This window comes from Periplaneta americana, chromosome 15 (genome assembly GCF_040183065.1).
Source record: "Periplaneta americana isolate PAMFEO1 chromosome 15, P.americana_PAMFEO1_priV1, whole genome shotgun sequence".
NCBI lineage: Eukaryota > Metazoa > Arthropoda > Insecta > Blattodea > Blattidae > Periplaneta > Periplaneta americana.
The window spans coordinates 140,867,182-140,939,270 of NC_091131.1; the positions used below are offsets into that span (position 1 = coordinate 140,867,182).

General features: G+C 36.6%; 1 non-coding gene across 1 annotated transcript; it reads right to left on the bottom strand.

Moving 5' to 3' along the window:
• Positions 1-24,946: 24,946 nt before the first annotated feature.
• Positions 24,947-25,020, bottom strand: TRNAG-GCC (transfer RNA glycine (anticodon GCC)). Its single transcript has one exon. It is a non-coding gene; the product is annotated as a tRNA-Gly (tRNA).
• Positions 25,021-72,089: the final 47,069 nt, after the last annotated feature.

Here is a 72,089-nt window from a genome sequence, read left to right on the forward strand (position 1 = left end):
CTCGAAAACTAATCGCGCAATTTTCATAAAATTTGGTCTGTACCTGCAATTGTTGAAGTTTTAATAATGAAAATGAACATAGCAACTATTTTTACTGAAAATAAAATTAGTAATATTGTAAAAAAAATTCGATTTGAATGAAAAAATAAATTAATGTTCATAATGTGGAATGCGCTTAAAATTGAAAGCGTAAGACGAAGGACTATTGCATATCTTACTCGCTCAGACGTCAGATGCATGCCCGTTAGAATCTGTATCCTGCTGCTAGTCTCTCCTTCGACAGCACCGAGTAATGAAGCCTCGGAGACAACTGCAGCACTACTATTGAAATCGACCGCGATTTTCTTTTCTTAATATCTTCAAGCTGGTGATGTAAGGGTCCAAAGAAATAAGTAGCCTGAGTAAAAGGTTGGTATAGTGGGACCATCGGATCTGTGCCCCCGTAAGATATGCGAACTGAACCCTAATTCCTCCTCAGCCTCTGTAATTCATTTCCCTCCTTGCATTCCTATCTCTCTCTTTTCTATCTCTCTCCCTTTCTCTCCCCCACTATTCACAATCATAGCAGGACCTCCTATATTACCGGACCTGACACTGTGAGCGGAAGTAAACAAACATGGTGGACAATAGAGTGGTAACGCAACTGTGAAAGTATACGTACTTCATGTGAATGTTTATTGTATTTCTTGTATCATTTGCCTCTAGTGTAATCGTTGAAGGGTTTATAAGTTAGTATATAATAATAGAATTGTGACATTATAATTAATATAAATTGTTTTCGTAGAGAAGGCTTGAAAGTGTTATGTTGTTAAAGTTAAAATGCCTCGCACGTGTAGTGTACCAGGTTGCAAATCGAATTACGATAAAGAAAGTCCGTTTGTACATGTATTTTTGTTTCCAAAAGATACAGATTTAAGGGATAAGTGGACAAGAAGCATTCATCGTGAACATTTTACCCCAACAAACAACTCAGTGGTAAGAAAACTAGCAGTGAAGTGCAGCAAGGTTTTGGCCAACTTATTTATTAATAATTACTGCAAGGTCCATTGAAAGACAAAAATAAAACCCACCGAAAGTGTTCCAAGTTCAAAAAATAGGCTGCTGTGCTCTCCAAGCCGTGAATTCTTCATCGTTTTTAGTTTACAGCCTATCTAATCCCTCGTGTAGGCCTATGCATAAGTGGATATTACAGTGATAAGCTATAGTGAATAGTGTCATTTCACTCTAAATCAACATCAGTGGATATAGCGAGAAACCACAGTGAATAGTGTCATTGCATTCTGAATCAGCATTAGTGGATATAGTGAGAAATTACAGTGCTGTGCTCTCCAAGCCGTGAATTCTTCATCGTTTTTAGTTTACAGCCTATCTAATCCCTCGTGTAGGCCTATGCATAAGTGGATATTACAGTGATAAGCTATAGTGAATAGTGTCATTTCATTCTGAATTAACATTAGTGGATACATTGAGAAATTACAGTGCTGTGCTCTCCAAGCCGTGAATTCTTCATCGTTTTTAGTTTACAGCCTATCTAATCCCTTGTGTAGGCCTATGTATAAGTGGATATTACAGTGATAAGGTATAGTGAATATTGCCATTTCACTCTAAATCAACATCAGTGGATATAGCGAGAAACCACAGTGAATAGTGTCATTGCATTCTGAATCAGCATTAGTGGATATAGTGAGAAACCACAGTGAATAGTGTCATTTCATTCTGAATCAACATCAGTGGATATAGTGAGAAACTACAGTGAATAGTGTCATTTCATTCTGAATCAGCATCAGTGGATACAGTGTTAAACTGTACGTAGTGAATAGCTAGTTTTATTTTTAATCAATCTCAGTGAATACAGTGACAGAGTTTAGTGACTAGGATGACAGGACTCCATATTATATAATTTCCAGTTGCTGATGAAATCTATTTGTATAATCCAGGTAAGATTTCCTAAATCCTGAAGTAGCAGCTATTCAGTATTGTATTACTGTCTTCTATTTCCTCACAAATCTGAATTTTACAAGTTAATTGGGCAATTGCCAATATTCATATATAAAAACATATAGGCCTAGGCCTAATATAATAACGTATTGAAGCTTTTAATCAGTTGTTTTCTTTTATTATTGGTGTATGTAGGCATATTTTTATGTTACTGATTGCAATATATTCATTTATGTAGGTAAGGAACTTTATTATTAATTGTTTCATTGAGAATTTTGTTAAAATCTCATCGATGCCGTATTTATTTTAACTCATTGCAATCTACGAAATCCCTCTCCCGGCCGCCATCTTGGATGCCAGTGTCAGGTCCGGTAATATAGGAGGTCCTGATCATAGACTTACTAAATAACCACTAGACCGCTCACTGGCGCTAGTGTTATGTTCCCAAATTGAACAGTCGACGAGCGGCCATTTGTTTGGTAGAGCTGAATAAGTATGGTTCTTTCGTGTGCTGCTTTTTATTGCAGCAATGCACACGGATGTAACGATAAAGAAGGAAGGAATGCTATATTTCACTGATTAGTTAATCCTTCATTTCTAAGACGATTTTTTCTCCATATTATGTTATAGAAGACAAATTATTGTACTTGTCATGTGACTCTTTATGCTTCAAGTTTCCTCTGAGATTCTCTTAACCGAAAGTGGATAGGTGCAATCCGCAGAGAGATTTTCTACCCTACAATGAATCATTCAGTGTCTTCAAGTCATTTCGAAGATAATTTTTACCTTTCAAACTATGCTATTACTATATACATTGTGTCCTTAATCTATTCCATATCATTCATTTTCTTCAAACAGTTCTTTTTTCAGTCCATACATGAATAATTATTCACCGAATTTAAAGCTACAGAAACTGCATAAGTTATAACATTTTTTAAATATAACTGATTGAAAGTAATTCTTATCTTATTTACGAATTAATTAAACATTTTCTTATGCTGCTACTACTACTACTACTACTACTACTGCTACTGCTACTGCTACTGCTACTGCTACTGCTACTGCTACTGCTACTGCTACTGCTACTTTTTGACTTCATGCAGCAGTTTAACCTATAGATTGAATTTAAAAGTTGACATTAATTCTTTTATTAACCGTGGTTATGAATATTCACATTCAGAGTTCCTACGAAAATTATACAAGTCTGACAGCCAGGCTTTCCGGGTATCCCAATTTAGGCGGGATTCTCCCAATTTCCTGGTTGAGTCCCGATTAAAGCGAGTCGGGATTGACAAAAAAAAAACCGATTTTACAGATTATTATTTAAACAAATTATGTCGGTATTTCCTATTATCCGATATTTTTATTTAGGCCTATATATTGATTCAAATGGTAACATTGTAAACATAGAAGTTACCACGGATATTTAGTCATTCTGTGAGGTAGCCCAGCTGATTGCCGTAAGGCAACTAAACTCGTAAAATAATACCTACTTCTCCTAGTTCTACCGCATTGTTGATTAATCCGTTTCGGTCCCTGGTCGCTGCTCTCACAATTATTAAATATTGTGTACTTTGAGTGCGTTGAGTGGCAAAAAAGATAGCGTTTTGATATCGTGTAAACAATTGCTGTGTTATAAAATTTAGTAAACTATGTTTAAACATGGATTCATCGTCAGATAGTGAAATTGTTGCAGTAACGGTTACAAAGTTAATTTAGTAGCAAATGGTTAAAATATATTCGTGGTTAATAAAAGAAAAAATTATAATTTTCATTGTACTGTGTGTCCTTTGTACTTTAGTGTTTATCACGGAGGCGAATAGGCCTATTACATTAAAAAGCACACAAACACTACTTTGCAGAAAACTGCTATAAATTTTATGGTAAAATGTTGATAAGACTAATGTGTTAAGTTAGCTTCTGATATTCCGATTTCCCTCGCAGAAAACCTAGCAACTCTGCTGACATCAGAAACGCGGTATTAAAGGTATCTCGCAAAGGAAATATTGTTCCTTTACACAAAAACATTTAGCTTTAGGATACGCAATACACATATTTAAATAGCGGTTTCGAAATCTCGCGCGTTTTCTACCAAACAAATGGCGGATTTCTGCTGCTTCAATTTGGGAACATATTTCTCACTTCTCCGCTACGGCGTGGTAGGGGCTCGTTCACAATTTTGAACCTTCTTCAGTTTATTTGCACTTGCAGTCCAGTGTCGTCAACTCAACATGAATACTGTAGCACGGAGTGGCGAAAAAAAATATTATTAAGCAAGTAATAGCATTTTTCGATGAAGAGAAACAAACAGATCAGTATCTGTTTCCTCTAAATCAGGCAACGAAAAGAGCAGCTGCGATCACAGGTGAGGCTTATTTTATTTCAATTGATTACGTATTAAAATTAACTTACTTAACTAATACTGATATAATACAACATTTTTATGTAATTTATAAAGGCGGGTCAGAGCGCCTAATAAAGAAAATCAGGCGAGAGGGAGTCTGTGCAAGAGATGAAAAGCAAGAATCACCAGGGAGGAACAGACCAAGGGAACCTTTAATTCTTGTAGATCATATGGAGCGATGTATTTTAAGAAGAAAGATAGAAGAATTTTATACCATGCAGAAAGAAGTTCCGACTTTGAAGAAATTATTGAAGGTTGCGAGGAAAGCAATACATTTCTAAGGTGGGAAAGAAACGTTACGGATTAATAGAAGAGGAAGTAGCTAGAATTGTTATCAACTTGGGTGAAGACAGCAGCAGCAATAGTAGTGACTCAGATTCAGATATGTCCGGGATATGCCCTCTGTAATTTCATGCATAATACAAGTCTTGATCTTTTGTAAGTATGTAAATTATTTTCATAAAAATAAATTAGAACTCCTGCACATTATCAGTATGTTATGTTTTATAAGCTCGTTGTATTAACTTAGCCCGGATGAGCAAAGAAAGAGGGTACGATTGTGTGTTCATTCATTCCTACAATTTTATAATTTTATTAGGCCTTCAAGATCACGTTCCAAGCCTAACAAAATAAGATAATAAGGTGAAGAAAAAGTATTTATGACGAAAACATTTCTTTTTAGAAACGAAATAGATTCCCTTCACGTAAATTCCATTTAACCAACAAATATCCACTGTAATCATAATTATCTCCAATTAATCGTAGAAGTCAATCAGTGTCATTAGATCTACTTAAATTAAATTATGAATAAGTAATTATAATTTACCTCACATTATTAATAAGCAATATTCAAGAGATATGACACTGTTTGGCGGAAGTTTGGCAACACCCCTATTCGGCAAGGTTCGTGGCCTGCTGTTTAACGTGGTGGGAGGAAAGCGGGTGGAATGGAGTGAGTACAGGCGTTAACTTTTCCAAGAACGACGACAGCGCTGAAGGGGCAGAGATCCGATGGTCCGACAATATTTGCTTCTTTCTTGATGTTTTTCTTGCGAAGACTTCTCTGAAAAGTCTAATATAGTATTTGTTCCTTGTTTCCTGGGCTTCCTGAGATAGGTTGCCAGTAAGTATAATAGTGTCCTGTGACCTTCTGTCCATGAGCCAAGAGTTTGTGAAGGTTGTAGGCATATAATACTATTTGTGCAAGCATAAATATAATTCCCTTGTCTTTCTTGCATACATGTGAAATGCCCGTTTATCAGTATTGCAAAACCGCAAGAAAAGCTTCTAATATTATGTGCGTAGACGACTTATTAGATTTCCATCGATTCCCGTAATATATGCGGAAGTGGAAACCTCCCTGAAAAATCCTCTTGCGGTATTTGCCTCGTTTTTATTGCGACTGCTTTGTTTTATCATGCCAACTAGTAGTCCCCTTTCCTGCCTGAACCTATCCTATCTTCAATGTTTCGCAATAAATAATACGGTGGATCTAAATTAACTGTTACAAGATCTTGCATTTCCCTTAATTCTTGCTATTGATTAGAGGTCAACTGTAAATCAGTATACGATGAAAGAGTAATGGAACGTCATCGTATGATGACGCAGAATATCTGCATGGAAATATCATATGTACTTCGGTACATTGAAATAATATATGTAAATCAGTAATCAAAACGAGATCCTTATTAGGTGACAATTGTTGTTCGTTTCCGCAATCAATTTGCACGTTTTTTCTTCATTTTGTCGCACGTTGAAGATCTACAATATTGGCCGCATCTCTTAACAATATGTGCAGTTCTGCGTTGTGTAACTTTCTTCATTCTCCTGTAACTTCATCCCTTTTAGCCCCGAATATCTTCCTAAGAATCTTATTCTCAAACACCCTTAATCTCTGTTCCTCTCTCAAAGTGAGAGTCCAAGTTTCACAACCATACAGAACAACCGGTAATATAACTGTTTTACAAATTGTAACTTTCAGATTTTTTGACAGCAGACTGGACGATAAAAGCTTTTCAACCGAATAATAACAGGCATTTCCCATATTTATTCTGTGTTTAATTTCCTCCGGAATAATAATAATAATAATAATAATAATAATAATAATAATAATAATAATATAAATTTAATAATAACAATATCACAAAATACTGATTACTGATAGATCATTATCATCATTATCACCTGATGCTCATGTGTTTTTGTTACATATTTATTTTATTATGCAATTGAGAGGCTAGGTTATCCCTGCTATTCCCAATGTTTTCCATAGTATTTTCCTGAGAATCTATCGTATGCTTTTTCTAGGTATGGAAATTATTTGAATCTGTTTATTTTTAATTTCACATTTTTCCAAAATCTGTCTTTAAGTGAATATGTGATCAATACATGATCTACCAGCTGTGAAACCAAATTGCTCTTCTGAACCAATAAATTCCATTTCCAAACATTTTTTCACTAACCTCCCTAAGGTCTTCATGAAAGTATGTCACGCAAATTCCTCTGTAATTATTAATAAAATTTCTTTTTCGCGTTTCTTTTTTTGTATATTGATGTCAAGTAACCCAATTTCATTTCATCCGGATTTTTTTTCCCTTGACAAATTGTGTTCAGTAATTTAGCCAGAAACTTAAATACTTGGTTCTCCATTTTTAGGCTTTCAGAATTGATTCCCCTTAGTCCCGGAGCTTTGCTTCATCATATCATGCTTACAGCACAATTTTGTGTCTTCATATTCCCTTAGTTCGTTTTCTATATATTTCTATCTTCATTTAACAATTTTTCAAAGTGTTCCTTCCAGTTTGCCATTTGTATCATCTCCAGGCTGGCGCTGTGTTTCTCATCCAACAGCACTGCCTATGCTTCTGCTGATCTTTTAAACCCTAATTTCTTAATTTATTCCCTCTCTTTTATACCTGAAGCTTCGATAGCAGCCTTTTGAATACCGGGACTGTTTCAAAACAAATAGTTTACGCAACATTTTTTGACTAATCCAAAATTTTTTTACTAATCTAACATTTTTTGTATAAGTTCAAAACATGCGTAAAATATTTGTATTCAATGAAACATAATATAATGTAAGCAAAAAGCTTCATTATCATTACTCCAAATAAGTGATGTGCATAATTACCATTCAGAAACTGCAGCAGTAGTTGCATGTTTAGTCGCTGTCGGAATTCATCAGATTACTATAAAGAAAATTAATAATGGAAATCTATTTCTTAACAGAATTGTATTGTCGAAGTAACGTTGGAGGATTGCTATATCATGTATGGACATAATCTTACAACACTTGTCTTTTCTCAAATTAGACTTTTTCAGCAAGTACATGATTTCAGTTTCAAGTTCTTTATTTGAATGCAAGCGTTATTGAGTTATCTTTCAAATATGTGCACGTCAAAATCGTCTAGTAATATTTGCTTACTTAATGTAAGAACATGGAAACAATTTATATCTGTGCCGCAGTCTGGCTAAAACCCGAAGAGGCGATTTTTCAGCATCAAAATACCTTCTCTTTAAACTTTGTGCTGTAGGAATGCAATATTGAACAGGCGTGCACACTAAAGGCTCATTCACAATGAAAATTAAACATAACGTAAGCGTTAACTTAAGGGTAACCATAGAAACATAACAACGACGCCATGTCCTCATATTCTGTCGTATACTTCAGCGCTCCACGATTGTGTTCTATTTGCAAATCACGTAAGCATAAGCATGAAAGTTTGTAGTTTACAAACTTTTATGTTAACGTCTTACGGTAATGTTTATGCCAATGCTTATGTGAATCATCGTGAATGATCCCATTTGGTAGCCTGGGCGTAAACTTCTGTGTTTATATTACGGATATGTTTAATTTTCAATGTGAATGGGCCTTAAAGGTGTAATAGCTAATCTTACCGCTGATCAGATATCAGGTTGGCCATTCCCATATTATGAAATGGCAACGTATAAAAGAGAATAACCACCAGAATCTCTACTGTCGAATGTGATTTTTTTTTTTTTGGTAACTGCTTCTAGCTACTGTATTATTCCATACAATTCCTTCAGAGTTATAACGTGACTTCTTTTGCAGTCGCTAGATGGCAGCATAGTGAAATTGAGAAAAGTTGTCTTGAAAGTGGATTAGGCTGATCAATCTGGCATACTGGTGACAGACTACAGTCACTAATCGTGATTATCGACCTAATCGCGATCGGGTTTGTAGTGTGTCACCGTCCCGATCGCGATCAGGAGCTAAATCTTGTTTCCAGAACAAGATAATCGCGTGAGGCACGGCCCAGTGGACGAAAGTAACATTTTAGTGATCTTTGGTTTCGAATCGCCTTGATTTATATTATTTAGGCAGTCGTGATAGCTTCTGCTGTGAAATTTTGTTACCGCTTCCATTGCATTATATGAAATAGAAACGAAAATGAATAGCTAGAAAATTAATTTGGCTACTATTAGACGTAGTGGAGAAATTTAATGCAGATGTCAGAAAAGTAAAAAGAAATATATTAACAAATGACAGACGAATTATTTATATTTCATATAGGCTATATAAAGAGCAATAGAAGGTTGCTGAAAGATGTTTCTTTTCAATAAATACTGGATTGCAAACTGGAACTGGTCTCTTTTTAGATTTTCAATTTCAGTCTCCAATACGACGCTATCGTTGAGGTTACGGTTGATTTTAAAAATATGTTTTATTACAAAATAATATACATTTTTGGCATGATGATATAAATTTTATAGGTTAAAAATCTCTTTTCAAAATAATATAAATTGTATCAGTTTACATTGTAAAGCATATAACAATTTTAAAAAATAAATTCCCATATCAAGCAGCAAGAAACAACAAAAAAGGGGGAAAAAACAATGAACAAACATCAAAAGAAAGTATGAACTTTAGGTGTTGTCCAGGAGTGAAACAAACAGATACGTATGTACAACTGTCAAAAAAAAAAAAAAAGTGGCCGCACTCGAATATTTTCAAAGTCCACTTCGGGTCGCGGCGATGTTACACGATTCATGTGCTTGTACAAGCAGTTCCGGAACTATGAAATTGTTACATATCTGCGCCTCGTAGACCAGCGGTAGAGTGTTTAATGATTCAAAGGTTGTGGGTTCGGGCCTTCTTAAAGTTTTCATTTTATTTTTTAATCGTTCTTTAGGGATGTAAATGATATTCAAATTATCATTTATATCCAGTTATCGTTCTTTATGGATATCACGTTATTTATATTTTGTTATGGTTCTTTAGAGATATGAATAAAATTCAAGTCATCATTTGTATTCTGTTATCGTTGTATAACGTTATGAATAATAATAATTATTATTGTATCTCCAATGGGGGTTAGCCCTATTTTACATATCTATGTTAGGGCTATAGTTTTATACACAAAAAAGATAAGCATAAAGAGAAATGGAAAAGAAAATTAAATTAGCTTACGCGATGTAAACAAAACATAAACAATCCGTAAATTAGGCATTGCGATTGCAAAACAAATATCAGTTATCAATTTGAAACATACAAAAACATTAACAACACACATACGTAACACTTCTATAACACAAATATGCAGCTTTCCGTACCATACATCATAAATTAATACACAATAGTCTCACAAACACAATCAAACTATAATTACGACATTGCGACGACATCAAGCATCCCATAACTGACTCACATACGTAACAAATCAAGCATCCGTTACAACACATACACTTCAACATAGTAACCACACTTTTAAAAGTTACAAATCTGGCTCCAACAAGAATAAATAGAACGCTGTTACTAATTTCTATTCTTCTACAATTTCTTAAATACATCTGTAATAATCCTGTGAAATTCCGATATGAATAATATTCACGTTTTTTATATTGTTATCGTTCTTTAGCGATATAAATAATATTCAAGTTATCATTTATATTCTGTTTTCCTTCATTAGGATTATAAAATAATATTCAAGTTATTTATATTGTTATTGTTCTTTCGCAATATAAATAATCTGAATTTTATGTAAGTAATTATTATAACACAAATAACCATCTGTCTTTGTAAAATATGTTATTTTATTTAGATAATTAAATACGTATTATATAATACCTTATATTAATTAAACAAACCGATATTTATCATTTATATTCTGTTATCGTTCTTTAGTGATACTGTATAAATCATATTCAAGTTATTTATATTGTAATCGTTCTTTAGCGATATAAATAATATTAATTTAATATCAGGTTTGGAAAAATCCAGTTGCATAATACTGGTATTAGTTTTTCTTTTTGTATTATTACATTATACTATCTTGAACCACAATAAAATGAAAAGGAGTAACGAGGAATTGAACCTGAGACGTTGACATCTAAATTCCGACGTTCGTCCGCTGAGCTACGAGAGCAAAAGTGTGGAAACATTTTCGGAAAAATTTTCCCAATCACACTCTATAAGATTTTGTGATGATTCGTAGAAACTAGTCCAGGATGCGGGTGGAAAAGGCTAATTGAGATATAAATATCTCTGCAACTATTTGGTTGTGGTTTAGCGTGTTTTGTATGCCCAGTGGTCTATTTATAGACCCTTGCATACTCAACTACATTTGATTTTTTACTGGCGCCACATTGATTCAGTATTAATGATCATTATAAATATATCATGTAAGATGTTAACTAAATATGCAAACATTTTATCTTCTTTCAAAAATAAGAATTCATTAAGGTATCTTAGTTCGCATTAGTTAGGTATAAAATGATGTTTCGCTCTGTAAAGAATATAATTATTTTTCCGTGTTATATTGTCTCGATATTGCTATTGGTTTGCGATTTAGTAGTGTCAAGGTTACTACTATTGCTTGCGCAAGGAATACACAGATGTATGTAAATGAACTGAAACAGCTGCGGTGTATAGATAGACCGCTGGGCGCTTATGGTATCACGTCAGAGAGAGGTGTGTCATTGCAACAGTTGATATCAGCCAGTGACTGTCGGCAGTAGGACTGTGCAATTGCAAGTAGATTAGCATCTGAAAATTGCCTTACTATTCGATCTCCAGAAATGTTATTTCATACACTAAATTGGAAATAAATGGATAAAGTGTACGTCTGCAGTGTAGGCTATACATTTTTGAACAGTGGATTTATCTCTTTTTACTTCTAAGTACAGTGGCCTATAAAATGTGCAATAATATTTTTCGGCCAATAATGAAAACCACGCGTTCTATTTTCACCAACATAAGCCTATAACAGTAAAGAGGAAAAAAATTGAATATTGTAATGGTACGATATATTGCTTCATTTTCTTTCGCAATATAATGTCAGATAGTATCAGTTTTCACTGATTTCTTTTGTGGCTAGCATCACATTGAGTTTTTCTATCCTCTGTGTATAAAATCTCTCGTAAGGACACGGCAGTGATAGGCAGCAGACTTGTGCATCCTCGGGCTCACGACACATAATTTGATATTTTTTTTAGAAGTAGAGACCTTTTGCTCCACCTTCAGAACCTTGGTTTCCGGGTTACAGAAACTGTGAGAGAAAACAGAATGGACGCCTGTCTTCTTCAGGATACGAAATTACTGCAGAATTCAGTGCTAGAGTCGTACAATTATGCATTTGACACTAATGGCGAAATTCTGTTCGTGAAGTGGGATGACAACAGATGTTTATCTGAAGAATCAAACTTTGATGTAGGGATTTCTGCAAGCAGGTGGGACAGAAATGTGAGACAGAAGATAAGTGTGCAGCAACCACTGGTTATATTTAATTTAGTAGGTTATTTTACAACGATATATCAACATCTCAGGTTATTTAGCGTCTGAGATGAAGGTTATAATGCCGGTGAAATGAGTCCGGGTTCCAGCACCGAAAGTTACCCAGCATTTGCTCATATTGGGTTGAGGAAAAACCCCGGAAAAACGTCAACCAGGTAACTTGCCCCGACCGGGAACGAACCCGGGCCACCTGGTTTTGCGCTAACCGTTACTCCACAGGTGTGGACCACAGGTCATAAAGAACTACAGTAAGTACATGGGTGGAGTGGACCATCATGATTGGTTAGCAGGGAAATATGCCACTTCAATCCGTGGAAAAAAGTGGTACTAGGATCTCTCTGTCAGAATGCTGGATATGGCAATAATAAATGGTTGGATTATCTACAGAAATATGCAAGCACGAGACTCCCTGGACATATTTGAATTCCGACGATGCTTGGCTGTTCAATATCTCAAGATGTTCTTGAACTGCAAGAGAATGGGGCGCCCTATTTCATCACCTCGAGGAGTGAAATTTGATATGAGGATAGATAGTAGAGGTCATTTCATGGAAAAACGACCCTCTCAGGAACACTGCCGGATGGAATGGTATAAATGCAGACCAGTAACATTCCGCAAGAAGTGTGATGTAACTCTTTATCAAAGATGATTTGAGCCTTACCACACTCGGTAAAGACAGACATTCCGAAAATAAATGTTTCATTATTGCTGCAGCATTGTATTGTTGCATTAAATACTAAAACTGACATAAATGAAGTTATTTATATTGGTGTAAGCTTTTGTGTTTATAATACATTAAATACGTAAAAATATATTTACTTTATTTCAAATGAATACACAGATATCGTAAGTGCCCAGAGGTCTATTTATAGACCGGGTAACTTTCACCTACATGGTGCATGGCAGAAGAAACGAAACACATTCTTAGCATCTTATGGATAAAATTTATGGAATAGTACGTTCTTTTCGTTTTTTTGAATATATAAATTAATTTGGGCTTTAATGGGAAAATGTTTGTTTTATAAAAATTGGCGATATTTTTTTAAGATTGTAGTGGTTGACACATTTAAGTTTTTCTAATCTTTACTTTATCACATATCCTGCAAAGTTAAAAATTCACAACATACGTACGTTTTTTCTTAGAAGCAAATTTTACAACTTATCTGCAGTATTACATTGGTTGCTGAGCTCTCGGTCCAAGTCATTTGCATAATAACTTTGTTTAGCTTGGAATTAATACAGTCCATCATTTTTCTCGTAAAAAGTAATCGGTTACAAAGAAAATTCTCAAAATAATTTTGAGAAAGCCTTTGAGGTAAAATTTTCAGACAATTTATTGCCCACAATAATTTCTACTACACGGAGACATTCCTAAGAAGGTCTATGAGATTACAAAAATACGTTGTCTTAATCAATAAAACATGAGTTCATAGAATTGTTTTGTAAACAAAACAGATATGATTAGACTCAATAATATGTGACTGCAGTGAATGAGATGCAGAAATGAAATTGAACAACCACAAATTTATTTGGCTTTTTGATACATGGCGGCTGTGGCCGGCTTAGCAGGCCGGCTCTGTGTCACAGGGTTGCTGTGGCTGGGCGTTGCAGGGCGGCTCTGTGTCACAGGGTTGCTGTGGCTGGGCGTAGCAGGCCGGCTCTGTGTCACAGGGTTGCTGTGGCTGGGCGTAGCAGGCCGACTCTGTGTCACAGGGTTGCTGTGGCTGGGCGTTGCAGGGCGGCTCTGTTTCACAGGGTTGCTGTGGCTGGGCGTTGCAGGGCGGCTCTGTGTCACAGGGTTGCTGTGGCTGGGCGTAGCAGGCCGGCTCTGTGTCACAGGGTTGCTGTGGCTGGGCGTAGCAGGGCGGCTCTGTGTCACAGGGTTGCTGTGGCTGGGCGTTGCAGGGCGGCTCTGTTTCACAGGGTTGTTGTGGCTGGGCGTAGCAGGCCGGCTCTGTGTCACAGGGTTGCTGTGGCTGGGCGTAGCAGGCCGGCTCTGTGTCACAGGGTTGCTGTGGCTGGGCGTAGCAGGGCGGCTCTGTGTCACAGGATTGCTGTGGCTGGGCGTTGCAGGGCGGCTCTGTTTCACAGGGTTGTTGTGGCTGGGCGTAGCAGGCCGGCTCTGTGTCACAGGGTTGCTGTGGCTGGGCGTAGCAGGCCGGCTCTGTGTCACAGGGTTGCTGTGGCTGGGCGTAGCAGGCCGGCTCTGTGTCACAGGGTTGCTGTGGCTGGGCGTTGCAGGGCGGCTCTGTGTCACAGGGTTGCTGTGGCTGGGCGTAGCAGGCCGGCTCTGTGTCACAGGGTTGCTGTGGCTGGGCGTAGCAGGGCGTCTCTATGTCACAGGGTTGCTGTGGCTGGGCGTAGCAGGCCGGCTCTGTGTCACAGGGTTGCTGTGGCTGGGCGTTGCAGGGCGGCTCTGTGTCACAGGGTTGCTGTGGCTGGGCGTTGCAGGGCGGCTCTGTGTCACAGGGTTGCTGTGGCTGGGCGTAGCAGGGCGGCTCTGTGTCACAGGGTTGCTGTGGCTGGGCGTTGCAGGGCGGCTCTGTTTCACAGGGTTGCTGTGGCTGGGCGTAGCAGGCCGGCTCTGTGTCACAGGGTTGCTGTGGCTGGGCGTAGCAGGCCGGCTCTGTGTCACAGGGTTGCTGTGGCTGGGCGTTGCAGGTCGGCTCTGTGTCACAGGGTTGCTGTGGCTGGGCGTTGCAGGGCGGGTCTGTGTCACAGGGTTGCTGTGGCTGGGCGTAGTAGGGCGGCTCTGTGTCACAGGGTTGCTATGGCTGGGCGTAGCAGGCCGGCTCTGTGTCACAGGGTTGCTGTGGCTGGGCGTAGCAGGGCGGCTCTGTGTCACAGGGTTGCTGTGGCTGGGCGTAGTAGGGCGGCTCTGTGTCACAGGGTTGCTGTGGCTGGGCGTAGTAGGGCGGCTCTGTGTCACAGGGTTGCTGTGGCTGGGCGTAGTAGGGCGGCTCTGTGTCACAGGGTTGCTGTGGCTGGGCGTAGCAGGGCGGCTCTGTGTCACAGGGTTGCTGTGGCTGGGCGTAGCAGGCCGGCTCTGTGTCACAGGGTTGCTGTGGCTGGGCGTAGCAGGGCGGCTCTGTGTCACAGGGTTGCTGTGGCTGGGCGTAGCAGGCCGGCTCTGTGTCACAGGGTTGCTGTGGCACGCGTAGCAGGGCGGCTTCTGAGAGACTGTGTGGCAGGAACAAATTCTGGATAACTTTCGATGCTGGACCCCGGACTCATTTTCACCTCCATTATCACCTTCATCTCATTCAGATGCTATATAATCTAAGATATTGATACAGCGTCGCAAAATAACCTACTAAAAATTAAATAATCTTTTATTCGCAATTTTTAATTTTTTATTTCAGTTTGTTAAATTTTTTCTAAAAGTGATTTTGTTATAAATAATGATTAGTTTAGCATTTCTTCCAGATGCTCGTTGCAGTATAGGTGATGTTCGAATACAGTATTTGAATTTCAACAAATGACTAAAATCAGGTTTATTAGTGTTTTATTCGGTTGTTTAACGAAGCTAGATTATTTAGCGTCGGTGAGATTAGTGGTAGCGAAATTGTATCTGGCGAGAAGAGGTCGAGGATTCGCCATAGATTACCCAAAATTTGGAAAAAACTGAACTAAGCGATAATCGAACCCACGCCCGAGCGCAACTCCGGATTGGCAGGCAAGCGCCTTAGCAGGTTGAGCTAATCCGGGGCGAATTTTAATTGTCATATTTTTTATAAATTAATTTTTATTTTATTATAAACAAACGTTATTGAATTGCTCATTGTTGTAGGCCTATGTATTGTATTCTAATATTTAATTTTCAATAACTAACTGAAATTATTTCCAATTTATATTATAGTACTTCGACATTCATTGCTTGTAAATGTGTTTTCCTTACTCACTGGCTTTTAAGGAACCCGGAGGTTCATTGCCGCCCTCACATAAGCCCGCCATTGGTCCCTATCGAACCCACGCCCGAGCGCAACTCCGGATTGGCAGGCAAGCGCCTTAGCAGGTTGAGCTAATCCGGGGCGAATTTTAATTGTCATATTTTTTATAAATTAATTTTTATTTTATTATAAACAAACGTTATTGAATTGCTCATTGTTGTAGGCCTATGTATTGTATTCTAATATTTAATTTTCAATAACTAACTGAAATTATTTCCAATTTATATTATAGTACTTCGACATTCATTGCTTGTAAATGTGTTTTCCTTACTCACTGGCTTTTAAGGAACCCGGAGGTTCATTGCCGCCCTCACATAAGCCCGCCATTGGTCCCTATCCTGAGCAAGATTAATCCATTGTCTATCATCGTAACCCACCTCCCTCAAATCCATTTTAATATTATCCTCCCACCTACGTCTCGGCCTCCTCAAAGGTCTTTTTCTCTCCGGCCTCCCAACTAACACTGTATATGCATTTCTGGATTCGCCCATACGTGCTACATGCCCTGCCCATCTCAAACGTCTGGATTTAATATTTCTAATTATGTCTGGTGAAGAACACATTGCGTGCAGTTCTGCGTTGTGTAACTTTGTCCGTTCTCCTGTAACTTCATCCCTCTTAGCCCCAAATATTTTCCTAAGCGCCTTATTCTCAATCACCCTTAAGCTCAGTTCCTGTCTCAAAGTAAGAGTCCGAGTTTCACAACCATACAGATCGTAATGGTAAATATGAACTCAATGTTGGAGCTGCTGTTTGTCGTGGCGATTGAGACGGTCAGTAGGCTATAGGATAGAAGATGAGAGACAAGTTACAAGAGTAGTGGGTACTGAATATGATAGAAATTACGATTTGTAGTGTTTAGGTTTTGCGAGCTGCTGTTGAAACATTGGAAATATTTGATACAGAATCTGTACTAAACACTAATTATGGATATTGTTCACAATCTGAATCGTGCTCAAGATGAACTGGAGAAACGCATTATGTACAAGGACCTCATCAGCACGGATGTGGATAAATAAATAAATGAATGAATAAATAAAGTAGGTAGGTAAGTAATTAAGTTAGTAAATGGTACATTTACAAATAGTCATAATTCATCGCAAGTTAAAAATGTATAACACCAATTTGTATGACACATTCAACACAAAGCACTTAATAAACGGAGTTGTCTCAACTCTGCTGGCTCTATCATCACACTGTTTATAGAGGTTCAACCTTATCCCCAGCCACGCAATTAACTTATACTGTACTATGTAGCAGAGTGAGCGGATAGGTTTCGTCTTCCTACCACTATTTACAGCTGAATATATGTTATAACAATAAGTGGCCAATGCCAAGGAAGAAACTGCTGACCCCTCACGTCCACTGGCCCGTGTCACCCAACAGATATGGGAGTAACTTGTGTCAGCACGATAATGTTTGCAGTAAATTAAAGCAATATGTAATACTAACACAGAACAGAAACTTGGAAATGTTTTCGTCTACTTATGGCTGACTTAAATACAGGAACAAAAATTTTCAAAAGTTTTCATAATAGCAGACTATTACACATTTCTCGAGTCTATACGAGTGTTTGCTTTCCAAAGATTTGAGACATGAACATTACCACAGAGACCTGCGAGGATATTACCATATTTCCACACTAAGCGTGCATCGTACCAACTCTGAAATCTATTCCTCGACTGCTACCGATAATGTGTTGTTACATACTTTCTTGAACACTGATTGGCCTTTCTACCCCTTTAAGAGTTCATTATAATTTAGAATCTCCATATCTAATAGAATTATTTCATACAACTTTGTGATTCATTTCCTTCATATTCATGGTTGTTTCTGAACTATTACGAATCTTATTGTTTTTGTTGCATTTCTACATTGACTGTCCATCACAGTTTTAGAAGCCCCTTAGTCAAATGCGACACTATGGCTTAAAACCCGTATGATATATAAATTTGGCAAAATATTAATTGTTAGGATGAGTATAATATTCTTAATATGCAGTCATAACTTTGTGAAACGCAAACGATCTCATAACGCTTCTCTGTAAAATTCTGAAATGCAGATCAGATGATATATTGTAAGGTGACGACATTTAATAAGGAACTTATTAGTTTTGAACCACACAATGAACCTTGTAGGCTATTGTCTGTTAGTTGCGTAGGACTAACACATTCTGATCACAACATAATTGTTTTGAGGTATTAACTATTTAAGGTTAACAAGGACGTTCAATAAAATGAGAATGTTTAAAAACAAAAAAGAGTGGCACTCCTATGGGAAGGGGGCAAGGGGACTCGAATAAGAAGAATGGAGTTGGAAAAGAAAAGAAATAAAGAAGAAAAAAAGAAAGATAAAAAATAATGAGGAAAGACGTGTATTTATCTATTATTTTGCGATTTGTGTGGTTTTTAAGTCACTCAGTTTTATACTGGATCCATATGAATAGATTTTTACAGTATGCTTTTATTTAAAATATCTTTAATGTTCGAAGAATCGTAACTTGTATTTGGAGTGTATCTAAACATTCCCACCAGGTAATTAATTTCTGTTCTTCATCCACGTTTGAATTTTAGAGCTTCGATGTTGCTTTTATCTCTGATTACGGATAGCCCGCCCAAACTACATTTGTAGGAGTGCCACTGGAAACAAACGAAAAATATGAACTCACCTTCTATTGTTACACTGGTAATTTTCTTTCTTGTAATTATGATCTGTAAAGAGAAGAAAAAACATTGTTTAAATACAGGTAAGCGAGATTAATTAGATGAGATGCAGGCATTGAGCTTAATACAAATTGGGTCATTCCATGCAAGATTTTAAGATTATCCCAGCGATGCCATGCATTTTTTGGGCTTTTAATATGTTGTTATGAAAATAAATTAAACTGCCAACTATGGCCGCCATATCATTAATATTTTAGTCATACGGATGACTGAAAAATGGATGGCAGTTACATGTTATCCATCTTTTAAAATATTCTAGACACCCTATATGAAGTGTCATCGAAACTAAACAGACGCCATTGTAAACCTGAATAACCATATTTTAATACCTTAAAGACTAATACGAATAATATTAAGGCGTGCTCATAAAAACGCCTCATTGAAAAAAAGAAATAGTTTTATATTCGAATGCAACAAATTGAATTCATGCGAATTTCATTCGTATTGAAGAAAATCTTATTCCTAATCCATCTCCCAAGTTTTATGACTTTATCTAAAAAACCTGTGAATAATTAAATTAATAAAATTATTAATTTTTGTTCCGACGGTTGAAAATCGCTTGCTATATGTGGCGGTCGTAGACTTCATTACGATGAATAATCTCAAACGTCCGTCTCCCTGACCTTGATCGCGCAACATTCTGTGCGACGGGAGAGCCTACCTGCTGAGCTCCTTTGTTCCGATGAGTTATTTTTATTAAAATCTGACATAATATTTAAGTTACTATTCTGAAATTTTCACATTGGAATCAATATACCCTAAAGAATTAATTAAGCACATATTTTTTCGTCTGTAAGAATGAATTACATGTTCTATATTTTTTTTAAATTATTTTACGGTGGGTAACTACTAGGTATTTAAAAATTATATATTCGTTTTAAGGGCATTTGTAAACAAGGCTCTCATTTTTCGAATTGCATTGAAATCACTTTTCCGTCTTCCTTTACATAGTGAGAAAACTTCAGTGAATGAAACCGTGTTCTTTGTTAAACCAATATTTTAAATTGTGATTGCTGCCAAACTATGAAAGATATAAATATAGTATTGCTTGAAATTCATATTTAGAACATGCAGAATAACCTGCTACAATATTTTTAACTTTTGAGACATCTTGGTTCAAAAACATACTTTTTTCATGGAATGACCCAATTATGCTTGGTCGTGTTTTACCAGCGGCTGTTGAAATATTAGAAATACCAAGTGTACAACTGCGTACTCAACAGTAATTAGAAATATTATCTGCAATCTGAATCTTTCCGGAGCTGAAAGTGAGAAATACATACGTACAAAGATGAAAAGGCTTCATCAGCACGTACATAAATAGATTAATAGATAAATAAATAAGTAAATAAATTAAATTAATTGAATAAATTAATTGAATAAAATAAATAAATAAATAAATAAATAAATAAATAAATAAATAAATAAATAAATAGATAAATAGATAAATAAATAAAATAAATAAATAAATAGATAAATAAATAAAATAAATAAATAAATAGATATATAAATAAATAAATAATTAAATAAATAGATAAATAAAGAAATAAAATAAATAAATATATAAATAAATAAAATAAATAAATAAAATAAATAAATATATAAATAAATAAAATAAATAAATATATAAATAAATAGATAAATAAAGAAATAGATAAATAAATAAATAAATAGATAGATAAATAAATAAATAAAATAGACAGGCAGGCAGGCAGACAGACACACAGAGAGGCAGACAGACAGACAGCTAGATAGATAGGTAGGTAGATAGATATAGATATAGATATAGATAGAGATATAGAGATAGATATAGATATAGAGATAGAGAGATAGAGAGATAGAGATATAGAGAGATAGAGATATAGAGATATAGAGATATAGAGATATAGAGATAGAGAGAGATATAGAGAGAGATATAGAGAGAGATATAGAGAGAGATATAGAGAGAGATAGATAGATAGATATAGATATAGATAGATAGAGACGTGGACAAATTATTTGACTAAATTAATTATATGTGCAACGAAGCTGTATTTATCGTTAGAAATAATGAACAAAAATGTATTTTGCACAGATGTAATGAACAGAAAATTGAGTCTTGAGGTTACTAATATTTTGTGAACATTCCCTTATTCTTTATTAACACGTTGATTTTGTCAGGGATGCTGGAAACCAAAGTTTGAAACTTTCTTTGAAAATCAGCATCATTTAGCCAGATATCAGACAGTGCTTGAATGAGTCCATGTTGTGTTGTAAGCCTCTTTTTGTTCACTTTCTTCTTCAGTGTAGATCAGAGATTTTCAATTTCGTTCTTGTCCGGTCTTCTTGCAGGCCATGGAAGAATATCTTTTGCAGTAGTATATAATTAAAACACCAGTAGTACCAACTTAGCCAGAAAAAAAAATATGCTTAACCTTTGGAAAAATGTACCAGAAGGTGTAAACAATCATATTTAAAACAATGGAGACTCTGAGAATTATATTGATAGTTGATATGACGAATTGTATTATGTTTCCAAGAAAAAGTTTTTGTCTAATAATTTGTCCACGTCTGTAAATAGATAAATAAATAGGTAAATAACTAAGTCGATTGCACAAATAAAACTTCTTGCAGCTGACCGGGATCAATATAAGAAATGGATCAGAGGCAACCCCTCCACGCTGCTTAGGCGGCAATAAGGAGGTAGTGGAAGAAGAAGAAGAAGAGGGAGAAGTAAATAAATAAATGAAAAATAAATAGATAAAAAGAAAACATATAAATAAATAAATATATAACTAAATAAACAAATACATGGTAAATTTACTATGAGTAGTAAATCATCACAAGTTTAGAAATATAATACCAATTTGTACAAGACTAATCTACACAAAATAAAATGCACTTAATATTGTGTGTTATTTCTCTTGAAACAACTGTACTGGCTCTATCATCACACTGTGTATGGCTGTTATATACTGAACTATGTAGCAGAGTGGGCGGATGGGCTGCTGCTTCCTACACTATTGACAGCTGAATGTGATTAATAACCATCACGTCCACATGCCGCGGATCAGTCAACAGATAGGGAATGCATCAAGACTTTCTGAGCCAAAGGGAATAAGAAGGGATACTTGGAATCGTTCCTGTTCCAGTGCAATATATAAATTTGTTCGTCAGCATATGCCTGACTTATGAACACGGACAAGACTTTGGAAAAGTTTCAGTAATACCAATCGATTACAAATTCCGTCAGTCTGCATTCATGTTTTTCCTAATGATTTGAGACACCCAAAACTAACATACAGGTCTACGAGAATATTACCATATTTCCAAACTGTACGCAAATTGTACCAGCCTTGAAATCCATTCCTCGCCATCTACGGATACTGTACTGTTACATACTTTCTTAAACATTGCCCATTCCATTCCATTAAAGTTTTATTATAGCTGGCAATCTCCAGAACTAATACACCTCTCTAATTTCATTTCCTCTATAATCATTTCTGTTTCTCAAGCTGAATGTGGTTGTTGCATATCTACATTGAACGTCTGTCACATTTGTAGAAGCCCCGTAGCAAATTGAGACAAATGCCGCTATGGCTTAAACTGCGTTTAGTACATGAAATTGGCAAAATATTAATTGTTAAGATGAGTATAATATTCTGAATGTGGCTGTAAAAATTGTGCTGATAAACGGACTCATAACGATTAGCTGTAACTTTATGAAATTCCGATCAGATGATATAAGGCCTCAACACTTAATAAGGAACTTATTAGTTTTGAGCAACGCAATGAACCTTCTGTTGTCTGTTAAGTAACGTGGGACTTAGCGTAGGGCTACGTATCCTGATTACAAAGGGCAGTCCGTATTCATAGACATTTTAGCGCGGGCTTTCGGTGCATTATCAGCGTTTTTCGTATTCATAAACCAGTGTTAGCGATAGGATATGATCTGAATTCTGTACTAGTAACCAGTGGATAGCCGGTGCTAGCTTAGTACGCTCGTAGCGCGTGCTGCGAAATGTCTATGAATAGTACCCAAAATGTTTATCTTCAGGTGATAACCACATAACAGTAACGACGACATTTAATAACATGACTGAAAACAAAGAGTGGTATTCCCACGGAAAGAGCGGATAGGAGCTCATGCGCACCCAAATAAAAAAAGAAGCAGGAAAAGGAAACAAAAAAAAAAAAAAAAAGAAGAAGAAAGAAAGAAGACGAAAGATTTATATTGCTTTGATGTGTATGTATCTATTATTGTGGGAAGTGTGTGATTTCTAAATCATATAACCCTATATTGCATCCACGTGAATAGATTTTTACAATATACTTTTATTTAAAGAATGTCAAAATGTTTACGATGTTCGAAGGTTCGTAACTTATATTAGGAGTGTATCTAAAAGCCCCAACCATTCCCACCAGCGAATTACTTCCTATACTTCTTAGTCCCTCCGCTCTTTGAGTAAGGAAACAGTTTCACAGCTTCAATGTTGCCTTATATATCTGATTACAGATAGCCGCCCAAACTATATTTCTGGGTGTGCCATTAGAAAGAAGTAACGATAAACATGAACTTACCTTTGTTACATCTGACAGTGAATTTTGATGTGATGTTTCTAATCTGTAAAGAGAAGAAATAACATTTTGAGGTAAATAACATTAATTAGATGAGATGAAGGCATGGAACAAAACAGAAATAATGCTTGGCCGTCTTTTAGGTTTTTTTTCCAGATGCTGTTGAAACATTAAAAATATCTGGTGTAGAACTGTGTACTTAACAGTGATTAGAAACATTGTTGACAATCTGAATCGTTCTGGAGTTGGGATTGAGAAACGCATAGGTACAAAAATGAAAAAGATCAAATCATCACGTAAATAGATAGTCTAAATAAATGAAGAGCTGAGAGCCGTGGTGGACCAAGTGCCATTTTCATGAAACTGAGAAAAATTGAGGTAAAGTTAAATACATAAGATAATTCATTGAATACATATTAATAAGTAATTATTAATTTAATATATAAAAAAGATATTGATAAAATTGCATATATGACATAAAAAGAAAGAACATATATTTCGACCTAATTATAATATCATGAAATTAAACGTATTTCAAAGCCCTGGAGTTGGCCCATTAGGGCAGTACATTTATCTTGTCTAACCAATAATGTGCTAGTGGGCCATCTCCTAAAGCATTTCTAAATTTAGGAAAAACTGCGTCTGGCTCATTTAGAGAATATCAAAATTTAATTTTCATTGGTTCAGCTGATTCGCACCTCAGCCATTTATTTTTCATCCATTGGACCTTGTTACCATCTGTATTGTTTTGCACACCAAGAAATTGCATTTCGCAATATCTTTTGATATCAAGGAAGGTCGACTGTTTACAAGAAAGTCTTTTCTTTCTTTTACAGTGTTGCATTAACACACACAATCGTCTACGATAAAGAGATGTTTGGCTTTGCAGTGCCAGGCAGAAAGATCACCAACATCCTCTCTGCTATTAGGGATTTGTTATTGCAACAAGGAGATAATGAGATTGCCGGGTTACTTAACAGCATGCCTCTGATAATATCAATCATTCCTAGGCCTATTTGTTTGCAATTAAATATGCCTATAAAACTTATCAATACCTTCAAACAATTATATCAGAATGCATATTCACGTGTACAAATAAACGGGTATTTTATGAAACCAATCGCCTTACAAAGGTCCGTGCGTCAAGGCTGTCCAATGCCAATGATATTATCTATATGTGCATTAGAAACGCTGCTGAGGATGCTGACCTTTTCCTTGTGTAGTAACAGACAGATGGCGTCTATAACACCGGTTTATGCCTATGCCACCGATGTGATTATTTTATGCAAAGAAACAACAGATCCCCCTCGTATTCAGGAAGTGCTACAGGTAGCCTATTCCGAAGTGCGTCAAACTCTGTCTTTAATTTTACGAAAACTACTTTCATGGCCCTAACTCCAAAGGGGCAAACGATATCAACTCGATTTACTAATGTTAATGAAATGAAAATTTTAGGGATACTATTTACACCCAATGTTATGGATGTTATTGAATTAAATTGGAAGGATATTGTTAACAAATTCAGATATGGAATACAAAGACATCTCAGTCGAAATTTGAATGTATCCAAAACGTGTGGCATATAAACACGTTTATTTTAAATAATTTCAAGGAAAAACTGTTCCGGGGTCGGGTATCGATCCCGGGACCCTTCGCTTGGCGCGCGAACGCTCTACCGACTGAGCTACCCCAGGAACTATACACGACACCCTCACAAAATATGGTACCTTGCGCAAGTTCTTCCGATACCCGAACATACAACTCAACAAATTGAAAAGATTTTAGGATTCTATTTGTGGAAAGGTTTCGTATTTCGTATCGCACGACCTCAGTGCAGATTGTCGACCAAGGAAGGAGGTTTACAGTTAACTACTGTAAAATCTGAATGTGATGCTCTATTTATAAAAGATATATTACGCGCTGTCCACAGTATAGACACTTTAGTGTTCATATCTAACTATATTTCTTCATTTCATGCATCCAGTATGACAGGTCTTTGAAAAAACTCATCACCAGTGACGCCAAAGAATTGTTGGAAGACACAAATATTGCACCAGAACAAATAACTAAACTGATCTACAGCTACTTACAAGACCAAGTGAAGTTGTTATCGAATGTAGAATGTAAATTTCCTAATAAGAACTGGACGAAGATTTGGTCATATTTTAAAATACCATCAAGTTGGAAATGGGAGACATGCGTTAATTAATGGGATAATTATGAAGGAAGAAACTACAGTGAAACCTGCCTTTGCGGTCACTTCATTTAAACGGCCACCTGGCCAAAAGGCCAATTTTCTCTGGAACCAATTGGATTTGCCATAAGATCAATACAAATTCTCTCTTTATTTAGCGGCCACCTCATGCGCCGGCCAGTGGCCGGGGTCTATTTGGATTGGAACCTGACTATAACAGTCACTGTCCAACAAGAAATCTTTTCACGGATACTTTCTGACCTATTTTTTCGATGGTTAGAGGACAGGAAGCAATATCACGAGGACAATACCTAAGTGTACAACAGTACACCCTCCATATCTTGGGGTTAGTTGGTTACAGTTTTATGACTCTTTTGTCACTTTCCACTTCTACCCTGCACAGCTATAAATTCATACTCGTTTTTGAAGGATTGAAACACTGATGTTTTCCATCGATAATGTCACAGTATGCTTCAGGTCAGTAGTTAACCATTCGAATTTTTTTCTCCTATTTCTATCTTTCTCTATTTGGACCAGCTTTTACGAATTTTTCTTCTTTTCATTCAGTTGATTCAGAGGAACTGTGAAGTTAGTTTGAGAGAGAAATCATGTCTAACAATAAATCTAGAGTAGTTTAGAGGTGAGACGAGAAATGATTGAAGAAAGTGAGAAGGGAACATCTGCGAGAAAAATTGCACAAATATTCAAATGTGGAAGGACACAAATAAACGGTATAATTAAGAATAAAGATGAAATATTAAAAGAATTGGGGAAAAAATATGCCAAAAAAGAAGAGAGAATCTGTGTTTAGTAATGTGAATGATTTAGTTTACGAATGATTCAAGTGTGCCAAGGCGAAGAAATTGCCAGTAAGTGAGCGTATGATTCAAGAGAAAGCTCTTGAAATTGCCAGAAAAACTCAATGTAAGCAATTTTGTTGCTAGTAATGGGAGGTTAGAGTAGAGTGCTTTAGAGAACGGCATAACATTGAATTTCGTTCTGTGTCTGGTAAAGGAGGTGACATTGCAACCAATGTTATTGAAGAATAGAAAAAATAGACTGCCTTCAGTTCTGCAAGAATTGGAAGAGGCTGACTTTAATATGGACGATTGTTGTACGCGCACAGTAATAAAAAGTCAATGAAATTCAGTATATTCATAAAAAACCTCAAGCTTAATCAAGCGGCCACCTGATAAAACGGCCATTTTACAAGGTAACTTCAGATGGCCGCTTTAGACAGGTTTCACTGTACATGTGTCACATTGTTCCAGCTCCACAGTGCAAGACATGTGGGAATGTTGATACAATTAGTCACAGACTAACAAGATGTTCAGAACTTAAAGTGGTATTTGGTTATGGTAAAGCAACAGCTAAACAATGTGCACAGGGCAACGAACCCGAACACGAATCTGCGGATCGTTCTTGAACTGGACTTGCCACAGACTCCCCATTATTTTAGTATATTGTGGCTTGCAATGGGTTTTATTATTATATGCTGCAAATCAAAACAATAACTTCACCCGAACTCAGAAGGGTATGTCTACAAACTGGTGTACACGTTAGAAAAAAACTTCAAATTCTAGACTTTCTTACGGAAGAATAGTTAGGGCCTACTGCTTTGAATATTTTAGCGTTGGCAACACACAGTGACGTCAGCATTAGGAACACAGGGCGACTTCAGCTTTGGCAGCACCGAGGGTGGGGGGGGGGAAGTCGGCCATGTGGTAATACACTGCTACACGTGTCTGCATCTGGATCCTGTTTTTACAATGTATCAACAATGTTATTTAATTTGTGCCATTGGCCTTTGTAATGTGACTGCTAAGAATGAAAGTGTTCTTTCTTTTTTTCTCCAGTGAAGATAGTAAATTTGAATTAATTTTTCAACGTTATTTAGGCAAATGAAAGTGTGTATAATATGAATAATATGTTCCTATCGTTTAGGTATAGTGTGATGTAAGCTCTTGAATTATTGTTGTACTAGCCGTACTCGTGCGCTCCGCTGCACCCGTTAGAAATAAATATAAAGTAATTACATAATTAAAATAGGACATTTGATCCAGGGAACATTGGTGTTTGATAGAAGGATAAATCGTTTATTATGTTACTTAATTTAAATTGCATCCAAATAATTAAAATGCGATCATTTTGGTCCAGAGACCACTCATTTGGTGCAATGACAATTCCTTTAACATGTTTCTTAATTGTATTATATTACTGTATATTATATTGTATTATATTGTATTATATTATATTATATTATATTATATTATATTATATTATATCAGAAGTTACTGTAATAACATTATAGCATTATGTCCATCTAGAGAAACTACACTTTCCCATGGTGAAATAATAATTACCGGTAATTATACAAATCGGTTAATTTAGCTTTCGATATTACTTCATACAAACAGAAACATTCTCTGTAGGCTATCTTTCATAACTTTCGATTGTTGCTGTCCAAGGCCCCTTATAGACGAAGTCATTTTTTTTAATTCATTACACGGCCTTAGATGGCAGTTATTTTAATTTTAAAACTCATTTATCTCATTAAATATCAGTCATATCAAAATTTTTCAAGGATTAAAACTTATCGCAAATTATTTGTAAAGAAACTTTTGTTATGGAACATTTTTCACAAAAATCAATAATAAGTGAGATATTTCGATTTATTTAATTCAGGCCCCCTTATAACCCCCTTTTAAATAATCTATTTTGAATGCCATATAGCCTAAAATCTAAGTTACAACGAACTTAATTTATATTCCAATTTTCATCGAAATCCGTTCAGCCATCATCGCGTGAAAAGGTAACAAACATACAGACAGACAGACATACAAAAAAAAATTTCAAAAAAGCAATTTTCGGTTTCAGGGTGATTAATTATATATGTTAGGATCAATTATTTTTGGAAAATCGAAAATTACCAGAAAAATTTCGGCTACAGATTTATTATTAGTATAGATTACTAAAACAGTAGTAAATAAATAATCTTTATCTTAAAAAAAGTGCGGTAGTAAGTGAGCGAGTCGATTTCTAACCTGCAGTGCAGCGTTACTGTCGTTACTTCATGTATTAAGTCCTTCTAATATGAGCCGTTCAGAGGAAAAGTGGTGCAAGTCAAAATTGGGTAATGAGGTTTATAGTAAAAAATTCTGTAAAATATAGCGCAAAGTAGCAATTAATATGTCCTTCGTGCTATCCACTGAATACTAATAGTTTAAATAAATTGAATATTAATTGCTACTTTGCGCTGTATTTTACAGAATGTTTACTTTAACTCTCATTAACCATTTTTGATCTACACCCTTTTGCTCCGAACCACTCATATGTAGGCTTTAGTTGAATTGTACACTCCATATAGACTACCAAGAGTAACAACTGTAAAATTGGTTATATTTCATTTCAACAGTTTATGTTCCACCGAAGTACACTGCACTTCGCATGTTCGACACCTGCTCTTGTTGACATCTGACCGCTGTATTGTTGGAGCGTAGGCAACCTTGTATACATGCAAGGAATTGTTTCATCTGTAGGTAAAGTTACTACATAGTTTGTAAAGGTTTATTTTGTAAATAGCGATATGTCAGCAGCAAATGATTTAAGGTAGAATACATTTTAGCATTAAAATATTTTTTCATATTTTGTCAAAATAAATGTCATATTCTGGCCATTTCGATCACATTATGCCGGTCTCTAAGAATGAGAAAGCACGTTCAACTGCTCAAGGCATTACATAACAGCCTTCCTTCAAATTGTTCTTCTGTGTACTGTTATAAATAATGCTTATTATGTAATTCATTTGTTAATATATCACAAGATATCATGTATTGTAATATGAATAGTGTTGTATAAATTATGTCTTATATTATGTAAGTTAATACATAAGATGCTAGCTAATTTAATTTAGTGATGTCACAAACTATTTTCAAATAATTTTTGTTTAACCTACGTATATAAAAATTAGTGTTAACGTGCTGAATCTTTTTCGAGGGCTAATTCCTCCTTTCATTTCCTCAATTTCTTTTTATTTCTATATAGATGAAATCGTGTTTTATGTCAGATACAAAAATGCATATAATATTTCTCAAATTATGTAATACTGTATCATTTACATTCGCCTCTTGTCGGTTTTTTAACAGTTTCATAACAGAAAATGCCCATCTATGAACGGGTGGTATTGCGAAGCTAGTATTATAAACTATTTCATAATTAGCCGTTAATACAGTTCCAAGTGAACATTTGTTCGGTCTTAATGTTATTATAACTAACAAGCAGTCGATTATATATCAGTATTAATAATTAATTCCTGTCGCAGTTAATAGGTGTTCAGTTACCAAAGCTGTAAAAGCTAAACGTTTCAAATTCTTCCAGATTCATAATATAAATTAATTTTATGCTCGACCATGCCGAAATGTAGTAATTATACACCTGGTAGCAGTCCTTTAATGCATGTCATTAAAGTACATCTACTCATTAAATTACAGGTGTTCAGCCTTGACGAGTCAGCTCTGTACCGTTATAAAATCGCAGGTATCGATTATTCTCGGATATGCAATCGAAAGAGAATTAGCGAAAAGTTACGGAGGCCGGAAATCCAATACTGTCGCAGAAGGTTATGTTCTGTTACTATAATAATTAGCGTTAATTGTAAATAATATTCAAATAAATTCAATTTGTCATCTTGTTTTTCAACGTCTAATTTAATTTCAATGTTATATCAAAGTTAATATTTAGTTTACTCTGTAGGTTCTTATAGGCTGTCAAGGTCAATGTGGACATCTGTTCCTCGGAAAAAATCAATACTTTCGCGCCTGCGCACATCTCACAATTTACGAGGTATTGCTCAAGGTCAGTTAGATACAAATAAAATGAATAATTTCAAGTTAGAAATATGGTCGAGCATAAATAGTCGTATGAAACTAGCCTATAATGGTAATTAAGAAGCTCTTATGAAAATTATGAAACTCGCTTACGCTCGTTTCATAAACATCCATACTCGCTTCTTAATTACTATCATTATAGGCTCGTTGCATAATGTACTATTATCTCTTCCCTCAAACACATTAACAAATCAATACTCTCTTCTTCTACCACTTGTTTATAATCATATTTATATTTTAGATCATAATATTCAGGCCTGTATGTGAATAGGCCCACATACAGTATTTGTTTGTCCAGTTGCCATTAAAAGTTTGTAACATATTTACATACCTCTGGTTGAGGTTCTGGCTGATATGTACAGTTGTCAAAAGAAAAAGTGGCCGCTCTCCTGAAACAAAGTTCCCTTCGGGTATCTTCGCTACAATTCGGAGACAGGCGATGTTACATGTTGGACCACGATGCCTGATATCTACAGTTATAATTGAAGTAGTCTGTGTGTTATTCGATAGCGTAATGGTAACGTTCCGGCCTCTTATTCGTGAGGTCCTGCGTTCGGATACAACCTCGTGCTTTCCAATGTTCTTTTTTGTTCTCATTTTAAGAGAGAGACAAAATATACATAATTGCTCCTTCCTCTTTTACGATTATTTCAGTAATTAACATCAGGTTCATTAATAGATTATGCCACGACTTTATCATTATGACATTGTGGCTGCAAATGGTAAGAAAAAATATTTTAATCTCAATAAAAATATCTTTCGTGGCATAAACAAAACGAATTTACTGGCGTCGCCCTTAGAACATTCAAGCAATTAAGCGTTGAAAAAAGCAAAACAAAAAGCCACAACTCAATATTTAGTCTATCTTCACCTTATCTCGATCATCTTGCAGTCGAGTGGGCATGGAATTGACAAGTCTTTGCAAATAGCGACTGTTCTTAGATACGATATTCCAGGTATTCTGAACATACACACATAAGTGTTCTGCCCACGGGCAGATCTTTCATTGCAAACCCAGCATTCTCCAATCTTTCCTATTTTCTGCCTTCCTCTTAGTCTCCGGCTATGATCCACATATCCTAATGTCGTCTATTACTCTTTTCAATAAGAGATCCAACCAATTCCTTTTTCTCTTTCTAATCAGTTTCAGCATCATTCTTTCTTCACCCACTTTTTCAAACACAACTTTATTTCTTATTCTGTCTGTCCACTTCACACGCACCGTCCTTCTCCACATCCATATTTCAAATGTTTCAATTCGTTTCTCTTCATTTCGTCGTAATGTCTATGTTCCTTCCCCATACAATGCCACACTCCACACAAAGTACTTCACTAGTCTCTTCCTTATTTCTTTTTCCAGAGGTCCGCAGAAGATCCTTCTTCTTCTATTAAAAGCTTCCTTTGTTCATGTTTGCAGTTTTTCTTGGGAAGGATAAATGCAGTAACTTCCCGTTGCTTTCCGCACATCACTATGTCTTTCGCATCTTATTAGATTCCAGGGGGCCCAAGCATGGAGATGAGGAAAGTGGATTTGACTAACTGGGCCCTCCGGACTTCACCGAAAGTCACTGCAAGGGTTAAATATTAGTTCTATCAGGATATTTGACCCGATCAGAGGCCGGGAAATCCCAATTAGCCTTTTCCCCCCCGCATCCTGGACTAGCTTCTACAAATCATCGGAAAGTCTTAGAGTGTGATTGGGCCAATTTTTCCGAAAATGTTTCCACACTTTTGCCCTCGTAGCTCAGCGGAAGAACGTCGGAATTTAGATGTCAACGTCTCAGGTTCAATTCCTCGTTACTCCTTTCCATTTTATTGTGGCTCAAGATAGTATAATGTAATAATACAAAAAGAAAAACTAATACCAGTATTATGCAACTGTATTGTTCCAAACCTAATATTAAATTTGTTATTTATATCGCTAAAGAACGATAACTGAATATAAATTATATCTTGAATATTATTTACGTCGCTAAAGAACGAGTACAATACAAATACCTTTAATTTTATTTATACAGTATCACTTAAGAATGATAACAGAATATAAATGATAAATATCGGTTTGTTTAATATAAGATATCATATAATACGTATTTAATTATCTAAATAAAATAACCTATTTTACAAAGAAAAATGGTTATTTATATTATAATAATTACTTACATAAAATACAGATTATTTATATCGCGAAAGAACAATCACAATGTAAATAACTTTAATATTTTTCTATAATGCTAATGAAGGAAAACAGGATGTAAATGCTAACTTGAATATTATTTATATCTCTAAAGAACGATAACAGAATATAAAAACGTGAATATTATTCATATCATTATAAAGCGATAACAGAATACAAATGACGACTTGAATTTTATTGATATTTCTAAAGAACGATAACAAAATATAAATAACTATATATCGATAAAGAACGATAACAGAATGTAAATGATAATTTGAATATTATTTACATCGCTAAAGAACGATTAAAAAATAAAATGAAAAATTGAAGAAGGTCCGAACCCACAACCTTCGAATCATTAAGCAAACACTCTACCGCTGGTTTACGAGATGCAGATGGGGAACACTTTCAGAGTTCCGGAACTGCTTGTACAAGCACATGCATCGTGTAACATCGCCGCGATCCGAAGTGGACATAGAAAATATTCGCTGTTCACGAGTGCGGCCACTTTTTTTTTTTTTGACAACTGTACGTCTATTATCACTTGACGATATGTGTCAGAGGAAGAACAATTGTTTGTATGCATCTGAAGTCTGATTAGTGGAATATGTAGCTAATCGGCGATGTATGCATTGAAGGGGGGAAAGGAACTGGCCACCCATTCCATTATCTCCTGCCCTAGTTGCCTCGTAAGTGATGCCTTATCTATGTTACTTATGAGGTTCAAACCTGTCTTCGGACAGTTGACTTAATAACAACAATATATATTTACAAATAATGATATTTGGAACGATATAAAACATATTTTATTCTCCATAACACAACCGAGAAAGAAAATAATATTATTTAATATTTCTGCAATTTATATTTATTTATTTGTTCGTCTGTTTGTTTGCTATTTATTTATTTATTTATTTATTTATTTATTTATTTATTTATTTATTTTTTATTTATTTATTTATCCATGACCATAACAAAAACATGCCTTTACTAAATACTTTTGCGTTTGTAAAGTAGGCTTTTATTCAACATTACTTTATTCCACTAGTGAGATAAAGACTTTACGTCACAGTTTGAACTTTATCTCACAGTTCATTAGTATTTTCCTAGTACCCGGGCACACACGTATACTTTTCCATTCAACTATAACTCAAGAAATTAATATATTAGTTACTAGATGTCACTACCTCTACTTCTTTATTACCATTTCTTAAATATACATACACTCAATCTCCTTCTCTACCTACTACGTCGTAATTTGTGCATTGCATCCATATCTAATATGGCGCTAGGGGAACTTCATTTAAGTTAACCAAAACCATTCTCCTTTCTCTTTAATTTTCTAGTGAGGACATTAACAAAATTTGTCTATTGGTATTGAGAGATTCATGATCCATTTTACACAATCACTTGCATAATACTATGTAATTTTTTTTTTACTTCATTTCATTACTCTTCAATGTACTTTCATCTCATATTTCTCCGAAATCAAATTGTACTTTATTTTTAAATTTATCATTGTTCCGTATTCTCTCCGCAATCACATTGTATTTTTAATTTAACCTCTGCTTTGTTTTCTGGATCCTAGTGGTCAGCCGTAGATTTCGGCCAGATGTCCCAAATTGTGGAATCTGTTGTTTTAAATTCCGTAATAATTTATCTTTTGTTTTGGGATGCGAAGTTGGGTTTATAGGATTTAATAACAACACGCGTTAGTCAACTGAGCTACACAAACACGATGATTAATTACGTTTTAATATTCCTCTTAAGTTTACAGAAGTAAAATTTGAAATTATTTTAATCACATTAGTCCCGTGAACAATTCTAAATAATCCCTGAAACGTCAAAAAGATGAAAATACACATTTAAAATGAAAAAAAAAATAAAAAATAAAATTACATAATAAATCATAATTTGTTATTTATCCAACGCCTTAGATAGGTCTACCATTCTTCACTATTCATGGTCTCCTACATCAATGATCTACCTAGTACACGTATCGATTTTAAAATCCATGCCATGATATCTGATTATATGAGGACTTATTTTTAACATACTTTCTTTTATAAAACATAATTTTTCGTTATGGCCATGGATAAAATTACGTATGGTACTTGTGAGCGTGATCTTCATTGAGCTCGTGTAATAAAGATACACTTACCTCACAAGTACCATAAATAACTATTATTTATTATCTCTCTGTCTATGTATATATTTAATTATGTTAAATGAGAGATTTTATGGTTTTATATTACTAAATTTTTGCATCTTTTTTCTTTTAAGTAAAATGAAAGTTGTGAACCATATCGGCTGCTTCAGAGGTTAACTATAGAAAAAAATTGATTATTGAAAATAATGGAAGACTTGGCCATCAGTAAATTTAGCAGCCTTGCATAGTAGTAGCGGTATGTGCAAACGAAGGGCGCTCAATCGAAAATGTAATGTCGATGTATATAAAAAACTCTTGGATTTGGGGATGTGAAATAACAAATAGGTTATTTTGTACGAAGTCTGAGGATAGACTCAGTGCGTTGGCTGTGCTGTCCATTGAAAATAAACTACTGAGGGATATCCCGAATTTTAAGCGGGAAGTAATGGGTAAGTTCGCAGTACAGGAGAGAAGGGTGAACTTTTCATACAGGCATCCATACTAAAACTGCGGAATATTGTTTTTTTATAAATATTTAAGAGCTAATATTATAGTAATTTTTCATGTATGCTTATTTAAATGTTTAGTAATATTAAAAAAATGAAAATTGCACACCTAAGATAAAAAGTCACAAGCCACTACTGGTTGGAATCTCTGATTAAACTTAACTTTAACATGTTCTTTGATTTTTTGAACTAGAAGTTTGAGGGGGCAGGATTTGACAGAAAAGGGATCGCTTGAGGGACTTCTCTTGGCTTGCAAATCTTGCATACCTATATGATAATTTTAGTTTTTTTAATTTTTCTAAATTCAGTTTTCAGTGTTCAATATTAAGTGTTCACTGTTCTGGTAAGACTGAAGCAACAGTAAAGAAGTTCAACTTTTGGTGTCGCTGAATTGTCAATAGAGAATTCGATTCATTTCCCACTCGAAGTGACTTTCTAGCAAGAAATAATAATGAACTCTTCTTCGATATCGCAGGAAAAAATAGAAAGAATGTATTGAAATTAATAGAATATTTTCCTTCTCGTAACTGAAAAAAAAAAAACAGTTGGGTGAAAACCTTTTCTTGGTGACAAAAAAAGTTTGCTCGACAAAGAAGAGAAGCTGTTAAAATTAACTTCTGATTAGATCTTAACGATCAACTACCGTGATGTAATGTGAGTGGCATGTACAACCGTGTGGCCCGAATTGCAGTACGAGATTTAAATGTCAACTGCAAGAACATAGTACTTGTGTCCCTAAGAAATACGGGAGTAAATTTAATGTTGAGCTAGACTTGAACGAGACTTCTCAAAACTGACAGCTGTAATAAGGTAACAGCCATCACATTATGGTAAATATAATAAGAAAAAGTAATTTTATTTTTCTCAGGAAACGTCATACAATGTAAAGTATATTACATTTGTGCGAGATCGTGCGTATTTGCTTGTTTTCCGCACAGAACCAATACGCGGTAAGTGTGAAATACCACATTCAGTATTTCCAACGTAACACACACAACAATTTCCCTCTTCTTACCGCTTAAGCGCGACATTCATTTTACTGCTTTAGGCTTTTAACATATTATTTTTAGAGACGTTTAACATAGTAATAATTATAAATTGGAAACTTACCATTGGAATTTCACCTAAATTGCAATGTTAATTATTGTTTTTAAATATTTGCAAAAATTAAGTAAAGTCTATTACTCCACGAAACTTATTGCATTCCTGATACAAGTAGGCCTAACATTAAGGAAGCCGTGAAAAAATCTACAAGATTCCAGATGCCGATGTTATTACTGCAATATGTTACATAAATAATATTGTTAAAATATTAAAATGAAAAATAAATCATTAGATAACCTTAGCGTTTGTTTTAAGTTCGCATTTATAGACTGGGGGGGAAAAAAAAAGACAGACGTATATCACGGCCTGCTAGAGTATAGTAAACACAGAAAACATTTTATAGCAACAATGTTGAAGAAAGATATTTTGGTTTTCCGAAGTTGCCGTCATTAAACAGAAACCAAGATGGAGATTTCATTGCAACTAATTAGAAATTCGTCTTTCAGGTATGTAATAAACGATCTTCGCACAAAATAATGTACGATACACGAGCGGTATGTTTGTTTTCATGTTCTCGGAAATTAAAAAAGCTCAACTACGTTTCGCTTTTTCAATCTTTTCCTCGAACATGAAAACGTCAACATACCGCTTTTGTAATGTATATTACTATTATACTGTATTTACCTATACAATTTCACATCATATTCAAAAGCTAAAACTAAAATTTAATTTTGCTACAGATTTATTAAGGATGCGTACTTCACCACATTATGCAAAAATTGTGGACCTAAATTATGTAAAACATTTTAGACGGTCCGTCAAAATGAAATATGAAGCTTACAGTGACCGTGACACTCAAAAGGCAGGAGCCACTGGTCTAGTATAACACAGTACATTATAGTGTAAGCTCATACCTTTATTGAGGAGGGAGTGGAGGAGGGGGCGAGGACGGTTGGTCTTCCCCTTGTGGCCCCAGTTGTTCGGGACTTGACATCGGCTCCCCTCCGGTGCTGGGCTCATCTGGAACTTGTACCTCCTCGTATTCCGTGTATTCGGTCACTGCTATTACCTCTTCGGAAGGAGTGTAAAGGGGTTCCTCCCCTAACCTGGAAAACTTCTTGCTCTTCTTGAGGATTATGTTTTTCAGATCGGCCTGTTCTTCTTGCGAAGGGCTCTCGGAGTTACTGTAGCGGTATGCCGCGTATGCGGCTCCCGCCAAGCCAGCTAGCCCCAAGAGTCGCACTCCGTTCACGAGTCTCGCCGGCCTCATTCTTTGATGTTCCTTTAGTTGTCTGTATAAACCTCTCACGCGGGCGAACATCTTTACGAATCTCATTCAAAAGTCATGTAACACAGCAACGGCGTCGCTATTGTTGTCATGTCTTCTCTCTCTCCATAGAAAATGGCTATAGAGATTTCGATTGTTGTTTCCCTAGTAACATTCGTGGAGATGTAAACCCTTCCTCTTTTTTATAATATTCATTTTAGTGTTGATATAGTCTGGGTATAGTGCTGGCCTTCTGTGCTCGAGGTTACGGGTTCGATCCCGGCCCAGCTAGATGGCATTTAAGTGTGTTTAAATGTGACAGGCTCATGTCAGTAGATTTACTGTCATATAAAATAACTCCAGCGGGACAAAATTCCGGCACATCCGCTACGCTGATACAACCTCTGCAGTTGCGAGTGTCGTTAAATAAACCATAATATTTTTATAGGTCTATTTTTTGTCTGTGTTGCAGGCATCATAAAACTTGAATATTATGGATCCATTATAATTATATTGTAACATGTAACGGCTTAGATTCCAAGAGCAGACCTACATGATGAGCAGTTTGTTAATCTCGAAGCTGCCTTGTTAAATTCAGTGGATATTGATTTCTTGTTTATTTATTTACCCACTAGCTATAAGCACCCGGCATTGCTCGGGTTTTCCTTTTGCTTCAGACTTAAGCAGATCTCGGCAACTCAACTATAGAAGAAAAGAATTACTGTCTTTACTAAGCTTTATTAGTCCCTAGAGATTATTTACATAGCGTCACTTAAACTACTGACCGTCTTAGCCAAAATATCTGCCAAGATTAGCACAATTTAAAACAGCTGAAGGCCAGGCACAGAAAAGAAAACATGTCATCATGTATCCCTTTATATCCACACAACTCGCGTGGGCTGACGAAACGCCAGAGACCCACATCGAGTGCACACAAGCTCTGTGTGACTTGGAATTGTGGTTTTCTGTCAACATACACAGTGACGTATATATTATGCAAATCTAGTCTTTCAGGTAAAGCTCCCTGTAAAGCAGATTTAATAATTTCAAGGGAAAAATTGTTCCGGGGCCGAGTATCGATCCCGGGACCTCTGGTTGAACGTACCAGCGCTCTCCCAACTGAGCTACCCGGGAACTCCACCTGACACAGTCTCAACTTTTCCCTTTATATCCACACAACTCGCGTGGGCGTTGAGACGGTGTCGGGTAGTGTTCCCGGGTAGCTCAGTTGGGAGAGCGCTGGTACTTTCAACCAGAGGTCCCGGGATCGAAACCCGGCCCCGGAACAATTTTTCCCTTGAAATTATTCAAATCTGCTTTAGAGGGAGCTTTACCTGAAAGACTAGATTTGCATAATATATACGTCACTGTGTACGTTAACAGAAAACCACAATTTCAAGTCACACAGAGCTTGTGTGCACTCGATGTGGGTCTCTGGCGTTTCGTCAGCCCACGCGAGTTGTGTGGATATAAAGGGCTGGTACGTTCAACCAGAGGTCCCGGGATCGAAACTCGGCCCCGGAACAATTTTTCCCTTGAAATTATTCAAATCTGCTTTAGAGGGAGCTTTACCTGAAAGACTAGATTTGCATGTCATCATGTACCTTACTATTTTTGTTTTTAATTAGCTTTTCTTGTAGTTTAGCTAAACAAAAACATCCTCTCGGTCCCTTTACATTCGTGTAGCATAGATTCTATGTTCTACATTGATCTAAAGCTGTGCTGACACAAATTTAGTGTAATTCCCTGTCTACGTGTGCTTTCGCTTGACGTTTAAAACAGTTGACAATAAATAGGAAATTCCCTTGTTCCCAGTCTGAACTCTTGGGGATCTCTGGTGAGTAACAATTTACCTCTTTATCGCTCGTATCAAAGAATCAATATGGAAATAAATAAATAAATAAATAAATATATATATATATATATATATATATATATATATATATATATATATATGTTAGGATTGGAGAATTCTGTACCCGTTGTCCGCTTTATGCCTGCTTATGTCATACCCGGTTTCTTAAATATGACTTGAAAAATAACGTCTTACAAATACTCGTACATAATACTGCATATTATGTATGTCATATCTATGTTATGTACAGAACAGGCCCTACAGTATAACCTCGGAATTATTGGACTTGAAGAATAATATTTTGAGAGAAGTTTATTAAAAAAATTAACAGATTGTTATTTCCAGTAGGTTTAACATACGTACTACTGTACATTCACGACATGATAATATAGATATAATTTAGCAATAACACATATTCGGATATGAACAACAATGTTTTGAAAGACATACACATTAGCATTAATACAATGTTATTTTCAGTGAGCTTACGTACGTACAGTGCATTCACATAATCGTATGGTAACGTTGTTTGAGACAGCATAAATGAAATACTACGGATATTATTTATGGAGTAAAACCCCCTTTATGCCGGGTTAAAGTAAAATAGCGTATCTAAAATAATGAAAAATTATCAAAACAATAAAAAAAGTGAATTGACCTCAAGTTTTTCTTTCTCATTAAAAGCAATTATTTATTATGTAAATATTTCACTTCTTTGGTTTTTAATTTTTTTTATAAAGTAATATACAAAATATAATTCATACTTTCTCTTTTTTCTCTCTCTCACTCTCTGTTCTTTATATATACATTTACAGACAAAATTATATATTCATGTCATTTCAATTTGTATAATAACGACCAAAACAATAATTTATATACAGCCACGTAATCGTCCAGTCCATCACTCCCGCACCATACCGATCCGGAAGAAACCGTCACTCTATATTGTAAGACGTTATTGTTCTGTTTACTCAAGGAGATAGAATGCAATTAGAATAAAAATTAAAGAAGTAAAGAAACAACATATTTCACATTAACTACAATCACTATGAGAGTGTTATAAAAAAGAATGACGGGTGCAGTTTATGAAACGAAACATTTCATAAGAAATTAAAGGCTGACGAATATTTGTCATGGCGTCTTTGTCTGTGAAAAAACTTAAGTTTTTCAGAACACATATAATCAATGTAAGTCTCCCTGTTTATAATCTCCTGATAATGAACAGTAAAATACACGTATGGGCTATCGTCCAAAGGACCGCAACATGTCTATCAGGTGGAAATCAGGCCATATCAGGTGATAGTGTTTGAACCAGTCGGAGAATTTCGACTCGATTCGGCGTATATAAATTAACAGTCGCTCCCAAACCGGCACAACACGAGAGCAGTAGACTAGACGGTGAATAATCGTATCTTGTTCACCACAGGCCGTACATCTATCAGAGTCAATCATATGGTTGCGATGTAAACGTTCTTTAGTTGGCAAGATATCATGCGTGACCATGTACCAGACATACCGAATATCAACAGGAAGAAAGTGGGAAGTGATATTTTTCCAAACTTGTGACAACTGAACACCTGGTATCATAATTCTTGCTATACGCATTTCTGGTTGAGGTAAAGAATTAAGGAGACGATTGTAAATATATTTAGTATATACCAAACGAACGTCCATTTTGAAAAGATCCAAGTAACACAACTCAAGAAGCAATGTTTTTAAGTGTACATTATATGTTGGTAACTGACTTAAGTCTAATGGGATTTAGAGATCAAGCTGCGATTCCCAGTAGTGCAACCATGACGCCGAGAAAGATGCACCTCCCTCTTGTAGCTTAAGATTCCTATTTAAGAATAAAGCGAGACATTTATATTTTATATTCTACTTTTGAGAGTACGTTCAAGTGTGGATAACGGCACTTTAAAATGTTGCCATGCCAGATAAACCACAAAATGACACTGGTTATCTGTCGTGCATTATTATTTGGCAGTACTAATATATGTGCTTTGTACCATAATTGCGACAAAACATATGTATGAACTGCCCAAATTCTTTCATAGAAGCACAAATCCCTATTATATAATTCCTTGGCTGTGAACTTAATTTGTTGAGTAAAAGGATCCCAATTTGCCGCTTGCATTTTTTTGTAAGGATAAATAATATGTGATACCCAAAATTTTGAGGTTTTCAACAATTTGTAACAGAGGAAATGCAGGTATAGGGTTCCAATTGCCAAGAAGCAAGGCTTGTGATTTTGTAGCATTAATTGTAAGACCAGAATTTAAACCAAAATACTGAAGAACATCGCACATATTCTGAATATCAGTGTCATTAGTAAGAATAACACTAACATCGTCAGCATACGCCAATGTTGATAATCTATAACCATTTAATGAAATTCCATTAATGTTGCTATCTAGTTTAAAAAGTAGCTGATTAAGAGCTAGCGCAAAGAGCACCATCGACGCCGGACAACCCTGTCGTACCGATTTCTGTATCTGAATAGGTGACTTAAAATAACCATTAATTTGTATAACAGCTGAAATATCAGTATAGAGCATCTGAACATATTGAATAAATGATTACTGAATCCATGGCATTTAAGTATATTGAATAAATAGGAGTGACTAACACTATCAAAGGCACGCTGAAAATCTAATGAAGCTAATATTGCAGGTTATGTTGTATGTTGACAATAAGCAATGCAGTCTCGTAGTGACCATGTGACATCGAAGATATTCTTCCAGTAACACCACATTTCTGTGCAGGATGTAAAATCTCTGTCAATAAAGGTCGTAATCTATTCACAAGAACCTTAGCTAATATTTTGTAATCATAATTTAAGAGGCTAATAGGTCTATAATTAGTGACATGAGTAGAGTGGCCATTTTTCCTAATTAGCGTAATAACTCCTCGCTTTTGAGATTCACACAGTTTATTACGTTGCAAAATGACATTGAAAACCGCTGTTAAGTCATCACCTATAATGTCCCAACAGGCTAAATAGAATTCCTGCCGAATTCCATCAAGACCAGGCGTTTTAGATTTTTTACCCTGTAGAAAAGCAGTATAAATTTCATTTTTTGATATGCCCTATTATTTTCCGCATTCACCGATGGTAATGGAGGTATCTGAAAAATGTCAAAAGTAGTATCTCTATTGGAAGGCACAGTAAAGAGGTTTGTATAATAACGGTGGAAGCATTGGCTGATATCAAATTGCTTTGTATAATGGGTACCATCCAAATCTGCGACATGCAACAACATATTGGAACGGCTCATGTACTTTCATAAGATGGTATAAATTAGTGCGTTCATTGTTTATTTCTTGTTGGACACGACTGCGTATTTTTAAACCTTCCATACGCTTTCTATAAATTGAAAGAATTTTCGCTTTAAAACTATTAAGTTTACTACGTAATTGTGACGAGGGTTCATAGTGATCTTGTATATCAGCTATACAACGATAATGAAAGTTTAATAAATTCTCTTCATCTTGATAAAGATTCCATGAATACTGCTTAAAGGCATATTTAATTTTGGGTTTCACAAACTTATCCCACCAATCCGCTATATCAATATACTTGTTTTTTCTTCAAAGTCCATATCGACCATAAGATATTGAAATCATGAAGAAAATTAGGCTCCTTTAAAATACTAACGTTCATTTTCCAGTAAGTTCTGCCTTAGGGAATATAATAAATATCTAAAGTTAGATGAAGAACAACAGCTGCATGATCACTGAATGGAACAGGCACTGCACCAACACTCTTTAATTGAGATGTTAAACTAGCAGATACATAAAGTCTATCTAATCGTACTGCAGAATTACCCGAAAAATACGTATATTTAATTTGTGTTCCCAATTTTGTCCAGACATCACTCATCTGTAATTGTGACGTCAAGTTTTTTAATGTATTACTAGAATTAAATGCCCCAGTACAGTCATTTGGGCTTAATACACAGTTAAAATCGCTCGCAAAAATATAATGTGATGGCATGTTGCGGAATAAATATGGAACTTCAGTTTGGAAAAAAACATTCCTCTCTCTACGTGCCGCAGTTCCGGACGGAGCACATAGCCCTATATTAACAAAGAGATGCTGTTGACATACAGTATGCCACTGAGTCCCCTCCAGACGGAAGTTTCTCAATTGATTCTAATGTAATACCCGATTTGGTTAAAATTGCAGTGCCTAGCCCTTCTGTACCTTTATTCACATATGCTGTATAATTGAAAATCACAGAAAAATCAGTCGTTTTTACTTCCTGTAGAAATAATATGTCAATATCATTTAACTGCAGAAATTTTTGTAACATTTTAAACTTTACAGGGGACACATTACCATTTAAAGCAACCATGTTATGAACATAATCTAGCTTATAGTAGTTACGTTAGTTTAACAAGAAACAAAAGAAGACTGGAACAATTTGATACTGTAACCAAAGACGTTGTATAGTTATTTGACAACATATATAGCGAATAGAAATACAAATGCATATTGTAGTAATAGTTCAGATTAAAAGAAAATTATCAGAATTAACTATTATTAACAAAACACTGCCAGCTATGTAAGGCCTAAGTTATATTGTAAACACAGCTTTGCTTTCATGCGAACGAGAAACGAACAATTATTATCTGCTTTCATTTCACATAATAGACACCTGTAAAATAAAAACAAGTACATAATATTTAGTTTGAAATATAAGTAGGCCTACCATACATTAGCTTATTACCAGAGCTATAGAAGGAAATAAACGCCACATGCATGAATCAGTCATATAGGCCTAATAAAACTACTCGAGTGTAGTTTACAGAACATCTTGCCTATTGATTCATTATTATTATTATTATTATTATTATTATTATTATTATTATTATTATTATTATTAGGCCTATTATTATTGATTTCGTTAAATGTTGTCTTTGAACTTGTTTTTGTGTAAAATCCTGTTGTACTGGTAACTTTAAGGTATGTGGTGACACCTGCTCTTTATGTAGTATTTTCTTTTAGTTGGTTATTTAACGACGCTGTATCAACTATTAGATTATTTAGAATTGATGGCATTGATGATTGTAAGATGGTATTTCGCGAGATGAGACCAAGGATTCGCCATAGATTACCTGACATTAGCCTTACGATTAAGGAAAAAAAAACTGAACCAGGTAATCAACACAAGCGGGAATCGAACCCGCGCCCGAGCACAACTTCGGATCGGCAGGCCTTAGTCGACTGAGCTACGCTGGCAACTCTTCATGTAAGCCTACTACTATGGTCAGTTTAATAAGTTTAAAATGTGATTTTCGGGGGGAATCCGGGAATCCATTTTCTAAAATATGTTCCTATAGTTGTAGAAAGATTGTATAGGTGTTCTACTGTTATCACATTGTTTTTCACACGATGTAAGAGAGACCCTTGTATGGTAATCTGCCATATTCTCTCTCAACATCTGTATAGTCGCTCTTTCACTTAAGAGGCATATTTCTAAAATCTCAAATGATGATATGATAAGACTCCGATTATTCTTTCATTAAAGAAAAAGAAAAGAGATTTTATACAAATCTAGTCTTTCAGGTAAAGCTCCCCGTAAAGCAGATTTGAATAATTTCAAGGGTACGTTCAACCAGAGGTCCCGGGATCGATACCCGGCCCCGGAACAATTTTTCCCTTGAAATTATTCAAATCTGCTTTACAGGGAGCTTTACCTGAAAGACTAGATTTGCATAATATATACGTCACTGTGTACGTTAACAGAAAACCACAATTCCAAGTCACACAGAGATTGTGTGCACTCGATGTGGGTCTCTGGCGTTTCGTCAGTCCACGCGAGTTGTGTGGATATAAAGGGAAAAGTTGAGACGGTGTCGGGTAGAGTTCCTGGGTAGCTCAGTGGTAGAGCGCTGGTACGTTCAACCAGAGGTCCCAGGATCGATACCCGGCCCCGGAACAATTTTTCCCTTGAAATTATTCAAAATAGATTTTTTTACTGCTAATACGTATTATAAATTGAATCTCTAGATTTATTACACCATATTTTCTTCATGTTAACAAAGCCAGCAATGCAAACGATCACATTTCACAATATTGTCATCGAGAATGATGTAAGAATGAGGGGACTGCAATGAATGTCTGCAGTTGAAAGTTCTAAAGAGTAATATCGCCTCTGATTCTCAAAACACTGAGGATTAATATTAAAATGCGTTATGTGTTTGGAAAATACCATTGAGTGTATAGCCATCTCTTTAGCGGACATCCCCCTCTTTGTAATATAACTTAAATAAGTTATTTTCGTATTTTCTAACGTATATAAAATAACATAAGTAAAAACATCCCATGTTTTCGGTCATTGGAAATAGAAATAAACTAATAAGTCTATTTATGAGTAATATAAAGCTTTTATATTTAAAGCAATGCTTAGTTACAGAATTTATATTTACTTATTATACGTTAGAAAATACGTAAATAAGTTCAGTTACATTACAGTGCAGTTGGATGACCGCTGAGAAAACGCCTGTAAGTATACCCAATGGTATTTTCTGAACTCCGAATGATTTATAAAAACAATCATTTGTGCTCCCCAAACATCGCGTCGCGCGAACCTGCGCGAGAGGTTTCAAATTTGTACACGACACCAGCGCCAATTGTGTGTCTAGATATATAACTACAACGTCTTTGGTCTGTACAAGACAGTTTTCTGTCAATTCTAAAATATAAGCAACTCAATCAAATAAAATTTTCTTTCCTGTTATAACCAACTCAAATCGTATATAAAATTTTCTTTCGTATTGTATAGTATAAGTTAGATTCCTTTAAATTCTAAAATTTAACCAAATAAAATGAAAATTTCTTCCATATTACATCGACGGTGATCAGGAAAAGGGCTTATCCCACAAAATAATTTTTTTTCAGAAACGGCTATAATTAAATTTTGACACACTATTATTAGTTATTTTATATGAAATAATGTAAGCATAATTGTCAAGGAACATATTTTCACGTTTTGTAATTAAATTTTAACTAATTACAGCAAAAAACGTTACATTTAAAGAAATGAGGGTTAAACACTTTTACGTAAACTCCGTTGATATAGTACAAGGTAATTTGCTTTAAATTCTAAAATATAATTGAATCAAATTTTCTTTCATGGTATACAGTCCAAACTAGTTTCCTTCAAATTCTAAAATATACTCAAATCAAATTTTCTTTCATGTGATTTAGTCCAAAATAATTTCCTTTAAATTCTAAAATATAACCAAACTGAAATCAAATAAAATTTTCTTTCATAATATACAGTAGGGTAAACTAGGGTCTGTTGGACAGTCGGGCATGTTGGACACTCTGTACTTTAACGTGTTACCTCGCCACTTGTGGGCACCATATTCTGCTAGAAGTCAATGACGGAAGTAGCCCCACTCGTGGCTACTCCCGTCATTGACTTCTAGCAGAATGTGGTGGCCACAAGTGGCGTGGTAACACGTTAAAGTACAGAGTGTCCAACATGCCCGACTGTCCAACAGACCCTAGTTTACCCTAATATAGCACAAGGTAGTTTGCTTTAAATTATAAAATGTAATAAAATAAAATAAAATTTTCTCTCAGGTAATGTAGTGAAGATAGTTTACTTTAAATTCCAAAATCTTGTCAAATTTTCACTATTATTATTACTTCCCTCTTGGTTGTTACTTTCTCAATTAGACACTCTTGCTGGAGGAAGAGGTGAATGAAATGCTTGTACGTTACTGCTTATTCCAGTGGCCGAGTAAACTAGCTGTGATCCAGTCATTACTTGCAAACCAAATGCACTCGTTTTCATCCTAAATTTAACTTTTGAATATCATTCATTTGCTTCATTATAGGCAGAAAGCTTATCAGGAAATTATAATCTTCAATTATGAAAGCAAGCATTTAACATTATCTTCTATGACCAAACATCGTCATGGAAGACAATGCCGTTTTCAAATTTTTTTCAACATCGTCATGGAAGACAATATTAAATGTTTTCATAATTTTTTCCAAGTGTAAACAAAAATGGTTTGAATGCTTCAAAGGACCGCACTGCAGCAATATACTACAGTAGCCTACGCGCAATATTTGAATGCGAAAAATGACAGTGTTTATAATTTAATTTAATATAATTAGCATAAATACTTGTACTGCCCAATTCTTTAGCTATTTCTTCCCACAGTTCTGCAGTTTTGTTTCTATTATTGAATTCTTTGTTCCTCATGTTCTACAAAGAGCGTCTTTCTGCACTTCGCTTACTAATTTTTCACAATCCATGATTACCTCTCCATTTACAGGCTTCAGCTGGCGCGACCAAACCCGTTCAGACCTAAAGATTCGTTCATAAGGTTAACATTATCTTTAACATTATCTTCTATGACCAAACATCGTCATGGAAGACAATGCCGTTTTCAAATTTTTTTCAACATCGTCATGGAAGACAATATTAAATGTTTTCATAATTTTTTCCAAGTGTAAACAAAAATGGTTTGAATGCTTCAAAGGACCGCACTGCAGCAATATACTACAGTAGCCTACGCGCAATATTTGAATGCGAAAAATGACAGTGTTTATAATTTAATTTAATATAATTAGCATAAATACTTGTACTGCCCAATTCTTTAGCTATTTCTTCCCACAGTTCTGCAGTTTTGTTTCTATTATTGAATTCTTTGTTCCTCATGTTCTACAAAGAGCGTCTTTCTGCACTTCGCTTACTAATTTTTCACAATCCATGATTACCTCTCCATTTACAGGCTTCAGCTGGCGCGACCAAACCCGTTCAGACCTAAAGATTCGTTCATAAGGTAAATAGCGAGCGCTAGGTAACGCCAGCTAGCGCGTTGAAAAATGAGAATTTAAAACACTTCCATTCAGAATAAAGCCTCGTACAGATATGCGACCCGCGCCTGGGCAATGCTACCCCCGGTGGTTGAGCTATTACGTTGCGGGATGAACTTTTTAAACCCGCGCCGAAGTCCGCAACACGACGGCCCGGTTGCACCAACCCTTGTTAAATATTTAACATTACGTTAAGGCAGTTTAACAGCAAACTTAACGGAAGTGATGTTTCATCAACTGTTGTTACTGCTATCATCATGTTAAATTCACTGTTAAATTAACATAGCATACTCCCTCAGTTAAATCCTTAACGTCCTGTTACAGCGTGAATAATGGCTGCCAGAGAACATATGTTACATGCCGCATTATTATATCGAGATATATTTGCAGTGAAAACAATTAGCTGCAATCACTACTTCAGCATTTTTAATTATTCAGAATAGATATGTTCATAAATACTAAAATGATTCATATTAATATTAGCATGCATCCACAGTAAAGAGAAGATATGTGCTTATTAACGTAAGCATTTCTGTGATTATTATTTCGTATTAATACTCAGATATAATTGCAGATTTTCAAAACGATATTTCTTTATTTTACTGATTTAAGAGTTCACATGTAATTATGACTAGTATGTTTTTTTCCCAAATTTTTTAAAATTGTAACCGACAGAAATTGCGGGTTTCGCATGAACGAATTCTTTTTTTTTTCTGGCACCATAAAGAGCTGGAACAGAAAATTGGCGTCCATTATTGAGAATATATACCTAAAAATATGCAATATTGTCAGAGGTATGTAAAGCACACGTTCATATGCGAATGCCTCGTCCTTGTGAAGTATTGTACAAGCAAAACAAAAGTGCACGGTACGGTATATACTATGTAAATAAACCAATTGCGAGAGAGAAAAAAAGGGAAGAGCAAAAATTCCTCTCTGAAAGATAGAAATTTACATCGGAGTTCACAGAGGCCGTGGTTATCGCTAGTCACTTATTTCCATAGCCGCCGTGTTTCTCCTAATAGATCAGTGGGGTTCTTCAATCTGTTAGATTTCAAAGTATTAATAATACAACTATCTAAAGTAACATTACTAATCAACTGACTGTTTTGTATTTTAGGTATAGTAATAATGTAGACATAGGAGCAACGGTGGTCTGATGGCTACAGACCTGAACTTATAACCCTGTGGACCCGGGTTCGATACCCGACATACCCCCGATTTATAACCTGTGATGGGCAAGCTTGTGTTTCAAGCAATGTGTTTTATTATTTTAATTGCAAAACGAGAACTTAGAATTTTTTATCGTTCATAGGCCACCTCATATCACAATGACAACAATATTTCTTTCTTTTAACCCTTAGATTCGTAAACTATCCTATAGGATGCAACAGGTTAATAGGATATATGCTATAATTTTATTAGAACAATAGAAAAAACTTGGTAGGAAAATTAAAATTTCACAATACTATAATATTGTACAACATACAAAATATTGACATTGGGATAGTTGTTTTTATTTATTTATCAGAGCTTCCTCAAATTAGAGACTGCCATTAGACAAAGCATACAAAACAATATAAGAACAAATAGATGATGAAAGATAACAGAGTAAGAAAAAAGCAAACAAGTACACAAACAAACAAACAATGGCAATTTACAGAATAAAAAAGTTACAAGTAAAGAAGCAATGAAAGCTAATAAGAGAAAGAAAAAAGATAACTGAATTAGAGTCCATATAGGTGGTTCCGTAAAAGTTTGACTGACTCTTTAATTATGAGGAGGGCCAGTTCATTCAGAAACGATTTGTGCAGTCCTAGGGTCTTACAGAATTGAGGAGAGAAGTTGGGTGTCGTTCCTCTTGCTCCAAACATCAATCCCGTGACACTGATATCGTGAAGTTCGTATTTATCTTTATAATACGGGATGGTTGGAACGTAGATTGCTCGTTTCTCCTCATGTACGTCTTGAGGCTGTCTTTTATACGTTTCAAACTTGATGGTGGGGTCGATTATCATACCCTGAGACAGGGATTCGCTAATGGCGATTATGTCAATTCGTCTGTTACTGCCATTGTCGGCATTTCCGTGGACTTCTTCATAGACAGTCTATTTTAGTTTTCTAAGGCCATCGCCAGTTTAGTTCTAATTGCATGGTGCCTATGTATACGCAATGTTTCGCCATAAGGGCAGGCTCCCAGGACATGTCCAAGAGTTTCTATCTCACTGAGGCATCGCCTGCAGTGGTTGTCCTGAGACCTACCGGGTATGGCTCTTACAGCGCTTACGTTGGCAGTCATCTTGATAGCCTCCTTCCATTCACCGCTAGTCATTCCATCGGGCTTAGATATCCATTTGTTAGAGCGTGTGAATTCACTGTACAGAATAACGCCTTTTCCCTTTTGAGGTAAGTTGCACCATGCGTTGTACTCTCGCTGGCGTAATTCGGTCCTAATTTTTCTGGTGTTTATTACTCCACTCGTAAAAGTTAGGTGTTCAGTTTCATCGATTTCCTCCATTAGACATCTAGTGTTGTTTATGTATATATTATTACACATATTCAAATCAGGTAATTTATTGGGAGGAGTTGTTTATGTCCCAACGTGCGCAGAAAATACCTAAGCCTTTAAATTTTTTGTCTGGAATATCTCCAGGAAGTTGTAGGATGTCCTTAATTGAGCTTTTAGTATGAAGATCTACATCTTTGAGGAACTTGACAGGTAATTTATTGGGAGGAGTTGTTTGAAAAGGGTATACAAGCTTCAGACAAATGAAGGAAGAAACCACGTTGTATTTTTGGTAAGGCTGGAGCAAGGGTGAGGTGGTTAGACATTCTAACTGAGATCGGAGGGCTTCCATAGTTCTCGCGGAGTCGAAAACGGTTCCGACATTGTAAGTTACTCCAAGATATTTGACGGTTTCATTGATGTTTAATGCGGGCATTTCTGTAGTGTAATAGAGGTAAATAGAAGACGTATTAAGTTTGCCGTTTACATAGAGATGCATTTAGATTTTTTCGCGTTAATCTCCAATCCAATTTCATGAAGTCATCTAGTTGCTATTTCGGCAATATGTTTGGCAGCTTCCGAGTCTTTCCCAACAATTACCATATCATCAGCGAAGCTCAGAACGGTTACATTGGGAAGACCTGATACGAGTTTAAAACCATATTCTTCGGCTAGTTCTTCAGAAGTAAGCTCATGAAGGATGTGACCCGTCGCGATGTTGTATAATGAAGGCGATAAGGGTGAACCTTGCATCACACCTCTTGATATTACTATAGGTTCAGTTCTTCTGTGGCTAACCTCGATCTGAGTGGTATTAACTTCCTGTAATTTAGCGATAAGTTCGGCTAAGGGAGATGGCACATTGAGAGAGGATAAATTATTTCTCAGATGGAGGTGGCCAATATTGTCAAACGCCTTACGAATGTCCAAGAATACCAAGGTGGTGTTCGTTTTTCTGGATTTGGCCTCTTTCAAAATAGAATTAAGTAAGGAAGTGTTTATTAAAGTACCGGGGCTGTTGGTGAATCACGTTGGACCTCGTGAAATGTAACAAATTTTCTAAGACGTTTGTCGAGTACACGCTCGATGATTCTTCTTAATATGGAACAAATGGTAATTGGTCGCCAGTCGGTAACGTCGCCTCCTCTATAGATTAATATAGTCCGTGCTTTTGTGAGGCAGGAGGTATTTCACACAACGACAGCATACGTATTGCAATTAAAGAAATTATTTCCTAGCGAACTACATTACGAATTGCTCTCATAAGCACTTAGTCGGGTCCAGGTGACGTATCACCAGCTATTTTGATAGCAGTCGCTGCAATTTCTTCTTTGGCTATGGTAGTGCTAAACGTTTCTGTCAGGGTTAAATCATCTGTATGGGAGACATGTTCGTACGAAGTACGAATGCAATTATTAGGGACGGAAAAATTCTTCGAGAAGGAGTTGTGTACTTTGTTGCGTTAATAGTACAGCGCTGATTATTTTCTCAGTACCGAATATACAGCTTTGTTTCTTTGATTAAAATATTGGAATTGTTTAAGTTGGTTCATGCATTTCGATCAATGTTTTTCCCCTATCTCTCTTTGTTTCGCGTTCAGGATTGCTAGACTGCTCGTAAGAGCGTTGATTGTTGAGTAAACGTTTATCCTATCTTGCTTCGTAATATATACGAGCTGGGTGTTTCGGGCCAGGGAGTAATGTAATGGCGTTAACAAGAAATTGAGAAAAATTGTCAACTTTACTATAGAAATTCTCTTCAGTAGTAATATTTTCAAATTCAGCTTTCCAGTGAGACATTTCTTGATGATAATGATTTAACTGCCTAGAAGAGGAGTTATGTAGAGTTTGTCTGACAGGAACCTTCTCTGTGGTAATGGGATCCAAAATAACGTCAGGACTAACTAACGATATTAAAGTTGTATCATTGTGTTCATTGCTACTATGTTTTTTATTTTGCCAGTTGGGCTGTCTTTCGACTATAGCAATCTTATGTTTTTCTGGATGGGCACGTGCTATATGAATTTTAATACCATGTTGTCCACGATAAAATTTTCCACAGTGGGGGCAGGGCGTAGTAGAGGGAGGTATGCTCGTACATTGTGAATTGCATTGAGTAGGTCTATTATTCTGTGTGGAAGAATTTTGAGTGTAGTTAGGTTCGTTATACGTGGTGTGTCTAAAAAGTTCGGTGACTGATGTCATATCTGAACGGCAACTTGGCGCATGTGCTTGCGCATGCGCATGGTTCTTCAGAGTATTGGGGAGAATCGATACACAGCATGCAATGCATGTGACTGGCAGTGTAAACAGACTGCGACCAGTTGAACGTAGTCAGTGTGAGAGGAAGTGTCACAGCGCAATGGAGCATCGTGTGAACATCAAGTTCTGCTACAAATTAGGGAAGACTGCAACGGAGACACATGGAATGTTGGTGCAGGTGTACGGGAGGGAAGCCGTGAGCAGAAAATATGTTTACAAATGGTTTAAACGCTTCCGTGAAGGGAAGGAAACAATTGAGGATGAGCCACGTTCAGGTCGGCCATCGACAAGCAGAACCCCAGAAATGATCGAGAAAGTGCGACAAATGCTGGCACAAGATCGGCGACTGACTCTAAGATTGATTGCGGAGGAATTGGACATTAGCAAGGACACGGTGCACACCATCGTCCGCGATGATTTGGGTAAGCGGAAGATCTGCTCCCGATTTGTGCCGCACAAGCTGACAGACGAGCAGAAAGCAAAACGGATGGAAACTTCCGGTGATTTCATTTCCATGTGTGACCAGGATCCATTGCTTCTGAAAACCATCGTCACGGGAGATGAGACCTGGTACTACCAGTTCGATCCGGAATAAAAACGGCAATCGATGTCATGGTGTTCACCGACTTCCCCGCGACCAAAAAAAAAAGCCATCTGCAAAAATCCAAGGTGAAAACACTGTTGATCGCCTTCTTCGACAACAACGGCATCATCCACAAGGAATTTGTTCCTGCAGGTCAAACCATTAATGCTGCATTTTACCAGTCCGTTTTGAACCAATTGCTACAGCGTATCCGGCGGGTTTGGCCAGAGTTGCACAGGACTGGAAAATGGAATCCTCTCCTTTCTCCCACGCCCATCTCATTCCTATATGATGCAGCCCTCTCTGCAGTTTATAAATCCACCTCTTTTCCCAGCCCTCTCTTTGTTGAACTTTGTAGCAAATCGACCGTAGAAGCGACTGATCCCCAAATATAATTTTTAACCAGTACTTTATCACCCTAACTTTCATATGAATTACTTCGTTTAGAAGCCCAAACTCCTTCAGTACCCCGCAGTTAGCTGTGCTTCTGCCAATTCCAAGTATTCGTTTCAGGAAGTCCGTTTGTACCTTATTTAGTTTTCCCGCATTTTCCCAACCCCAAATTTCCGCCCCATACAACATAGATGACCTAACCACAGATCCATATAATAGCTCCAATGTTGCTGCAGGAATATCTGGCACTTCAGTGATCAATTTCAATACCTCCGCACTCGTTATGTCAACATGCTTAGTCCATCTCCCGTTCATTGATAAAGTAACCCCTAAATATGTGAAATGTTTCACATTTTCCAATATGTGCCCGTCGTATGTCCATGTCTCATTCCTACTATATACAGATCCATTTTTAAAAGTAATTGTCTTGGTCAAGTCTGTGTTAACAGTCATGCCCCACTGGCTACAATAATTCTCCAAGCAGTGAAGTTCCTATTGCAGTCCGTTTATTCATCGAGATATCAAAATCAGACCATCTGCATATGAGTGCAGGTATGGAGATCCCGTCTAAATTTGGAGCTTCAGATTCGATTTTATCGACCATCTCTGGTATGTCATCTACGAATTTATTAAAAAGAAAGGGTGAGAATATGCACCCTTGTCTAACCCCTTTACGGGTAGCCACATTTTCCGAAACTTTGTCACATTCATACTTTACACAGAACTCCACCTTCTCATATATTGCTGATATAGGTTTAATCATTCTCGACGACATTCCTTTTTTCCACAGCTTGTACAACAATGCTTCACGTTCTACCGAATCAAATGCTTTTTTAAAATCTACAAATGCGCAATGCAGTTTTCCCCTCTTCTTCTGTATTTCTTTTAGCCTTAATGTGTGCAAAACAAATATATTATCAGTTGTACTGTAACCCTCTCTGAAACCAGCCTGAAACTTAGAGAGCCTATCATATTGAACTATTCACTTCCTCAGTCTCTCAAATATAATTTTGCAATAAATTTTTCCCATTGTTGGTAAAAGCGCCACCCCCTATAATTATCAGGTACCGACACGTTTCCCTTTTTGTAGATTGGACATACAATTGCCAATGTCCATTGACTAGGATAACTTTCTCCCATAAAGATTTTGTTAAACATGTCCGTGATTTTACTTGTCGTTGCCTGTATATTAATACACTCTTTGAGAAATTCAGAAGGTATCCCGTCTATACCCGGAGCTTTGTTATTTTTTAAACTACTTATAGCTTTCGCCACCTCGTCAGTTGTAAATTCGCCATCTAACATATCGATTTCTGGTACTTGCAGCACTGAACGCAAATTGAAGTCTAGACCACGTAATTCCCCCCCCCCCTCCCTCGTATACCCCCTGGAAGTGGCTCTGCCATGCCTCTGGCGAGATGTTGTTTCCCACATATGGGCCCTTGCGCAATTTCTTCAGTGATCTCCATACCTCCGTCTCATTCCCTCGTCCTGCGACCTGTCTGATTTCTTCCGCTATGTTACATTCCCATTGTGTCTTTTTTCGAGTACAATGTCATTATACAGCTTCCTACGTGCTACATATATTTCTCGCTCCTCATCGCCCCCTAACCGCCTAAAAGCCCGCAATGCTTGATCCATTTCCCTTTTAGCTTTCCTACAATCATTGTCATAGAAATTAGTAGTTCCTTGTGTCTTCTTTCGGTTTCCTTTTAACTTCATTACAGAACCCGCTTCCTGAATAATTAACATGATCTGATCTGCCGTGACTGAGTCAAGGTCCTTCAGTCTGTCCTCCAATCTCTGTACATACACGTCCTTATGTTCTTCCCTCCACCTATAGATTGGGACCGATCTTCCCCATCCATCCCCAGTTAGCCTAGTCTCGTCCATTATTTCTAGCTGCACACAAACAGGGAAATGATGCGACTCCGATCTTTCTCCTATCCAGAAATCCTTAATTAAAGGTATTACGTCTTTCCTGCATATAATATCTACAGCACTCCCCCCATTGGCATTAACAAACGTTAATTCCCCCTTTTGGTCTCTCCCATACTTTCCATTTAGAATCTCAAGGTTAAATGCGTTACAAAATGCAAGTAGCTCCCTGCCTTCTGCATTAACCATCTTATCTTTATTGCATCTATTCGCTTTTCTCACTTCGTTTTCACAGTCCACCCAATCTCCGAAAGAAATATTTTCTATTCCGATCCTCGAGTTGTAATCCCCAATTAACAATAATGGCGCATCGGGATAGCTTACACGCAGATCTACCACTCTGTCTGCTAGGTCTTCGTAGAAGGATGGGTTGCAATACTTAGATGATGATGGCTGTTTGTATAAGCCAATAATCATAATTAGCATAGCGCAACTCCTTATACTAGCACATATTACACCTAAACTAATATCAATTTCTCTAACTTCCATCCAATCATGCGTTTTATAGAATATACTAAAACCTCCCGGCCAACGCCCTCTCTTCCCCCTGTATCTACGACATGCACTGGAACTACAATGGTTCCTAAGCTGTATCTTATCATTAGCACTCATCCATGTTTCAGTCATACACAAAATGTCAAATTCGTCCATAAAGTCATAAAAGTCTGTGTTACCTATTTTACTCTTGAACCCTTCAATATTCCAGCACCCAACTGTGAGGAGAGTTTGACATGGCTATTGACATTCAGTGACCCTGTTTTCATTTTTCTCGTCTCCGCCACCCGTTGTGATCTCCTTCTATTCGGTAGTTCCATCCCCACTGTCTTCTGCCCTCTGTCCCTCGCAGTGTGACGTGACGAACCCGCATTCCCCACGCTCCTGGCCCGGCTTCTGTACTGGCAGCTGCAGGCCCATCTTGCCCGGTGGTCTGGAGCCTTTATCGGGGGACGCCATGGCGCGTGCCTCGTTCTCAGCAACCTCCGGCTCGACGCCAGACACTTCCTCCTTTTCCTGCGAATGGTTGTCCATGTCCTCCAGCTCTCCCCTGTGCCACACTCGGCCGTTGATAATTTGATTTGTCGTACTGAAGTGCAGCATGACATCCCTGCCGTCTCGCCTCAAACATATGTCGTTTAAGGTACTCCCTCTCGCGACGAACTCTCTCACTGAAATCTTCAGAGATGACGATTCCAGTTCCTTTCAAGTATTCACTGTCCCGAAGGATGCAGCACTTCATTTTGAACTGCGCCAGTCTACATACAATGGGGCGCTTGCCACCATTCTGCCCCCCTACTATGTGCGCCCTCTCAATGTCACTGTCCACGTGATTGATGCCGATTTGTGCCACGACACGCCGAACTAAATCTTCCGTTTCCTCCCACCTTTCTCTGTTCTCTTCATGCACACCATATATTACGATATTGTTTCTACGAATCTGATTCTCCAAATAGCCCACCTTCCTCTCCAGACACTCCAGCCTATTAACCACATGGTGCATAGATGTCTCGAGGTCTTGAATTTTTCCGGTAGCACTAAACTTTTCAAACCCCTGTTTCACCTCTTCGCAAGATCTTCTATTAACTTCCTGAGCTCCTCCATTGCTGCGTATAACTCAAACCACTGCACTGAATACTGTCGTAGACACAGACTAAACACGTCCAAACTCCTCAAGATCCAGCAAGCAACTCCTGGTGCAAAGTATGTTGGATACATAGCATTCCCAGCAACACTTGCGCGGCTATTACAAATTTGATTGAAGCAAGGTTTGTTCGATATATTGAACCTCCCGATAGTAATCTGCATCGACAGGCTGAGCGTCATTCAAGCAATTAAGAAAACATACAATACCCACCAACAAATATATGAAATTCTTGTTAAAGTCATGTTAAGGCGTATATGGTCCACTAATAAGGCTATCTCCATTGTGTGGGTCCCAAGCCATATGGGGCTTATTGGCAATGAAAAAATTAATATCCTCGTTAAGCTTGCAGCAGATCAGGGCAACATCACCTCACGCCCCCAGAGGATATAATTCAACATGATCGTCTCGCCAACAGACTAGGCAACCCAAACAACGACACCTACAAACTAAATCAGATAAAGACATTTTTACGCCAGGCCAGTGGCGGTTTTTCGGGTGAAGCTCGTGAAGCGGCACTTCACCTGTTTACTAAGCGTAACTTCACTTATTTACAAGTATTTTAATAGTTCTGTTTTATTTCACATCAATTTTGTCTTTTACGTTCAGCGTTGTGATATGTTCTGCACTTAGGTATTCTGCATTATGGAACAGCAGTCCCATAGTCTTGCCGCAGAGTGGGGAAGGGTGACAATTGCAGCTATATCCCTCTTTCAGAGGTAGACCTTCTCAATTTGCGGATTTGTTTACGGGTAATCATGGCAACGAACCCTTGTAAGATTTCTATAGAACCTGTCTGCGAGGTACTTGAATCGCTGACAATACATTTCTCTTGTAGCTGCAAACACCTTATAGCTTCCTGGCTTGGCTCTTTTGAAAGGAAAATAACGGCACGCGAATACAATGATATAAAATTCCTTGCCTTTCACAGTGTTCACACTTCTTTGTACCTGTTAATTTCAGTTTGTGAGACGTGTGAATAGAGTGACTGTGTTATGTCTTGTTGCTAAAACGATATATTAGAAGATTAAGTTAACTAAGCAGTTATTTATTTTTAGTGATAGTTTTATAATTATTTTTAAAAGTGATGACTCAAATAATTTTATTAACAACAAGGAATGTATCCTATAAAGGATATAAAGTGTAGCGTGTTACAGACACCATTTTCGCGATGGACTGAAGGTGATGAAAGAGATGTATTGTTAGCGGGGAAACCACCGGCGTGGCTCAGTCGATTAAGGCGCTTACCTCCCGGTCTGAAGTTTCGCTCGGGCACGGGTTCGATCCCCGCTTGGGCTGATTACCTGGTTAGGTTTTTTCGAGGTTTTCCCCAACTGTAAGGTGAAAGTCAGGTAATCAGTGGCGAATCCTCGGCATCATCTCGCCAAATACCACCTCGCTATCAACAATCTCATCGACGCTAAATAACCTCATAGTTGATACAGCGTCGTTAAATAAGCGACTAAAATAAAAAAAAATTGTTGGCGGGGAAACCAACACTTGTTATTAATATATCGGCAAAAAAAGTTGAAAAGGAAAGATGCAAGATCTTACACCAAACATTTTAAAAGTGCGTGGTACAGTATCAATGGCTGTGCAGTAGTTCTTATTTGGAAAAATTGTTTTCTTGGCCCTGTTTGTTAGTTGGAATAAAAAATTTGGCATGGAACTCGGATGGATTTTGTGAAAACAGATTACGCTTTCGTCAGTTTTTTGAAGAGGATAAAGGAAGGAGTGAATTTTCTGGGCGGAAAAATGTTAAGCTATCAGAAGCTGAACTTTTTCAGAAGTACAAACAATTATTTTTGAAATACTTGACGTCATATTTATGCAAGTGAACACTAGATATCAAGATACTGAACAGCTTCAGTTTTGCTCTTTTACCAGTACTTTAAAATTTCTTCAGTATTCTAATATTTTTTCTTCTAATGCTCTTGCCGCTCTACAAAAGACTTTCCCAAATTTGTTCAAAGTAAGTTGTTTGAAAACAGAACTAGAGCTTCTCTATGCAGATCATGAGTACCAGCGCATTTCCCCTGATAAAAGCACTAAACCTTGGAAGAGAAAACAAATGCGTATTGAAGAAACCTATAGGCTCTTTTCCCTTATTGTGACATTACAGTCAATAAGCGTTGCAGTGGAGCGAAGTTTTTGTGTTTTTTTGTGCACTCAACCGCATAAAGACAAGACTTCGCAATTCAATGACACAAGCGAGATTAACATCATTGACATGCATCTCCTTTCACAAGGACTTGCTACATGATCTGATTGAGAAGCAGCCATTTCATGACATCAGTGACAAATTCTCAATTCGTAGAGACAGACGAATCAACTTAATCTACAAAAAAAAAAAAAAAAAAAAAAAAATAGCTAAGTCGTACATCATGTCCCTTAATAAAAGAGCTTCACCAACTTTTGAGGTTGCGAGCCGCCACTGCGCCAGGCTACAATATCCTCCAAGAAAGCTACTTCCAATTTTTTCAGAATGCTTTGTCATACTGCTCAGACACCCACCTATTTATTTAAAAACCTCGACGTGACAATACTCAGTACAATTGTAGTCAAGTAGGAACACTGAATCATTGCTTATTTGGATGTTCACTTACAGAATACGAATCAGATAAACTTATTGCTCTCATCCATAAACAAACATCTTCTGGACCACTCCATATTGATAATATCCTACCATTGTTCTCTACTTTCATATGTCGGACTCTTTTTAAATTTACCACAAAAACAAAGATGAAGATACAGGGACATCATTTTATTTTTAATTCAATTTTTATTGTACCTGAGTTTTGGAATGTACTTCACTCCCACCCCTTCTACTAGTAAACTTACAATCGTTCTCCACACAGAGCCAAGGCCGCGTATGCAGTACTGAGTGAGTAGGCTATAGTACGTTCCAGAAATATGTTCGCGTTTTCCAGTGACGAAAGAGCTTTCAATATTGAATCATATTGTCGCACAGGTACTGTCGTCCGTTTGCCTACGTCGCATCCCGGTTTCCCCCACCTGCTTCTGTTCGCCCCTCTGTAAAGTCTAGTAGCTGGGCTGTCTTAGCTCTTTTCTGAAAACATTAATTTCTGTTAGGAATTGGACGTCTACGTAATATTATACAACTGTTTAAAATAACTCAACTAAAGAGCCCTGTTAAGTAATTAACTGTCAATTGATCCCCCCCCCCACTTTCTATTTCCCTGCGGCATAACGACTTGGACGGACAGTAGATAGCATGTCTGAGTAATTTTATATTTTCGGATCGGGCAGAAGTGAAGATTGAATTTACAGTATGTAAGGTACTCTTTTATAGAGTAGGTACAGAATTATTTCAACATGAGTTACTAGTACGAAGGATGAAACAGGTAATTGTAATTAGGTACAATTGTCTATATTGCGATAAATGCACAAAAGAACTGAAGCCTGTATCGAAATGAACGGCAACCATTTAAAAAAATGTGTTTAAATATCCATATTATGATTATTTTTCACTTTAACTTCATTCTCTATATTGTACGCTAATGTGCTGTAGACATTATAATATACACTGCATAATGAATACGTCCGAATGGATAGGTCACTTCGTGAGTAAAAACACTAAGTGTTAATACAGTACTGTATTTTGATTAAACAAAAACCTAATGAAAATAATCAAACTCAAAATTGCGATATTTCCTGGTTTACATAAATGGATGAACTACTTTTCTCCCTCCTATACCTAGTAAAGTGATTTGTATTTTACGCCAGTATCATTGAACTCCAGTCATGGAAGGGGGAGAAGCCGTGTTTCCGGTTCTAGAACTTTAATCCAAAGATATAGCCAGGTTAATATTAAAAATGTTGGTAAAAATAAAATGATGTCCCTGTATAACAAAATCACAACACGTCTACAACGGATAGAGAAAATTACCAGTTATTATCAACACCATTGGACGCAGGAGCACAACTGCAAAGGTTGGCAGCAGCGTCATTAAATAACCGTGAACTGAAGTGAAGTGAAGTGAATTCGCAACAACACTTGCGCAGCGATATTTGACTGTTCCAATGTATGTTGACTACATTTTATTCCCAGCAACACTTGCGCGGCGATAACAAATTTGATTGGTGCAAGGTATGTTGATTACATTGTATTTCCAGCAACACCTGCGTGGCGATTACTTAATATGATTGGTGCAATGTTTTTTTGGGTACATTGACTTCCCAGCAACACTTGCGCCGAGACTAAATATTTTATTGGCGCATTATGTGTTGGCTACATTTTATCTCCAGCAACACTTTCGCGGCGATTACAAATTTCATTGGTGCAAGGTTTGTTGGGTACATTTTATTCCCAGCAACACTTGCGCGGCTATTACAAATTTGATTGGTGCAAGGTGTATTGGAGTAATACCTTTTGGATCTATACATGGCCGTAATGTAAGTTGTGAGATTTCATGCTTAATTGCTTCATCAAACTTGCTCACATTGAAAGCACTTATTCGACATATTCGCAGATGTAAGATGAAGTTTTAAGATTTGCACCATTAATAATAAAATTTGTGTTATCGGCATCAGTAAGTTAGATCTATAGGTTAACAAGGACGTTGACATCGCGTCGTGAGGGGCGATAGGACGTCCGCTGTTTGCTTTTACGCCCAGGGGGTTTAGATTTTCTTACTTAAGGGATAGGGCTGACAGTTTCCAGAGTTGAAATCTTTGACATTTACTTTACGGTTGGTGAAAACGTCGAAAAAAAAAAAAAACCCAATCAGGTAATCAGCCGAAGCGGGAACCGAACCCGTGCCCGAGCCCAATTCCTGATCGGCAGGCAGGCGCTTTAGCCGACTGAACTACGCCGATGGCTGAACTGTTATTCTAACCTGCTTCGTTACAATTAGCTTGACATCACTGCGAATGTCCTACCACTTGGCATTCTCGAGTTACACTGCCTCGGTAGCCGTGCGATCCGACAATTCTTGCCTCAATTTCGTTCCTTCCGTGTATTGCTAGATGACGTCACTCTCTCAAACTTAAGATCACGTTGGATACATTGATTCTTCGGCTATCGATCGCCGTTTACCTCATTGGAATATATCGTGTAATTTACGAAATATAGACGCGACAAAGCTGACCTGAAAATGTGTTAGTCGACATTCTGGAATGGCCTCCTACTACTGGACCGAATTTATAGACGTATTAACGTCGAAAGTTGTTCACTTTACCATGTTAAGTTCATTATAACTCTATTGCTTCATTGTTATTATGCGCACATGCCGTCCAAGTCGACAGGCAGGCGAATTACTCCTGTGACGTAATAGAATTCCGTGATAAGCAGGTACAAGTGATTGGGCTAGACAACTCAGTATGATAAATTTTAAATTGCCGCTAAGATAATTCTGCCAGTGAGTAAGAAGTCGGGTTGTTAATTTTGTGCAACCTATACCAGGCAGGTATCCGCTAGTACTTCTCTATTCACTCTGATATCCGTACACATACTAAAAGATATTGACGTTATTCTGATCAGTGGCGATCAAATGATAGACAATTGATGCGATATAACATTTCAGTTGTTAATATTTAAGAGTTTAATGACTTTTGAAACAGCCTGTGAATTCGTATATCTGTTGGCAGAGCCTTCTTCTGGTAAACTGATGTCAACGCCATCTCTACACAGCGACTTCCTAGCTTACAGTATTTTGCCTGGTGCACAACCTGTTTGTGGTTTCTTTGCGTTCGATTGGAGTATGTGCCGTAACGTAAACATTATCACCGTATATTATGGTGCTGATTTTATTTCAAGACTAGGAAGAGTTTTAAATTTCTCTAAGTAGTTACGCTGATGCAATAAAATCAAGACCATCTCTTTTCAAGATTGCGTTTGCCATTATTATTGTGTAGTGCGTAGTTTTCCTTGACTGTATTCGTTCGTTGGAATCTGTTTGTGGTCACGTAAATAGTTTCTGTGGGCTGAGTTAAATTAATGTTCAGTGTTAACCTGAAGATATGGGAACAGATTACGAAGGAATCGGTGCAACATAACGGTGAGTTACATACTGATGATTTGCAGCACAGGCAGTTTAGATGCTTAAAATAGTTATGTATATAAATAAGTTTTGTATTTTATCACGTTTAACCTCCAAATTAAAAGCAAATTGTGTTGCATATCAATGTAATACTTAGTACGTTCAAGCTGCTAGTTGAAGCTTGCTGTGTGTTATGTATATTTATTATTATTTTAAGAAAAGTGTTTTAGATAGACTTATGTCTATGTTTTTTATTTACGACAGGGGCAAAAATACTTGGGAATTGGGGAAGAAATATGTATTCAATATTGTATTATATACGTTTCATGCGTTACACATAACTGATTTAGTTCATATTTCCAACATGAATTCGGACTATTCTACAGAATTCTTCCTTAGAATTTATGTCGAAGTAAACGTTGAGTGTTTGTTTTATATTTATTAGCGTAAGTTAAATAACTATATTGCAACTGCACCTCTTATTGAACACGCTTGTTCCTGTAGGTCTAGGTATCTTTGATTTCATTAGGTAGAGATCTTGATCCAGTGGTTACACTCTTATTGTACATCAGTATCATTGTGATGGAGGAGTAGTACATATATTCTTAGAGACTACTGTAACACTGCTTCAATCACACGTTACCTTCCCTACTGATGTGGAGTTGCGCTTCAACGTGGTTTCGATTCCCTTTTCAGCTGAATAACTGGCTTTGTTTTCTCAAGTTTTCCCGAACTGTAAGCAGAATGTTAGATAGTCACATAGCAATTCATCGACCTCATATTCTTTAAAAGACATCTCATTATGCCTAATTCCATTGACGCTAAGTAATCTTGTAACTGATAAAACGCCGTTAATTAACCTTCTACAAACTTCTAATATCATCCAGGGAATGTAATATGTTACAAATACATTTTCTTAGAGACGAATCCTGTTGCTCCAAGACAAAATACGATGCTATTTTTGCAGCCTTTCAGGAGCGAGAATTTAAAGTTCGATCGACTGTATAAAATCATAGTATCATGTTTCATACCAATTAATTAGAAAGCAAATTATATAAATACCAGATGCGTGTCATATTTTGCCACAATAGAGATAACATTAGAATGCAGAACATAGAGAGAAATCTCATTTACACCAAACGTTGATCCATCATATTCCCCTTGGAATCACAGAATCTCTATAGGGCCTATATATATAGAGGCATTTCCTCTTAATAGAGTATTTTCCGAGGGTTTTCAATAGAACACTGAAAGTTTTATTGACGAAAAGAGTGAAAAAAAAACTAATATTCCGTGGGAAGGTAGTTTGGAATGTGAAGAATTAGTGTAGGACGTCAGTTGTCTTGAAATCATTACAAAGTAGGTAAACAGTGGAAATAATTGATCGGTACCGTTAACCTAAAAGTGATTACTTAACACGTGAACTAAAGAGGTAGAAGACTTTAAATTAAACGTCTCTCTTAATATATGACCGAGTATTATCTTCCAACTCGATGGTCATCCAGCTCACGGAACAAGACCACCTGTTCAAACTTTTTAAATAGAAACTAACATTGTCTGTGGATTGGTCTTAACATTCCTTTACATGAGTTGCCACCAAGATCGCCGGATTTCACGCACATGAATTTCTTTTTGTGGGGCAAAATGAGTTATAATATTTACGGAACTCTACTCGAAAATAGGGATCATATTGTGTTAAGAATTAGGGAAGCAAGTGAAAATATCTCTCCCACATATTGCACATAGATGGCTGGACTGTGATCAGTTTTCAAATTGTACACCACTTCGGTGGGCCACGCTATGTATGATGTGTAACTGTAGACAATTTTGTTGTGTACTAGGGTATAATGTAAGTGTTCATGTCAGTGCAGTGTAGGGAATGAGTAATGATGGTGATGGGGATGAGGAAAAGAGAAGGGAAAACTGGTACCGGCACGTAGCCTACTCCTGTCGAATAGCATCAAGTCCGCCAGACTTAACGTCCCCGTGCGACGGACGAATTACTGTCAACAGTAGTCTTCTCGTCGTATGCACTGCGGAGAGATTTGGGATTTAAGCCAGGCTTATTGGTGCACAGTCTAGTGCAGCGGTCGGCAAGCGGCAGTTTATGTCAGACTTTTGCAGGATAGACAAGTAGTTGTAACTGGCGATCAGCATGTCTGTTTTAAACGTAAAGAGTGGATCAAAACGAATAATTGTAGAAGAATGGGAAGAGAAATTATTTTGTTGTGCGCAGGAAGAAAATTTAATATGTTTATGTTCTATACTACTTAAAGTGTTTCATATTACCACCACTAAAGAGGCATTAAACAAAACTCCATTGTCACATGTACTTTTCCATAATATTAATACTGATTAAGAAAAAGCGTTGCCGAATTATAACATTTTGAAACTTTGCAAAGAAGCCTAAATGAGGGGAAAATTGCTCAGATTTAAAATTTTCCAAAAATTCAATACAATTCAAAATATATACTCCTTAGATCATTTTGTGCTAAGTTTAGTTCAATGTTCGGCTTAACATAAATATATATGTGAGCAATTTTTTCAAGAATGAAACCCGTTAAATGTGAAGTGCGCTTCCGATTGACATTTATTTGAGCAATCAGAAATTGCAAATTATGATGGAGAACCAGATTTCACCGTAGTTCGGTTAGGCCTAATTATTTCCAGATTATACGGCCATGTTCAGTCCTCTCCTAACCCCAGCCTACTGCTTTCTACCACAGCTCTTCTTGCAAGACGGGCTGCGTTTCATATGACATGTTTTGCCGACGACTGGTCTAGTGGTAGAAAGTTGTACAACGGCATCTCCCCTAGTCCGGAGGTACAAATTTCAGAGGAAAATTTCTGACCCGCCGGAAATGGAACCCGCGCCGGCTAGTCTGGAGGCAAATGCGTTATCACAGAGCTAAGTCGGCGGAATCACAAAAATAAATAGCTTTGTTTATTTAGCCTACGTTTTTCCATATGTCGTGATTCGAAGCTTTCGTCTTTAGACTAGATCGTTCCGCTGCACACCAAAAGCAGAGAAGTTGCCGACTCATCAGGGGTTTAGACTGTAAATCTGCTTTCTCGAAGCATATACAGCATTACAGTACTTCAGGCAACACAACTAACAGGGCTGTATTTATAGGTCATTCGGTATCTCCTGAAACCTCCTTGGGCGAGGGGAAGGAAAAAGTGGACTGAGAAGCAGAATGATAGATGATGCAAAACTCCCAGAGCTAACCAAAAGTACAGAATTAGGCCTACTTATAAAATCCTACTATCACTGTATTGCAAGAATCATTTGCACTCCACCACAACCGTTATGTTTTATGATAAGTGTGCTGAGTGTCCCGGAACATTAGATTTAGAAACACAATCACTGTCTGTTTTTGATAAAGCTTTGATACACTCAGTTTTATGTAGACAGTGGGTAGCTACAGACAAAACATTAGAAAGCCTGGAAAAGCCTACAGATGAATTTCTAAATGTGTTAATTGGAAAGTTAGGAAGTTAGAGGCACTCAAAGAACAGTCATTTATTGCGAGGCAACAAAGAATGTTTTGTAAAGAAATAAAAATTAATGTAAAGCATTGGGAATTTCTAGTGACACTAGACTTCTCTGAAAATTAAGCTTTCATTATTCAAGATTAAATACCTGGCTTCCATTGGAACAACAATCAGGCAACGGTACATCCGTTTGTTGTTTATCATATGAACATTGACACTGAGAAATGTGACTCTTTTGTAGTTATATCCGATTGCCTGAAACATGATACTGTTGCAGTCCACCTCTTTCGAAAGCAATTAATTTTTTGAAACAGAAGTAAGCTTATGACAAGGTGGAGAAAATATTCTATTTCAGTGACGGTGCTTCTTCTCAATATAAAAAACAGAACTTTATCAATCTGTGCTACCATGAAGAAGAGTTTGGCATAAAGGCAGAGTGGCACTTCTTTGCTACTTCTCTGGAAAGGGATCGTGTGACGGAATAGGAGGAACAATAAAACGATAGAGCCAGCCTTCAACGTCCAATTCGCAACTAAATCACCACTCCGTTTGAATTATTTCAGTGGGCAGCAGCGAATTTGACCATAATAACATTCTGCTACGTCAGCAAGGAGGATTATGCAAGGGAGGCTAAAGGGCTAGTACCGAGATTCGAACGCCCACGCACAGTACCAGGGACTTGCCGACACATGCCTGCATTCGTGTCTCGAAGTCAAAACTTGTGACAAAATATATTCTTCTGTAGAAGGAAATGTAAAAGTCCTCTGTAAAAAATAGCAACATTTGGTGAGTAAATGTTTTTGATGCAGTTTTCTTTCTTCTATCATTTAATTCCTGTGATAAAGCTAGCACAGCCATGCGCTGCTAGATGACAGTTCTCGTGTTTATCTCTCCTGGCCTTGCTTGCCTCGGCTAGCTCCCGCCTCACAGTCAGCTGGCTAGTTCACGCGCATACTATTTATTTTCTTTATTTGATATTTTCAGTACTTTCTTATCAACGCTCCACCAGTAAAAAATGTGTTTATTTGTACTTTCAATGAGAAATCTAACCATATACTACTGAAATATTTTTTTCTGGGCAAAGGCGTCTTAATGAAGAAAAATCTAAATTTCTCCATTTCCATAAAAAAGTAAGAAAAACTTTTTATATGTCAATATAAACTTTAATTTCTCAGTATCAAAATAAACCATGATTTTGGTCATTGGGCGAAAGGGTTTCGGAGCTACAGCAGTGTAAATTTGCTAATTTTATGAAAATACGATAAAGTTAAATATTTTAAATTTAAACACTGAAGTTCTGATGCCTATAACTTTGCACAAAGCATTGTATCACAGTTGTCTACAGATAGAAAAAGTCTCATTGTATTTAACATTACAAGGTCAATTTTCTCTATATTTTGGTCGATTTGAGATGGAATATAGCTCCTATGCTCTGTTCTAATGCAGGAGCGAATATGACAATACTGTTGTTTACATGAAACGAGCAGCAAATACAAACTTTGAATCTCATTAATAGAAAATTGTGGTAAATTTACATTTTGTGTAACAATATTGCTCCATTTTTTAATTGTACATCTAAAGAATAAACAATAATGGTTTTCTGCACAAACTCACACGAACTGTTTTCTAATGCAACATTTTAATCTCTCCCGCTTCCGTAAAGCAGTATCATTTTTAAATAAATTTGTGGTTTGTGATTGTCGAAGAGACTTCTAGTTTCTAATAATCGTTGAGAAACTGCTACAAAAATTTCGCCAATTAGGTAACCTTCTTTGAGGAAAACGTTGACGGTACATGCTTCTTGCCTCACTTGAATTACGACGACTTTCTCCATAAATTAATAGGCCTAACATATGATATTCCTAAACTGTGAATGACATTGTAAGTTGTTTATCGAATAACCTGTACTGAACTGCCATCCGCTCTGCATTATAGCTATGGAGAGGGAAATTGAACTCAGCTGACTCGTACTTACGTCTGTGTAGATTACTGCCTGCTGAACGTTGCTACGTCTCTCACGCCAGAACATTAACAATTTAAGCATGCATTTTTATTTAATTTTACGAAAACGTAATAGAACACCCAAATATTTATTTAAGCTAATATTAACTCTTTGCTAGATATACCGACTGATGTAATTCTTTCGTTATTTTACTAACGATATAAGCAGTATAACGCAAAAAATAACAAAATAAATATTTTTTTCTGGGAAATCTATCACGTTTTGACCCAATGTTACATGGACATTTTTTGATGCTGTAGACCGTCCCCGGCACTCATACCCCTCACACCCTATACATATGATCAGGGCTTTAACGTGAAAAGTTGTCTTTCTTGCTTTTTACGCTACAAAGACTTTTAGAATTTTGTCTAAGTTTAACAAGTTCCAGGTAATTTAATATCCAATGGACAGAATGAAATTATTAAACTGTTCAAACCTTCTTACTGCATTATTTATCTCAAATAATTTTATTCAAATATTCGTAACATTGGATTTTCTTCATTACTTTTCAAATATGTCAGTAAAAATCTCCGATTTTAATATCAACTTTTATTTTCTGAAATATTGAGAGTTGTGCAGTTTAGAATGTGCTGTAATGTAAGTTCATAGTTAAATCTTCTTCCCTACAGAGGACACATTTTGGTGAAGTACAGCATAAATCCTAATTCTGAAGAGATATGCTGCCAAAAACTAACGTCCAGTTACTAGCCTGAAGATATCCGTTGCTGTTCTTGGATAACTACGTATCACAATTTGAATTTTTTAAATTTAGCACCAAAATATATTTTTACTAACTTTATTATTATTATTATTATTATTATTATTATTATTATTATTATTATTATTATTATTATTATTACTTAATATTGTATATTTATAACTTTTCTTTATTAATAATTTTTCTCAATAATACGATACATCAAAATGATACATTTCTTGGATTGTGGTTCTTTTCTTTGATGGCAAATAAGTTTTGATCTATTTAAGCTTGGAAAAACATCTCTTCTGACGCAAAAGTCATTAGGATTGTCAGGAAGATCCGAAGGGGAGTGAAAACATTTTGCAAATTTAGTACCAAACCTGTTGCAAGCGAGAAACTCGAGTATTTTCATGCGGGCTTTAATTTCTGCTGGAAGAATTTTCTTCATTACCTCACTCCACAAGCCTGTAACCATTTAAATTAGCAACTTTATGATATTCACTTATTCTTGTTTCTGTTCTGCTCTTACATCTATCATTGCCACTTCTAGATCTGCTACGCATTTTCCTACAGTATCCATAGATCCGATTTCGGCTAGGGGAAACACGTTACTGACACATCGGGAAAGGCATGGAGGGCGTTACACTTTGTGATGAGGGTACTAAGAAAAGGCTCTGATAAATCCAAAGAGATTGCATATAAATCACTAGTTCATCCAGTAATGGAATATGGTACTGCATACTGGGATCCTTACAGATTAGAACATATTAAGACACTGGAAAGGATTAAAAAACGGGCTCTCAAGTGTTGTCGTAATAATTCACCATTAAAATGGGACACACTCACGGACCGGAGAACGCGAATTCGATTATGCGCAATGTTCGAAACATACAGAGGTGAGCCAGCCTGGAGAGAAATAAGAAATAGGTTTCAGCCGTCAAATTACTCTCCAAGGAACAATCACTCATATAAATTGAGGGAAAGAAGACAGAGGACGGACTATCGTACTATCAGGGACTGGAATGGTTTACCTGCAGACTTACTAAAGGCTTTACCAATAACCAATAATGTACTTATTTATAAATAGGCTTAAGGACTTTACTAATAGACGGTAGTATATTATACACACTATTTAAACGGTGTAATTGATATTTTGTTATTGAAGTGTTGTATCTGTGAGGAAGTGTGTTGTGTCAGTGAAGTGTATTGTGTAAGTCTTTGTGTCAGTGAAGTTCTATAGTTAATAGTGGCTGTGCAAAGTATTTGAACAGTGAAATGGTTTTGAAGTGCTAGTGAAATCAGGATAGAATCAGTGCAGTGAGTGAGTTGACAGTGAAATAAGTGTAGTGCCGAAAGGTACTTGTGCAGGTATGAACGTATCATACTCGTTGGTCTTAGTTCGAACTTAGGGTTAAGATACAAATTAGATTTACTTTAAACGTTATTTTAAGTGATCATGCTTCAGTTAATTTAGGATGATCATTATTATTATTATTATTATTATTATTATTATTATTATTATTATTATTATTTATCATTATTATTAATTATTAATGTTTTTATTATTTGTGTTATTATTAATTGTCATTATTGAGTGTAATTAGTTACCACTGCCACCGGGTATATTCCTATTTGCAGTGTGAATAAATACATACATAGATTGGATTGGCCCAGGTAGCGTAGCGGGATAGTGCTGGCTTCTGTGCTCGAGGTTGGGGGTTCGATCCCGGCCCAGGTCGATGGCGTTTAAGTGTGTTTAAATGCGACAGGCTCATGTCATTAGATTTATTGGCATGTAAAAACTCCTGCGGGACAAAATTCCAGCACATCGGCGACGCTGATATAACCTCTGCAGTTGCGAGCGTCGTTAAATAGCAGAGTGCTGCATTGAAGTTAAATCGCTCGCTTGAGCTCGGTCGAGTGTCGCACCCTCGAGTGAGATACGATCGGTCGTGAAACGCTCGTAATAAATAGAAGCACAGTACAAGGTCATCTCACCGACATGTCTTATCTTGTATGAAGGCGACAGATAAAATACACATATGTTTTGCTCACACGGTAAAAATAAGGCTTTATTTTCTGCGTTTATGACAAACGTTTAATGGAACGTACCAAAACAGGAACATGAAGTTATAAATAAAATAGTATGAAAAACTTCGATATACAGTTATTATTGCTAATTATTGATTTACCACATATATAATATGATGTCGACCTGGTTGTCGAGTTGGTATAGCGCTGGCCTTCTATGCCCAAGGTTGCGGGTTGGATCCCGGGCCAGGTCGATGGCATTTAAGTGTGCTTAATTGCAGTCTAGCTTTGA